General features: G+C 40.6%; 1 protein-coding gene and 1 long non-coding RNA gene across 6 annotated transcripts in view; one reads left to right on the top strand and one right to left on the bottom strand.

Moving 5' to 3' along the window:
• plxna1b (plexin A1b) overlaps positions 1 to 8,974 on the top strand; it is a 204,921-nt gene extending 195,947 nt beyond the window's left edge. For 3 of the 5 annotated variants that reach the window (XM_028575902.1, XM_028575904.1, XM_028575903.1), the window contains exons 24-32: positions 559 to 705; positions 1,306 to 1,465; positions 1,933 to 2,036; positions 2,212 to 2,320; positions 4,304 to 4,494; positions 7,090 to 7,259; positions 7,601 to 7,813; positions 7,905 to 8,055; positions 8,486 to 8,974. In XM_028575902.1, the coding sequence (XP_028431703.1) occupies positions 559 to 705; positions 1,306 to 1,465; positions 1,933 to 2,036; positions 2,212 to 2,320; positions 4,304 to 4,494; positions 7,090 to 7,259; positions 7,601 to 7,813; positions 7,905 to 8,055; positions 8,486 to 8,581 (1,341 nt within the window). In that variant the 3' untranslated portion in view covers positions 8,582 to 8,974. The remainder of the gene's footprint in view (positions 1 to 558; positions 706 to 1,305; positions 1,466 to 1,932; positions 2,037 to 2,211; positions 2,321 to 4,303; positions 4,495 to 7,089; positions 7,260 to 7,600; positions 7,814 to 7,904; positions 8,056 to 8,485) is intronic. The other 2 variants (XM_028575905.1, XM_028575906.1) reach the window with 1 other exon arrangement.
• Positions 8,975 to 34,420: 25,446 nt separating this feature from the next.
• Positions 34,421 to 43,796, bottom strand: LOC114553521 (uncharacterized). The gene is made up of 3 exons (XR_003692338.1): positions 43,674 to 43,796; positions 40,640 to 40,743; positions 34,421 to 34,671 (listed from the first exon to the last, which is right to left on the bottom strand). It is a non-coding gene; the product is annotated as an uncharacterized LOC114553521 (long non-coding RNA).
• Positions 43,797 to 70,056: the final 26,260 nt, after the last annotated feature.

The following is a 70,056-nucleotide window of genomic DNA, read 5'->3' on the forward strand; positions in this document are numbered from 1 at the left end:
ACATGTCTTACACACCAAAGTGCTTCTCCAAGCGTTTTTCACCCCTCAGTCGTTAACCTTCTATTAACTCCTCCATCAATTGCCACTCATTCACACTCTCTCTGATTCCTCTCCTTGCTCACTCACTTACTCACACATACACACACACAAAAACAGAGATTTACAGAGGGTGTTTTTCCCAAAGAAGCGACACTGGGGAGAAGCTGGAGTGTGAGAGAGAGAGAGAAAAATGGTGTGTGTGTTGTTCTCTGTCAGTTTTCAGCGCACTGTTAGCCAACACAGGCCATGGCCTCGTCCTTTACTGCTCTAGCTGTGGTTGGCTTAAAGAAGATTAGAAATATAATTGGAGAGTTGCTCAGCAAAGCTTTGCACTTTTTGCTGTTGTGTACTTTTTTGTAGGTAAAGGTTTTGCACAGTTGCATTCGTAGCTCCCATTTTAACAATCTGTCTTTCTCTCCTTTTCCTTTTTTCTCCTTTCATCTATCCCCTTCTCGCGTTATACTTCTCTCTGTCTCCCTCTTCCTACTTCTTTCTACCACTTTCTTTCCCTGTTTGCAGGAGTGTGCTGGTGAGCCTCTCTTTATGCTGTACTGCGCCATGAAGCAGCAAATGGAAAAGGGCCCAATAGACTCAATCACAGGAGAGGCCCGCTACTCCCTCAGTGAGGACAAACTCATCAGGCAGCAGATTGACTACAAGACTTTGGTCAGTACACATAACCAAAACCGATGCACACATACAGCTCATACAGGACATTGACGTGGATTTAATATGTGTCCAGTATTCTTGAAAAGCCTTACAGGGGCACCTGGGTAGCTCACCTGGTAGAGCACACGCCCATATGCAGAGGCTCAGTCCTTGCCGCAGCGGCCACGGGATGGTTCCGACCTGCAACCCTTTTCTGCATGTCATCCCCCTTCTCTCTACCCTTTCAAGTCTAAGCTGTCCTATCAACAATAAAGGCCTTAAAATAAAAAATAAAAACTTGCTAAATCAGGGACCATTTTGCAGTTGTTGGCAACATTGGTAATCTACAACTCCACAAAATATCCTTTGAGCTTTTTGATGTAAAAACAAATAGGACCTCTAATTCTGATAAAACACACTTGCAATAGTAATAAAGAGCTGCGTGTGCACTGGTCTGCAGCTGAATATTGATTCTAAACTGCTGTATGAAGTGTTAGCTTTTACAGGTAAAAAATCGTCGCAGGGTCATGCTTCCACATATCCATAGTTAATGCTCCCAGTCTGGGCTGACTTCCTGGTCTAAATGTGACCTTTGCCCTCTGACCTCCGCCTCTGTAGACGCTGCACTGTGTGAACCCAGAGAATGAGAACGCTCCGGAGGTGACGGTGAAGAGCCTGAACTGTGACACAGTAACGCAGGTGAAGGAGAAGCTGCTGGACGCTGTGTACAAGGGCACACCATATTCCCAGAGACCAAAGGCCTCCGATATGGACCTGGGTAAGGAGAGGGATAACTGCTGCACACATACACTCACACACATACACACACACACTCTCCGAGCACAGATGCACTACTACAGGGGCTAAAGAGGGAATTGTTTCAAAGGCCCTCCAAAGCAGCAGGTGGGGGCTTTAGAGAGAAGGGATTTTTGCAAAAGTCACTAAATTGATATATGTATTGTACCCATTTTAATTTTGTCATTTTAATTTAGTCAGTCAATGAACTTTGCTCTCTGCATCCTTAGTCACAGCAAATTTATTTATAATAATATACTATACTATAATATGTATATTACTAATAATATACTTTATTATTATATTAAACAAACATACACAACCTTACCTGTATCTCCTCTGTGTGTGTGTGTGTGTGTGTGTGTGTGTGTGTGTGTGTGTGTGTGTGTGTGTGTGTGTGTGTGTGTGTGTGTGTGTGTGTGTGTGTGTGTGTGTGTGTGTTTGTGACAGAATGGCGGCAGGGTAGGATGGCTCGCATCATCCTACAGGACGAGGATGTCACCACTAAGATAGACAACGACTGGAAGAGACTCAACACCCTGGCTCACTACCAGGTACTTAAGCGCAACATTTTTTTTTAAATACTGCTTACACGTTAAGTGCTCAAGTAAAGTAGCAATTTTGAAAATAAATTTTATTTGAGCTTACTAACTGTTTGTGTGGTTGGACTATGAGCTTGCTGTTGGACATTTTGTGCACTGCTAACTGATCTTGACAATCCTGTTTCAGGTGACAGATGGCTCAGTGATTGCCCTGGTGCCTAAACAGAACTCAGCCTACAACATTTCCAACTCCTCCACATTCACCAAGTCCCTCAGCAGATATGGTACGAGAGAAGGTGTGTGTGTATTTGTGTGTGTGTGTTTGTCTGTGTCTGTGTGTACAAGTGTAGTATGTATGTGTGCACTCAATTCAAGCAAAATCCCTTTTTTTGCATTAAGAGGAATTCCCTGTCAATTCCCATCATGCATCCCACAGAGGATAGCATGTATAACAGCTGTCAGCAGCACACTTTGTCAGTTCCTTGTTGGTTGCTGGCTGTCCACCTCCTTTACTGACAGGCTCTTCTCTCTGATCCCCTTTATACCTTGCATGCCTTTTTGGTGATGATATAGTTTAATACACATACGTGAAACCAACAGGTAAAGTAATTGAGATAAATGGATTTCAAGTAGCTAAGAAAATAACATACTCTCCCCATGTTTTATAGCAGGAGATTAACGTGGCACCCCGCGCTGTTAAGCCCAGTATGACAGCAGGGTCAAACTGTAATGGAACCATAGATAAATGATTGGCTCTGCCACTGAGAAAAATGTATGTGTGAAGTGCAGGAGCCTGTTGCATGTTGGATGATCCTTTAAACTCCAACATGTGATTTATGCAATGCCTCTTCCAATGCCAGGCCAAGTGCATTTGAGACCATACTGTATATACAGCTGAGGTCATGGTTGCTCACAGCAGAGAAGAGTGTAGCTGTGAGGTCCAATGCAGTCGTCACACATGGATTGTCAGGATAAATGTCAGGAAAAAATATTTTAAATGAAAGCAATTAATGGTGTTGTGGAATATGTCTGATGTAGATGCATTTTTACACCAAATAGACACAATCCACATATCATAAGGCATATGTTAATGATAGGTGTGAAGTATCTCCTTTTCCACCTCTTTTCTATTTTCTAAATCCTTCTCTGGTGTACAGTAACTTTGTTCCTGAGCTCTTTCACCGTGACATATACATAAATATTCACTAACACCCTATTACCTTTACTCTGTACTTCCCTGGTTCACATTCCCCGCCGACATTTTGAACCTCTCAATCCTTTCCTGCTTTGTCACGGAAATGACAAGCAATCAAACTGAAAGCGTAATTGCTCAGTGTCACAAAATAGGGGATCACTGTCCAACAAAGGGAGGGAGGGAGCAGGAGAGAGAGTGGCAGACAAATATATTCTCGGATGAAAGAGTGACATGCAAGTAGAAGGAGCTGTCACCTTTCAGAAATGCTTTTAATTTCACACAGAAATTTTGCTCTGTAGTTGCCTCAGATTTCTTATTTATGTTTTTTATGCCTACTGTAGGTAGCTTAATTTATAGGCACTTTTCCTTGAAATGGTGATTAAGACAAAATTAATTATACTATTATAAACTACAGACTGGCACCAAGCTATGGGCTGCTTGATGTATGTAATCATGTTATATTTATCTAATAACACCTTGCCTTCTCAACCAGAGGCCCCTGGTTGAAACCCACAATAAGCATTATGCAAAACAGACTCTTAGTCTAACTGAGATTTCTGTAGGTTAGATTAGATTGCATTTTGTTGTTATGGACCCTATTTTTCGATGTTTTTGTGTCTAAGTGACTGATGGGAACTTTGAAACTGGTCCAGTATTAAGCAAGATCGCTGCAGTTGGCAGTAAGAAGTAAGAATTGCGTTCGTTAAACCCACCAGACTCCATGTAAATAAACAGTAATTTTAGCATTGTAAAATACACTTCATTCAAAGACAACAGAAACAAAATAAAACTATAAAAAGCCATTTTGGGTCATCTTTCTACTTTTCCAAACATCACAACTCTCAATCTTGCTTAATACTGGACCAATGTCAAAGATTGTTGTTCCCATTGGTCACTTAGACACAAAACATAGGAAAATAGCATCCAGGTTGAAAAAAACAGTAATTACACTTTAAATAAAAAACATATTCCAAACTAATATTACAAAACACACGTTGAACCCAACATTTGTGTCTGTTCTTTCAGAATGTTATTTTTGTCCCATTCACTCAACTCTCCTACGTGTCCTTCCACCTCCTTCCAGAGAGCATGCTGAGGACAGCCAGCAGTCCGGACAGCTTGCGCTCCCGAACACCCATGATCACCCCCGACCTCGAAAGCGGCACCAAACTCTGGCACCTAGTCAAGAACCATGACCACTCAGACCAGAGGGAAGGGGACCGAGGGAGCAAGATGGTCTCTGAGATCTACCTGACCAGACTGCTGGCCACCAAGGTACCAAGAAGCTGTATATTTACACACAGACAAACACACACGCGAACGCACACACACATACACACGTACACTCTTTAATCCAAAAATCCCACTCCAGCACATCCCTGTCATGTAGCCCACTTCCACTAGCAGCCTCTACCCCTGACCTTTTGTTTAGTGGTGGTCTCAAAGCTCATTAACATTTTTCCTAACCTTTTGCACAAATACAGATATATGCACAGGAATTACTGTTTGTGTCTTAATTAGGAGGTTGACCTTTGACTATTAAGCTGTTGGTTGGTGTTACTGGGCCCTCTGTTGGTGGCCTCGGGGCCTTCAGGCCTAGGCCTTTACCCTGAGATCATTATACACCAAATTCCTCCATGTCCTCCTGACTACACTGTGGAACCTGTGTGCAGGTTTTTATGCAGCGTGTGTCTTCCGATGATGATCTGAAAGGTTATTTGGAGTCAAGCTGTTTCTGTTGATGTCCCGGAGAAACATCCCTGAGTATGTTGTTAACCACCATTTAGCAGAGTGAGATTAAGTTCCTGTCCCTGTTTGAATGTTGAACGTGAAATAACATTTGCATCCCTGGGACTATTTTACATTCTGGGACTGTTAAAAGCTGGTACAATGTTGGCGTCTTTACCACAGCTGTTTCAAGAGCAATTGATAGAGGTTTGTGAATGTTTTGCAACTGGAGGATTGGTTAGGTTATTCCTGTGTATGGTCCAATGCAAAAATGTCCTACAAAGCAGGATTTAGCTGAACGTATCTCATATGTGCCTAGATTAATATCTTAATTCAACTATTAAGAAGGAGATTAACATGGCATGAAAAATCATTTTTTAATTAATAGGCCTATGTGTTTTTTCATCCTTTTAAAATTTGCACAGAAACTTTTTGTTGTGCTCAAGAAAAGCATACAACACTGAACAAAAACTACATGCGTTTGAGTTCATAGTAAATTGACAGCTCTTCCTTTACATTAATTCTGCCATTCCCTATACACAGAATACACATGGACTCCATCTGCTTGCACACTCCTCAGTGTTAACACATGCACACAATCATATACATTAACAAATAGTAACACATCAACTGCCTACAGAGTCTACTAATTGTGGCAGTCTCTCATTTGCAAGTACTAAATATCTTGGTGATAAAGCTCACCCTGGTACTTCCTCTCCTATCCCCTGATTCTTCAGTCATTAGCTCTAGATTTCTATTGTTCAAGCTCCAGGTAGGAAAGTGCAAGGTTAGCTGCATCAATGCTGGCTCGATTGGGAAATGATTAACATGCAAGCCAGGGGGGGGAAGACAATGGGGGGAACTTGGAGCGCTGCAGTTTATTCTTATTTATTACAGCCCCCACAGCTTTGTCTGTTTAGGAAGCTGATTTGTTAATGTGTGAACATGCAGATCCAACTTCTGGCTGGTTGAAATAAGGTTTTGTAAAAAGTGGCCTGGGTGATTGAAGATGGAAAAAAAAACGCACTAAATGCTTGTGGGAAATATCAAATCGTTTCAACTTGTGAGGATTTAGAACCTCCTGAGTTGTGTGATGTAGTAAAAACATTGCAGAACAGCCTTTGGCTGAACTCACATTGGGCCCCCATCCTAAATACTGTAAAGAACGCTGAGCGCTCTGCCCCACCACAAACTCTCAGAAAGTTGGAGTACTAAAAGCGAAGCACTGTCACACTCAAACACCTGCTACTGACAGCCATCAGCACCAGCCAAGCCATCACACTCAGAGAGGAATATGCAAGCAGAGGCTGTTGTTTAGTGGTGTTCTAACGGTGTTCAACTGTGTTCCGTAACTTTACCTTTCTGTACATGTAAATGCACATAGGGCATATTCTGTCCTTCTCTGTAAAAGTTTGTGTACTCTGATAGGCTGACATTAGCCTTTAACATTTTTTACGATTTTCTCCGGCCAAATATTTGGCGGTCCAATCACCGAACAGAGGACGTGAGAACGTTGAGGACGTGCGCTAGAAAGTTGTGAGCAAAGCCATTTGGTCCTTTGTGGCAACGCTGCCGAATATCCAGAAGTTAAAGCCCTAGCAAGAACAATATTTGCTGAGTTGTGTTGGTGGCCATGATGTTAGATTTTCCAGCCCGCTCCGTTAGTGGTGAAGGAGTTGGCTAAGGCTAACCCTAGTGATGCTAATGCTAAATATAAGCCTATAGTTTTCGGTCTCCCCTCTTGTTGCACATGTGCATGACATGCGTCACGACCAAAGGTTAACAATTGGTTATGGCAGATCCAGAGTGGCTCTGGGCAGATCCAATAGTTTTAGACTTCTACAGAGTACCCACCTTCAAGGAAGTTAACACTTGTCAGTGGAGAGTGGCCAGACTCTCTGTAGAAATGAAATGTACCAGAGTCTGGTAGGACCAGGCTAGGCTCACATATGCCATTACTGGTGTTTACATTTCTCCAACTTTTAAAATACACAGAATGTGGACTAGTTTGTTTTAAGATGGTTCAGTAAGATGGTTGGTATGTACCTAACCAATAGGAACATAAAAGAGACATTCTATTAATACATCTTCTGTAAGCACACACAAGAAACTAACTAAGCCAGTGTTGGCTCTCCTGCTCAGGGTACGCTCCAGAAGTTTGTGGACGACCTGTTCGAGACCATCTTCAGCACAGCGCACCGAGGAAGCGCCCTGCCTCTCGCCATCAAGTACATGTTTGACTTCTTGGACGAGCAGGCAGACAAACACTCCATATCAGACTCCGATGTACGGCACACTTGGAAGAGCAACTGGTGAGTTTGTGTGTGCAGTGAAAGGGCATCATTGGGAGTATTTGGTAGCTTGGTTCCCGATTAGTGTTGTGAAAAACTTGCTGTAGTAAGAATTTTTTTTGACTGTAAGCCAGCAAATACAGTATGCAACGCTTTAGAGTGGTGGTGCACCAGAATGTAGTGTTCCTATTCCTCTTGCCTCAGGTATTTTATAAGACTCTTCCTTTGTTCAGCCACAGTGTGCATGCGACTTTTTTCATTGCAGTGTGCAATTTTGGACTTTACACCTTAATAGTCCTTCTAATCATGCAACTCTTCCTCTATCTTCTTCCACCTCAACCCTTCTATTCTCTCCCTTCTAGTCTTCCTCTGCGGTTCTGGGTGAATGTGATCAAGAACCCCCAGTTTGTCTTTGACATCCATAAGAACAGCATTACAGACGCCTGCTTGTCCGTGGTGGCTCAGACCTTCATGGACTCCTGTTCAACATCGGAGCATAAACTAGGGAAGGACTCGCCTTCGAACAAGCTGCTCTACGCTAAAGACATCCCCAACTATAAGAACTGGGTAGAGAGGTATGCAAACATATGTTAAACTGTTTTGCCTTAAAGTGGTTGTAAATAAAATTCTGTCAAGATCTAAACCGTTTTTTTTCTTTTTCTCCAGGTACTACGCGGACATCTCCAGGATGCCTGCCATCAGTGACCAGGACATGAGTGCCTACCTGGCGGAGCAGTCCCGCCTGCACGCCAACCAGTTCAACAGCATGTCGGCCCTAAACGAGATCTACTCCTACATTGTCAAGTACAAGGATGAGGTGAGATGTCAGCCGTCTCTGAGGACACTCAAGATAATTTCAGAGATGCTTAGAAAAGCCGTACTTAGTGTAAAAAAGACTTCTTCTAGCCTGTCCGTTATTTGTCCAAAAAGTGGAAAGTTCTGTTAAAAATTTAAATTCAGAGCAGTGGAGTGGCTTAATTGTTGTTGGACTGATGAAATTAGTGCTGAGGAAAGTCAATTTATGCTGAATTGACCATGTGAGAGCCTGTTTTTGTAGGTAATTCCAAACTCAATGTTTTTTTTTTACCAAGACTTTTATTTGTCCATTCTAGCCATTATTTGAATACCAGCCAGGTGGCATGTTGGTGTCTTCTGACAGCCTTGTTTGGATAGAATGGATCCATGTTTTAGAATCAATAGCAATGACATTGTGACGTGGACTGACCACCTCCCCTATCTATCTTCAGATCTTGTCAGCGTTGGAGCGGGACGAGCAGGCGAGGAGACAGAGACTGAGGAGCAAGCTGGAGCAGGTCATCGACACAATGGCCCTGAGCAGCTGAGGACCATCCAGTGCCTCCATTTCCTCCTCCTCTTCACTCCTCCTCCTCTCCATCCGTCTCTCTTCCTCGTTCCTCTCACCCAGACAACAAACAAAACTCCAACCCCCAACAGTACAACAGACGAACTGCAAAAGGACTATAGCAGTATACTGCAAAATGGGGGGGGTTCGGCAGAGATGGGCGGGCCTGTGTACGCTTACATGTGTATGTGTGTGTTTGTCTGCAGCCCCATACAGTGTGTGGGCTCATGTCTGTGTGAGAGACTGGGACACCAGACATTTTCACACGCGCATACATGGAGAAACATGTCAATGACATTTGAGCATTTGATTATTGTGGATGTTGGTGTTTGTTGTTTGCTTGACTTTGATTTTAAGAGTTTTGTCGTGATGAAGCGATGGCCAGGAAAGAAACAAAGGAAGCCTGGAAAAGGAACTCAATACATGGCATCATCCACAGGATGGACGAATCTGTGATGAGCCAATGAAGAGAGGCTCTCTAGGTCATGTGACTCCCAACGGGTGTCACAGTTTTAAAGGATGTTAGATTTGTTTTTGTATAGATGTAATCAACTGCCCACTCTCTGATCTCTCGCCACTTGTATTACTGCTGAATTTGCACAATTTACAGAAACGTTAGGAAAGACGATATAGATATTATATATAAATACAGCTACGTTTTTAAAGAAAAATTAGGGAGAAAACATTTTGGTTGTTTTTCATTTAAACCAACCAAACACACAAAAAATAACAATAAAACATGATTTGATATTTCAAGTACAAAAGAAAAAAACAACGTAGACAAAAAAAAAACATTGAAAAAGAAACAAAAAAGTCGTACTGTGCCATGTTTTCTTTGAATGTTGTTTAGTGCAAAGACATTTTGTTAGATGGAATGTGCTACCGTATGATTTTTAAATATGAACATGCCTAGTGACTGAAAAGAATTGTTTGAGTAATGACCCATCATAAGATTCTTGTTGAAAATGACAGGAAGTGAGAGGACACCGTTTTCGGTCTTCTCAAGTTAGTACAGTTCGTGGTGTCATGGTGATAACATGAAGTTACTGTTGTTTCTAATTCAATCAGTGCAATCTTTTGGTTTCAGAAAACCAAATATATATTCACAGGATATTTGCTTTATCATGGCCAAGTATCCCGCGCCACAGCTGGTTCTGTCCTCCAAGGGTCAAGAAGTGACAGTTAGGTGGATCATGTTATAGTAACTGAACAATGAAGTAGCTACTTTGCACTACCTGAAATATTTCCGTTTGCCCCGATACCACAAAGCCACCATATCTAACCTTTAAGGTGTGTTCACACCAAACATGAAGTACATTTTTTGCACAGTGCGATTACATATAAAGGCATCCAGGCAATCGATTATTCACGCCAAGTGATGCAAATGTGCGTCCGCGCTTGGCGAAGTGTTTGAACATTTGCGTAACGCTGTGTCAGCGTTGAGATTTTCCTGACGTCGCAAAGAATCAGAAATGGAGGGCAATAAGAGACTTATTGTCGCCGTCTGCAGGCATATGGAGCTCTACGACTCAACGTCAGTACTGTACAGAGATGGAACAAAAAAAGGAGATGGCTTGGGGGGAAAAGTGAGAGAAGCCATCGGACTACATGATAACATCTGAGATATGTATTTGTTGTTATCAGTTGTACTGTATCACGAACCAAAAGTAGCACTAACGTTAGCATTAGCCGCCTTCCCCAGTTAGTTAGCACTCCAAAAAACACTCCAGCGGCCGTATTTGCGCAAGGTAACAAAAGGCGAAAGTTTGCTTTGCATTTGGTCTGAACACACCTTAAGGATTCCACAGGGCCTGAGATTGTGTTATCCACACCTTGACGGGTCATTCATTTTCCGACACAGTTCTGTTAGAGCAAAGCCTATGTCTTGTTGCTCTCAGACCCGTTTACGTCTTTACAGGAGCGACAATGAGGTCAGGTAGAGCTTAGCTGAGCCCCTCAGTGGTGAAACAAAGTGGGAAAAGCTGTTTTCAGCCTAAAGCCACTTTTTTTCCATTTTCTCAATGTTAATACCCAAATAGAGGGACAAGGAAAATATATACTGAGTGCTTCTCTCCACCTCTAACCTATGTATTTGAGAGAGGGGTTTTAGCTTTTTATCCATGGGCAGGTTGGGGGGGGTGGTATAGAAATATTCAGAGGTGAGACACCGTTGTTCATTAGCTACACAAGGCTGAGTAATCCTCCCCTTGGCCTGCAGCTCTTGTTTCTAAAACTAGCCTATTGCCATGTGTGGCTTAAGCTTTTTATTATTATTATTATTATTATGAAGACTGCTCTCTTAAGAGGATTTCTGTTTTTCTCTTTTTTTGAAGTCTTGAAGTCAGGGTTTTTGACTTTGTTGTGAGAAATGTTTTCTGATTTTTCTTTTTTTCTGCTTGCCGAAAAACCAAACTGTGGTCTGTATATCGTTTTTGTTGATGTTTTCATTTGTAAATTGTATACTTTTTCATGATGAACAAAAGCTGTTTGCCATTTTTTGTTATCAGGTAGATTTTTGTTTTTTGTCTTTTTATTTTCAACATGTAAATTGTACATTGTACGGTACACAGAAGACAAAATTATCTTCGGTTTGCCTGAAGTTGAAATACTTGACGGAACTCAAGGTTTATTTTCCTGATCTCAAGGATCAAAATGAAATTGTTGCATCAGATGAGCATCTGTGTCTTTGTGATGGAAATGTGACTTGCTGCTTTAACTCTTCTACCTTGTTTTTCTATCAAACATTAGGGCTGGCATTTTATGCTGATCATAAATGCTGTCGCTGTCCATTTTTACGCCAGGTTCCTTAAAAAGAAAAAAAAAACATTTCTCTCATCCAATAATAGTGAGCACACCTCCCAAATTAATGTCAACCCACAATTTTGTTTACATGTCTGAGATGTGACATTAATTTCTACAGCTGCTTACATATCAGCCTAGTTCAACTGGATACCTGTAGGGACTTGATAGTTCACTCTGTATCTGCCAAACAATCTTGAGGGACCACTCTGCTGATGTTAAGATAGAAATTTCTCCATTTCAGCTGACCATGTTGGCTACACACATTAAATGATCTCTGTTAGAATCATCTACGGTATGTTAAAGAGAGTACTGCAAAAGCTCCACTAAAATATGCTTAGTCCACATGCAATCATTATAAACCTGTTTTTTTTCTTCAGTGTACAGCCGAGTTTTTGCTGCATTTGTACATTTTGGTGCTCTTACTGTAGATCACAGGGCAAGGAAATAGATGACTGCTGAGGCCAGAGCTCAGCGGTGCTGTTAACAGCAGTTCCTTTAATGGTCAGTATGAGCACAATGTACAGTAGGGACAAATCCACTCGCTCCCTGTAAAAGCACACAGACGAAAACCAGCTGAGGCTACAGTGCCCAGTTGGTGATCTGTCAGGCTTTTTAAAGACACATAGACATTCTCAATTCATTGTCAGCTCCATTTGTGTCCGTATTCTCTTTGTAATTTGGTTGATTAAGTGAGTGCTGAGGAAGACGGCTAGTTTATCGTTTGCATGGCTACTTGCCTTTTAGATTGACCTGCTTGGATGCATCTTCAGAGAAACTTCCTAGTGTGATAATTGACTAGTAATAATCGTTGCGGAGGTGGTATACAGCATGTTTCGTGTCATCAGGAGGAAGCAAGCATTACCTGATTCACAGTAGAACTTGTCACAAGAACCACATGCCGACTGCCAGTTGACAGAGTTGCTGGGTTTTATGCTGTTTCTCTGTCAAATCAGAACAAGTGAAATGTACTGCTGGCATCCGTGTAAACTGAGTCAACACATAGTCCTGTATCTCATGTTTAACTCTCAGCTCTTAAGACATGCGTATTCATACTTTTGCCTCTCCAAAAAAAACAACAGTTCAATCAGACGCAAGTCCTGGCAATATTCTGTTTTCATTTTTTTTCCCAGCTTTCTTCCAATTCTGGAAAATTCAATAGTTGTCCTTTTTTTGTTAATAGAAGTTACATAGAATCCAAGGAAATGCAAAGCAAATGGATTTCAGACAGAGCTGGCAAAGGAATTTTATTACTACAATAACTCTGATTACATTTTAGAGTTTCAGACTTGAAGCGACTGTCACAAGTTTGCAGGTTAACATTCATTGTGTAAATATTCTGTTATTTCCTATTTTGCAGATTTACTACTTGTAAATAAACACGCATCAAGGAGAGATTAAACATTTTTTGCTAAATAAAATGTGGCTTGGGAGTTGTATTTTATGACTTACACAGTTTTTATAGATGGACATAGACGGAAGTAGTAGTCATGCAGGTTTGTTACTACATGTACAGTACAGGCCAAAAGTTTGGACACACGTTCTCATTCAATGCGTTTCCGTTTTATTTTCATGACTATTTACATTGTAGATTCTCACTGAAGGCATCAAAACTATGAATGAACACATATGGAATTATGTACTTAACAAAAAAGTGTGAAATAATAATAATGTCTTATATTTTAGATTCTTCAAAGTAGCCACCCTTTGCTTTTTTTGATAACTCTGCAAACCCTTGGTGTTCTGTCAATGAGCTTCATGAGGTAGTCACCTGAAATGTTTTTCACTTCACAGGTGTGCTTTGTCAGGGTTAATTAGTGGATTTTTTCTCCTTATTAATAAAAAAAGCAAAGGGTGGCTACTTTGAAGAATCTAAAATATAAGACATGTCAGTTATTTCACACTTTTTTGTAAAGTACATAATTCCATATGTGTTCATTCATAGTTTTGATGCCTTCAGTGAGAATCTACAATGTAAATAGTCATGAAAATAAAAGGAAACACATTGAATGAGAAGGTGTGTCCAAACTTTTGGCCTGTACTGTATATGTTTCCATAATAGCATTTAATGTACATAAATATGTTCTACTGTAGCATGGCGTTTACGATTCCACACCTCACACCCTGCTATAGCCCAGTCTACTGTGATTCCTAATATGTGTATATTTGTTATTGTTTCTACCTGCAACTCTCCTTCCCACTCATTTTAATAGATTGTCCAATCTGTGCAACCTTGAAGAGATGCTCATCCTCAGTGACCAAGGAAAGGGTAGGCCTAGCTATCTAAGCGGTGTTGTGTGTTTTTCACTTATACCTGTTTAACATTCAAAATTGACCAACAACACAAAGACCTGGTCACACTCAAAAGTAGCACAGCCAAAATGTGCCCTCATGCCTTCACAAAATATGTGATTCTAAAAGCTTTTGACGTAAGGGTTACTCTGAAACTACTTTGCTAGTCCGGAACATGCTACAGCTAGTCACAAGAAAAGCTCTCTGAGATTCTTTTTATTTGCTTTGTACTGAACTTTACTGTTAACTCCCACCCCCCCACCCCCCTGGCGTTTTGTTCTTGCAATTTTGTAGAACACATTCAATAAAGAGTAATTGAAGAGGGGAAACAAACAATGCTCCCTGAGCTAGCAAGCTTGCTAACTGTTCAGTCGCCCTCAGGACAATAAGTTCAGTTATTCAAAATCTGTATTTTTACCATTGACTCCTGTCTCATAACTGCTTTGAAACTATGCCTCTCTTGTGTGGAGACAGAGGAGGTTACAATTAAAGTGGATGGTGCAACACAGATAATAAGCAACAATCAAGGCAGTTTGCTATTGGTCCGTAGCATGTTGAAACGCTGTTGTGACCGGACCTTAACCCCGCAGGATTGTTAAGCACGTAGTGCTCTAGTTAAAGCAGGGTTTAGATATGGCTGGGTATGGAAAGTAGTATTGGACATTATCAAGTACCGAAAGCTAGAATTGAATTCAGACACTACTTATTCTTTAATCAGACAGTTTCTGCTTTAAATACATTTTTTTCTCCAATTTCATAGCATATTAAACTTTTGTATGGCTGCCTGTGTATCGACATTAAACATTTGAAATTGGTTAGGGTTTGTCACCCTGAATGTAAGTTATCATTAAGTGTCACTTGGTATCATTGCTAGCGAAAATAGTACCTGCCCTAGTACTGAAATGTTTCCATTGATTCTCAGCCCACATTAGCCTCTTAATGGGCTGTTTCATTTAGTATCAAAGAATTTAGGTTCAAAATGTTCACAGTCAAGAGAGACCTTGTCAGCCTGCAGCATGATAGTTTCCCTCCTCCATCTCCCTGCCTTTCATAACATGAGCAGCATCATTAATCATTCTTATGGGAATGTACTTAAGTGGCTGGTAGAGGTTTGTTCTCTGGAGGTGTTAATACTAACACGTTTACCCCCTAACCATACATCATGCTTGCACTGCCATCAGCTTACATGGGCACCGAGATGGAAGAGTGGCTCTGAGTGTATATTACAGATGAGAGTCATCTGGCTCAGGCTAGGCCAGTGATTTTCATGGCAGGTATTGTTGCTGAACAAGAAAGCAAGCAGCAACAGAGAGAGAGAGAGAAACCCAGAAGAAAGCATATTGAAATGAACCAAAACCACCTTGTCCTTTTTTCACGGCTTGCCTTAAATTGTCAGCACTCCTCCCCACCCCCCCCCACACTCCTCCAGTGGATTCAATGAGGCCAGATAGACAGAAAATGTTATCGTTCGCACCATGTGTAACCAGCCGGGCTAATTCAATTAAAATTCCATCCAAGGAAGAACGCTGAAATTGCGTAATGGTCGTGGGAGCACTGAATCTCGTAATGATCCTGTCAGGAGGCAAATGATCTTGCAGCGCGAACATTATGATGAATTCCTTGCAAAGCACAAGATGCTCGTTTCTTCACCCCCCACCCCCTCCACCACCTCTCCTTGCATGCAAAATTCTGTTGCCATAGTTAATAAAGCCATGATCTGTATTTGCCACCCCCCTCCCCTCCCCTTTCCTCCCCTTTCCTCTTTAATCTCGTTTAGTTACAATTGAAGAGGACTCTGTGTTTTATCACATGCTGAACCCAGTGAAATTGGAATTCTATTTTAGCTGAAGAGTCTTTTGGTATCTGTCAATGTGTGTTGCATCAAGAGCATGGCAGAACCGGGGCACCATAAGTGGCATTGGTATCTATAGGACCCCTAAATCTGGTGTGCAGTTCAGTTCCTCCTGGCGAGGCGAAGACGACAGCCATGACTGGTTGGGGGATGCTACGAGATAGATTACTGTCACTGTTCTTAACTTATGGTGCACTGAAAAAGCTGTGTGAGTTTGAAGGAGAGGAGTGGGTGTTAAGTACAGGTGCTGCCAACCTTCAGCCCACCATCAGACATAAACAGTCACTCCATACAAAGCCCCTCAAGGCAAGTGCAAGTCTGCAGCATAGTGAGTATTTAGTAAAGATGTATCTGTGTTCTGTGTTAGGTTAGCTGTTAAAGCCTCCACCTTGCTATGAATCCAGAAGCCACCTGACAACTTGTAACTCGTACAGATTCAGTTAAAGCTGCTCAATATTTTTATATTAACAATAGATCAAATGGCTATGTGAAATGTAAAAGGTGTCTTTTGCAGCAAGAATCAACAGAGAATTGTCACCTAACCGCAGTTTCCCTAAACTTTACAGAGCTTGTTAGCATCTGTAGCTTATTTTTTTGGTTTTGAGTCCCCAAACTTTAGATCTAATGTTACTTTATTTGATAAACCCACTGTGTGCACTACCTGCTCACCACCAAATAGCCGACAGATAAAGTTAGCAACCAGCTGGTGAACATAGTGGAGCTTTTAGCTGTCAATGAGCAAGATATGAATACTGAACTTCATTTTGCCTGATGGATGGTAACACGACAACTGTTTGCTAACACATTGGCCATATCCACTTTGTAAGGTGATAATATTTCAGTGTTGTGTTTACAGCTTGTTGTGATGTCCCCAAGTGGGCAAAACATCAGTTAATGCAGGTTTAAAGGAAAGGTTAAGATTGTTTCATCTTACACTGTAAAAGTACAGTCCAAGCATAAATTCATAATTTTTAGGGTTACACGTGAACGTTCCACACAGACACTTGCGGACATGAGCAGATGACAAAAGTTAAGTCTCGCGGAGCCTTGTGGACCCTCGTGGTCATGCAGACAGGGAAACTATAAATTGCAGAAGCTCAGACTGCTGAAGTCTCAACTTCAATTGAATTTTAGAATGCATTTTTGCACAGAAAGAGTATCGTGGATTTTGTCCCCCATTTCTCACTGAGTAGTGATGCTACAAAGGGATCACTATATGGCAGGAGGCATCATTACAGCAACCGTAAAATCATTCAACAGACACGTGGCAAGTAAGTGTTGTATTAAGATGGACAAAAAGTTTTTGCTCTAAAGTTTTGGTTTTTCTCATCAAATTGGACACCACCAAATTAGAAGCCAAACATTATTATTATATAACATATTATTTCTATAAAGCTGCAAGTAATTATAATGAATTAATTTCTTGTCTGATTAGTACTTGTATTCTATTCTACGTCTATTCTATTATAATTCAGTTGTTTTGTGGACTATCTGAGGTCACTCATTTTGAATATAACCTGTTATTAGACTAGTTGGCAGATGTTGCTACTAAACTGTGGTGTTTCAGTCAGTCAGTTAAAACAAAAAGACTTGCATGTACCAGACTGTTTATATTTTATACCATTTATGTATCACGTTTCATAAATCCTCAGAAAGCTATTATGAAGAGCAGAAACCAGCAGATTCATGCCTTCGACAAGAAGACAGCACATCTATCTAACTATCTATCAATCACACTTACCCCTCTCAAATAATGTCTCAGTCTGCAGCCAAAGTCACATTAGTTCACGGCCACGGCCACTAGTCTTCTACAGGCTCCATATTTGAAGTGTCCTTTACAAAATCAAGGCAACTTCTCCAAACCAGTAAGTGCATTTTAAGGACAGCTTTCACCACGTCTCTGCATCTGAGACAGAGTGAGTGTTCGCCGGTTGATGTTCCTCTGCTCTGACTGGCTTGTTAATTTCTCCACAGGTAGAAACCATTACGGACGGCGTCTCCCTGTCAGGGCCAGAGGAAATCCATTCCCTGCTCCACTGACCTAAAGCTTCCTGATGTCTGATTAACACACATGGGTTGACAATCTATATGGAGCGTTGCAGAGCTTTTGAAGAGGTTGTCTATAGTTCCTCCTGGACCTAATCTGCTGAACACAACCCAGCCACTCATGAATGATGGTTTCTGAGGCTGATGGTCTGCATTCTTATTTGATATATTGCCCCCATTTTCCCCTTGAGCCAAAATGCTTCAAATCGATGATGGGATGAACTTGACTTCCAAGTGCCACCTTTGAGCTTCCCTTCCTCCCGAGATGCACACACACACAAACATGCATCGTTCCCCGCGGAGACCCCCTGCTGTGAATGGGAAAAGGCGGTCTGCCTGATCCGCCTGTCTTCCCTGCCAGGTGATGGGTCACATCCCCCAGGATCCGGAGAAGTCTGTCCGATTAGCCCATCCACCCCTCACACCTCCACTCAAGGATGGAGAGATCAACTGAGTCTGTGCGTGTGGGCAATTGTGTGTGTGCAGAAATGCTTTCACATGCATGCATTTTTATTATCAGCTCTGTGTGCGCACACATATGGTTTGTGTGCAGTCAGAAGGTCAGAGGGGGGGTCAGGGTGAAGTTCAGACTTCCAACACAAGACACTGTCAGTCACTGTAATCACGGCTCAACCAGCTGATGGTAATGGCTGCAGTCCACAGTGGCTCCTACTACCTCTTTCTGTCTGCATTTACACACACACACACACACACATGCAAAACACACCCACCAACACACAATACAGCCCCCTTTGATCTTCAAATGTGTGTCTTTGGCTGCAATTTTTCCCGTGTCTTGCAGCTTCAGTGAACTGAAGTTGAAAGCCGCTGCTTTTCCTCGGAGAGAAGAATGAATCTCTTTAGGTCTATTGTGGTATTAAGCTTTGAGGGGGCACAACAAAGAAATCAAATAGATATGTACACATTTTTCAGTTGCTTATTTTTCTCCAATTATTTGAAAGGATCTTGAAAGAGCAGTTCCTTAGACAATAAGTCATATAATTCTCTCCGTTATTTCTCTGCTCGGTAATTAGCTACGATGTGTAGCAGTCAAAAAAGATAAAATTGCATTCTATGCTCTTTAAAGATAACAAAACGGAACAGATGAAATGGAGAAAAAAATATTTACATTTTGTTTCTTATTCAGAGGCGCGCATATGTGAATCAACTTAAAACATTTACTTATAATACATTTTATGACAAATTATTAATGCTGATTAGACATATCAGACGATGCCAGATGCTTCCTAAATCCTTCAAAGGTTTCATGTGAGCTTTGCCTTTTAACCCTCACATTCAGCTTGTCTGTCATCCTTTCACGAGTGATCAACAGAACAGTTCTGAACATGTTTCTTTTCACTCAGGTTCACATCTCCAACTGCCATCCCCCCTTGCATTCGCCGCCGTAACTTTGATGTCAGAGGGACGTGGTCTGTCTTAACGACCCAGCGCTCATGAATTAATTAATCACTTCTTGGGAACATCTCAAACACAGCAGCTTGTGATCAAGTGCATTGTGGGATGGAGATAAGGCACACCGACACAGCCTGGCAATGGGACCGACACAAGGAACTTTAATTAGCTCAATTAATTTACCACGGGGATAAGGCCATGGTGGAGGTGTGTGTGTGTGTGTGTGTGTGTGTGTGTGTGTGTGTGTGTGTGTGTGTGTGTGTGTGTGTGTGTGTGTGTGTGTGTGTGTGTGTGTGTGTGTGTGTGTGTGTGTGTGTGTGTGTGGTGGGGTATTTGTGCGTAAGTGTATGCATAACAGAGTTGACGGCATACCTGGAGATTGAGGTTTAACTGCTGGTACTTCCCTAGGTTGTTGCAGGAAGATAAGAGAAAGAGTTAATGAATGTATGTTGGTGCTGCTCAGTGAGGCTGTGTTACTCCGGCTGCTGCAAGTATCTCATGGCATCACTTCATGTTGTATTACCAACGGCAAAGGATATTTCTAATTGACCTTTAGGTTTAATAACTGAAGATGCCACATGGGACAATGTCATCTTCATTATAAACCTCAAACCCCATGTGTGTGAATTGTGTTTTGTCTCTCACTCATAAACCACAGCTTGGTGTCTGTAATCTGGCCTGTATGTAATCCTTCTCTGTTGTCTCCTGTGTGTATAAGAATCATATAAACATTTGACTAGTTGCTAGTGCACTAATACCTGCGGCATCACAGTATACGAACAGTTCAACATTTTGGAGATACACTTAAACGTGGACCTCCAGGTACTGGTGCAATTTATGTGGATGTACTGCAGTACAAAAACATCTGCACAGACAACACCCAAAAACTAGCAATTGAGACCATAATCTCATTATGAAAATGGTTATTGAGGTAATAAATCAAGTGAGAAGTAGGGTCATTTTCTAATGGACTTCTATACCAGCCGGCTTCTTCTTGCAACCAGTAGAGTCGCCCCCTGTTGGAAATTAGATAGAATGCAGGTTTAATGCACTTCCGCATTGGCTTCACTTTTCAGACCAGTAAGCTTTGTCCATTATCTTTACAGTATTCAGTATTATTACTGTCCAAAGTTCCCCATAAACCACAGCTTGCCTATTGTTAAATTTTTGTTTGTGTACGAATTAAACAAACATGACTCAACATGTTAGTTAGTAAGATGTTGATAGGCAGATATTTTGAAGTTTGCTTTGCTTTCCTTACCTGTGCTCCTCAGTTGTCTTTTTTTCCTAAGCTACGCTTAGCTAATAGGGCATCATATCATGGCTTAATCTTTGTATGAAACGGACAGACAAGAAAGTCTTCTCTGTAAAAAACAAATAAGCATATTTCCCAAAATGTCTCCTTTAACTTTAGAGTCGACAGTTATTTTGTTATAACCAGGAAGTAGTAGCCTAGAAATCTAGACGCACCCTAGCGGCAGCAAATGTAATTTGCTGCCAGGGTCAGTCTAGCAACTCTTCGTTGGCTTAAGAGTTGGAAAAACCAAACTCTAGTCAGGCCGATCACTGGCTGCTGGAGAACAGCGGTCTTTCAAATTGGCTTTGGCCGCGACTCTTGAGACTGGAGTTAAGCTTTTCTTTGAAAAAAACGGCACTGAAGCCATCTTAAAATAGGAAGATGTGTTTGGAGTTTTGCCGACCGGATATGGCAAAAGTGTAATCTATCAACTAGCGTTGCTCTGGTTGGTTGTAGCGCTATCTTATTGCGTGCAGAGGGAATTTGAAAGACAACCGTTTATCCCGCCCCTCGGATTGAGCCCTGCCAACGGTGAGTTCCCAGACCCAACATCTTGATGTGGGTCTGGCTTGTCAGGATGGAAGAAGACCTTGACAACTAAACTCTTTATGACAGAAATTCATAATTTTTCTGTTATTATTTGAATCTGGTCTTTGGTGTATGAGGATATTGTCTCAAAAATCTAAAGGTTTCTAGTGTGAATATTCTTTGTTTCTTTTCTAAATTAATTGGTTAAAATGATCACCAACTGGAGGTCACTTTACAATTGTAAATTTGAGATAATTAACTACTTACCAAAGTGGGAGGACTTCTGTATATTCCTGCAACAGCACATGACGCAATTAAATAGAAAAATGCAAAGTTATTACCAAGTTTTCTTAAGCAGCATTTTAATTATAAACTAGGTACATTTATTACAGTAGCTGCACTCTTAGTGAATGGGGAGGCCTGTTTAGCTGGTTCTCATCCAGGCTGCTGCTTACTCTACTCTGCAAACTGCTGCTTGAATTACTGCACGATATGAAAATTCTGCTGCTTTTGCTGTCTACCAACCAGTCAAGCTGCCGAATGTTCAGATGTGCTTTTATGTACTGGGGACATTTCAGTGTGTATTCCCTAGTAGCTCATGTGCAGAGAGTAGGCTATATACAAATAAATTATCTACCAAAAGACATCTTGCTGTGTCATTCGCCTTCAGTACAGTTATTGAGAATGAATGCACATGTTGGCCTTACTGAAACACAAAGTGCTTGGTTGAGAATAATAATAGCGTAGATTTTGATATATAATGTTCATCTGATCGTGTCCTCTAGTCATGTGTTGCATAGGCACATAGACCTAAATCCACTTTCACAGCACTGCAACGGTCTTCACATTTTCTAGCAGTAGTTTTTACAACAAAGAATATGCAATAAAGTTCAGAAGGCTTAGAATCCAATAGAGATTACATCAATAGGAATAAATGACTGCAACACAGAGAGGGAGAGCCAGGCAACAAAGAGAAAAGAAGTTTACAGAGCACAGTTCACATACTGTAGGACTCCCAGTGCCTTTCTATTGGCTATGAATGTTTTATGGCCTCTGTTACTTGTCGCTCCCTCTCTCCTGCCTTTGTCGGCTGAGTTAAGGCTTCTGGAGGTTTCAAAAAGCCAGCAGCCTCGACCTTCTCCTCTCTTCTCTGAATGAATGCAATTTGTATTGCAGGGTGAAGAAGTGATGGCAGAGAGGTAGAGGAAGAGAAGGAAGGTTTGAGCAGGGCAAGGTGGAAGCAATTGTTGCAGCACAGATGGATGGAGAGGTGCCCTTAAAGGACAAATTTGTGTGGAAGGCAGAGAGAGAAAAAAGGAAGGAGCGGTGGAAGGAGGTGAAGGGAGCCGAGAGTCCAGGGAGGTGTTGTCAAGATCCTATCAGCCTTTTCCTCAATTTCTGTCGCCCCTCTCCATAGTTTCTTCCACCTGAGCTCTTGTCAAAGCCAAATTCCTCAGCCAGATCGATGACTGGACTGTTGGCGTACAAAGATGAGGACCAACCTGCAACATGATGCCACAGTGAGCCATTTTTGCTATAAGGGTTAGTGATAATTTACTTGCTTGATATGATGCCCTGAATGTCACAGTTTATTACATATGCTGCATATCTGTGCTCCTCAGGCCCTTGTTATGCTCCTTATTTACACCCACCTTACCGCAGATGTTTTTGACTTGTCACAGCAGGAAAGCACAGGTGTAGCTAATGACATTAACAATGGCACTGTTCCATTTAAATGTGTCAACAAGCCATGCCAGTGAGACAGCATGCACAATATGACGGCTCTGTAACTAGAACACCCGAATGGAAGGCAGCCATCATTAATGTTCTTAGTTACACCTGTGTTTGGCTAGTCAACATGCCCACTATATTCAAAAGGTCTATATTCCATGATTCCTTAAAGATCCAATGAAATGAGCACTTGAAGTTTCTGGAAAACATATTCTGTTATGACCTCACACTGCTCGAGTGGATGTGGCTAAAAAGTAGCCTAGAAATGTAGACGCACCCTAGCGGCAGCAAATGTAATTTGCAGCCAGGGGGTCTAGCAACTCTCCGTTGGCTTGCTAGCTGGAAAAGCCAAACTCCAGCCGGGCCAATCACATCGTGTATAGAGTCGGTGGGCGGGCTTAACATAATGACGGCAGAATTACGACGGTTCCGTGTGAATTCCCTGCTACTTGTAAACAAAGACGATGGTGCTGCTGCTGGCGAACAGCGGTTTTTCAAATCAACTTTGGCTGCGACTCTGGAAGACTTGGAGTTAAGCTTTTCTTTGAGAAAAGAACAAAGAACAGCACTGAAGTCATTCTTAAAAAAGGAAGATGTGTTCAGAGTTTTGCCGACCGGATACGGCAATAGTTGAATCTATCAACTAGCGTTGCTCTGGTTGGTTGTAGCGCTATCCTATTCCATTTGAAAGACAACTGTTTATCCCGCCCCTCAGATTGAACCCCGTCAATGGTGAGTTCCCAGACCCAACATCTTGATGTGGGTCTAGATTGCTTGCAAGTGCTGGGTAGTAATTCAATTAATAAGAGACCCACACTGCTTGTTTAGTCCTATAGCTCTACTTTTTATTCTATATAGACATGACTAACAATGTTTCGATGTCAGCAGGTGGTCTTCTTCAGGTAAGCACACCATTATATATACTGTAGACTGTGTGATGTTGAACTGTCATCTCTTAATTACACAGCTAATAAACTTTGAGAACATTTTGCCCCGCAACATGTAACTAAAACCTTTTTAAAAGTTTGCTATTGCTTCTTTGAATTGAAACTCAAACGTGTGTGTATTTCTCAAAATAGAAACACATATTTGAAGCAGTAGGTTGCAACTTTACACTGAGGTAGACCCAAAAGACTTCATCGCCCAGAAATGTTTCCGATGTGTCAAAGTAATGAGACTTGACAGCTAAAATAAATTTGGTCTTAAAACTGACACGAGTTTTGAGTGGATCTGTGGGGTCTCAAATTGGGGATGGGGCATGCTGCAGTCTCACTTTGTGAATCAGGCTAATAAGACAGGTACGTTTTGATGCCCAATTCTTACCTCACGCAGCTCTATACAGATGCAAAAAGAGGATTTCCATCAATGAATGCATCTACTGCAGTGTTATATATTGCTAACAATAGCATTCTACGCACTCAATTAATTGTTATGGATAATATCAACTTTTCATGCGGTGTGCCTGATGTGGCATGGAGTTGTGACAGTGTGACTTCACAGCGTGTCTGAGTGGTTGAGGCCACCGCGCCACCTAAGAGCAAAGCATTTACTGACTGGGTCCACTGCCTCAGCCACAGTCCATTTAACTGCACCACCTCCACAATCGTGTTCAGGTCACTGCCTCTGTGGACCCAAACACACACACACACACACACACACACACACAAACACACACACACACACACACACACACACACACACACACACACACACACACACACACACACACACACACACACACACACACACACACACACACACACACACACACACACACACACACACACACACACACACACACACACACAGTGTGACTGCACACATTAAGACATTTCGATACTGACAAGATTTATGTCAGTTAACTGTGGTTTCTAAAATGCTTTAAAAATGGATTTATTTTTAGACCTTTGTCCCTAAAAGCATGCTTTAATGAACTACACAAAACATAGAAGAATCAATACTTATCTATACTTGACACTCAACTCTGACAATCAATCACAAATCGATCACATTACGAAACAAAACCCAAAGATAAAAAAAACAATGCACCATAGCATTTTGACAAGACACAAAATTACAAAATACAAAACAACGTAATGACTTTTACTGTTGGATGTGATCACACAGATACACAGTTTATAATTGCTCATACTTAATGCACTTTTAAATACATTAAACTGTTTTGGCTACAGTAAACGTAAGATCTGTAGCTTTGCTAATGTGAAGTAAGCAAGCCACGCCATCTGACTTGCAAGCTGTTCACGGTTTTAAAAGGTCAAAGTAGGGTAGTTAATACACTTTGAAAAAGGAAATACGGAGAAAGAGTTTGGTTGGTGCACACCTACAGAACATTTACAGCACAAGACAACAAAGCAAGTGACAGTATTTACACATTAAACGCCCACTGGTGTAATTTTATTTCCCTGTCAAATTGTCATTAGTTGTATATCTATGAAGAACATTTTATGCATTTCTAGTTCCTCTCTATTTCTCATACGGTCATCATTTGCAGTGAAAGGTTTTTCTCTTGGCTAGGTAGAGTGCTTCTCTGTGGGTTACACTTCTCTGGTCCACTTCCATTAAAGTCATTTTTTAATTCATCTTAGGCAAAAAGTGGGCCATGCAGTTGCAGAGTCATGTTTACAAGTCCTGATGATGATGGCTTTGGAGTTTAGAGAGGCAGTCAGTTATATTACAGTCAAGACTCAAATCTTGTGGCAAAAACAGCTTGCCAATGTAGTCCGAGTCTGGGTGTGCGGCACAAAGATAAACAAAAACTTGAATATGACTGTAACTTTTGTCTGATTGACTGTCATGTAAAACATTTCTGACATTCTTGACTTCTCCACTTCTTGACTTGACACCATTTGAAGTGTCATTCACCAAGTTTGAATCCAAGTCTCCTCCATGCTTAGTATTCTGACAACAATGTCATGACCAAACTTCAAGTACGTGCATCCTTTAGCCTGCCAGCATAAAGTAAATTTATCAGAAAAGTTAGTGTTGCTGCATCTTGGAAACATTAGTTGCAAAATTGAAAGTTAGGTTCAAGTAGAGTAAGAAAAGATGAGTGTAAAAACAAAGTTTGTAAAGAATGCAGGCTTTTGTGTCAGTGCAATGTTTTTCATTTTCCCAGGGTGGGACCTCAGTGTTTTGGCGGTGTCACACTCTTTGACAACTCAGTGCTATCTGCCTTGATTGTTTTCCTGCTTGGCAGATATAATGTCTCTTCCTCCCTATCCTGCCCCCCACGCAATCTCTTTCTAGAAAGTTTGTTATGTATGCTTTAAAAAGAATAAAAACCACTTGTCAAAATGATTTTGAAAAAGTTTTTTTTTGCTTTTTCTGCAGAAGAGAGAACAAGTTTGTGACTGAAGAGAGTGTGAGGAAAAACAACCCTCTGATGGATAGTAAGGCACAGGCAATTACAGACAACATGTCAGACACTGTGCATATAGAAGATATCACACAAACACTCACTCAACAATATATGCATATATGTTCAAGACTCTGGCAATGTGAGATAATCTTGAGTTTATTTCTTTCTGGAAAAGGCAAAACATTTCAGCTAAAACCCATTTAAGGCTCCCAGCTTGGCATACTGATAAACATACTGTACAGAAAGTGCACGTACACACACACGCGCACACACACGCACACACACACACACACACACACACACACACACATCACCCCCAACAAACTAGCTCCCACATGAAAACAGAGATGAGGCATAGACAAGTCCAGCGCACTTGTCGCACTAGCACACAAAGGCTGGCTCCCTTATCACTCCAGGTTTGATTACATAAACACTACTCATACACACAAATGAGAGCATGTGAGGCAAGGTGGCAGCCACACTATTGGTTTTTGGAGGTGTTCTTGAGCTGCAGAAGGGAGGGGCTGTAATGCAAAGAGACAGATTCAGGTCACTCACTCATTGCTGGGATGAACAAAGAAGAAGAAGGAGAGAATATGCTGCATGTTTGAGAGAAAGAAGAATGTGTGGGATGAGGCGAAGGACGACAAGAAGGAGGAGAAACCGAGGAGGTAAAAGACAGGAACGCCCTGCAGGAAGATGAAATGAACATGGTATGGTTTTAGGAGAAGAGAGAGAATGAAGAAACAGACAAAACAGAGGAAGGAGAAGGGAAGCGGCATGATGGATGAAGAAGTATATGACAGAAATGAAGTGTCAATAAACTGAATGGATGAGAAAGGGGAGGCAAAAGATGAACATGGACGCTTTGCATGCAGGCCGGAAGATTGTGGAATTAAAAGAAAAGGAGAAAAAAAAAGTTAAAAAAGAAAAGGAGGAGGGAGGCAGCATAAGAAGGAGGGGTGAGAAAATAGGGATACAAATAGAGAAGGTGTTAGAGAGGGCAAGCGGTACCAGAGAAAGGAGAAAATGAGGGAGATGGTAATTGACATGAAGGTAAAGTGACAAGTGAAAAGATGAGTATGAAGGGAGGAGGAGAAGAATCAGAGAGAATTACTATTGAATGAGCAATGTAGGGGGAAAAAGCTTTGGAAGGCGATGCAGAGAAGAAGGAATAAGAACAAACTGTCATACAGGCTGACATTCAATGTACACTACTATCTTGAATCATTGAACAAAATAGCCTGTGTAATAACAAGGGATTGTACTCTGCTTGCACATAATTCATGTAACTGTGGAGTGGCACATGTAGAGAAGCAGCCACACCCAAGTCAAGTTCAGTTTTTTGTTTCTGTTTTAGACATTTCTGTTTGTATATTACAATAATGATGTGACAACCCCTGTAAAATGAACCTAAAAAATGCACTTTAGCTTTACTTGAGTTTTGATCTGTAGTATTCTTTAAAAGGTTTGTGCACAGACATGGCTGCACGCTATTAGCTCAAGTGCCTTCCTTCCCTCTTCACTTTTGTCTTCTGAGCTCTGAGTGAGCAGAGATGATGTGCAGAGGAAACAATACAGGCCAAAGTCTCTCTGTCTTTATTGCACTCCCACTCACTGAATATTTAAGTCAGAGAGCTTTTATGAGGATACCACAGGTGTGCCACACAGGGGGTCTTTGTTCAGTGTAGGTGCAGAACAAGACAGGTGGGCAGAGAACTCCAACACACTTTCCTATCCCAGCTAGAGAAAGACTAGAGAATGACTTAACCCTTGTGTGGTGTTCATATTTTTGTTACACAGCCAATGTTCCTGGGTCTGGTGGACCCACCACATTATTAGGCTTTTAAATCAATACAGCCATAACAGTTTACATAAAAATACTTAACAGATGTTTACTTTAGCTCAATTACCAATGATATATATTTCATGTATGGTTCATAATTGCCAATTACCCCTGTGAGATCACATTTATGATCATATGATCGTTTTCGTTTTTTTGAGAAAACAAGGAAATTCAATTGTAAAAAAGGTACAAAAATAGAAACAAGATTTTTGATCATTATTGGTGCTTATTTCTTAAAACTTAATCAGAACAGGTAAAAGTGCTTGAAATGTAACAATTTTGTAACTTTGTGTGGGAATAGCAAGTACAGAAAGACAACATAGTTTCATAGCAACTACAATTAAATACACTGTACTACACAGTAGACCCAAACACCTCATATGTAATAGTTATGTGTAGGGGGGTGTACTGCGTGCAGTCATTGAAAATAAGTTATTTTTTATGTTCTTCACAGAAAATGAGCCATGGCCAATGAGTTTGAGTTAGAAGAAATAATAAATAGCATAATTTTTCCTTTAGCAAACATTAAAAACTGGTCCCACAGACCTGAACAACACACAAGTGTTAATAAGTCCCACACCTTGTATCATTGCAAAGACCTCTGATATGCACGGTGATGGGTTAACTCCTGGTGAGGTTGTGTGAGGGACATGTTTTACAGAACAGCTTAAATGGGCAGGTCACTGTTCCTTACTGATAACACAATGGAGGGATGTTTGAAACACTGACGCTGTGTTAATTTCAGCACCTGATTTAGTTTTTTGTCTCTAGTCTTCATGACTAAAGACATTTCAATCAAGGTTTTGTCAGCGAACTTCTCACACAGTGCTCATGTCACTCTTCTCTGCAATAATACAACAGACCCTCCTCAGCAAATATTAGGCGTTATTCCAAACTGGCCGTTTAAACAATGCAGCTCACTTACTGTCACTTACTTCTTATTGCAGCTATCTGTGCTCTGTACTGCAGAGCAGGAGCTGGAATCATTTACTTATTCACTAAAATACAGTTCACTTTCTGGGTTTAGCTTGTGACAAGCAGCTAAGTCCGTGCATGAAGTATAATTCATCTGCAGTTGTTCACGTTGTATAATGAAAAATCTCATTTTTCGGGGTATTTCCTAATTTAATTTTCCTCAGACGAGATTTTTCATTATAGGCTACAACGTGAACAACTGCATGACTGATGAATTATACCCAGCTAACACCAACAACTGTTTCCTTCAGGACCCTCTGTGTAAACATTTGGCCTCAACAAACTTTAGCCAAATGGAACTAACATTACATGCACAGCCTTAATAAATAACGTTAGCTTATCTTTTTCTAAATATTCTGGCCTGTTTATTTTCATGGTTTGTCCCAGCTGTTTTATTGTGGTCTGTTGTGTAATTTTCAGTGCCTAACAGTAGATTTATTTTGTCCTTGTATGTATTACTGTTTTGAAGGGGTGGAAGTAGCACAAAATTACATTTAGTTCTCGTTACTATGACAAAGTCATTCTTTTTTGTGTAGGCTTCTGTCTTTTTTAAATTGGTAATTTTACTTTTGTATGCTACTTTTATCACAAGAATGGTAATTTGCTACATTTCAAGTGTCATCCAGAGTGAAAACAAGTAACATGAAAAAGTCCTGATAAACAGTTTGAGAAAGGAACAGAAGAAAGGTGATCAATCAGCTGGGTGTCAGCTGTGTCTGCGGTTGTGCAGCGCTCCAGAGAGGTGACACTCTGCATGTAGCTGACACTCCAGCTTTATTCAGTTACTTTACATTGTTTCCTTTTCGTTTACAAAAAACCCCACTTACTATAAGCTTAATTGGTATTCTAACCAAACCAGACAAAAGTAATTTCTCTTTCATAAAAGCTGCATGTCAGACTTGTGACTTTAGCATTTCTAAAATCCTGGTTCCGGCCCTATAGAGAGCCGAAGTCACGCCCCTTCCGTTGGACCTCATGGGACCTTAATTCGGAAAAAATATGAACGAGAGTCAATGGAGAGATAATAATTATTTTTTGATCATGTTTGAATTGAGCCATGGATTACAAATATGATGTTCGTCAATTTAAAAGATAATTTTTCAACCAAAGAAAGTCTCAGTTAGCCACAGGTTTGTCATATGACCACTTAGTTTTGTGTGAAACCGCTCAGTGAACTACATCTCTCGTCTCACACAATTTACCTCACCTAGCTTGATGCTCAACTTGCTCGCTAGCTAGCTAGCTTAGCTCTGTTCCACAACACATGTAACGTTATTGTATCTGATGTGTTTTATCCAGTAAAGTGTTTTCAGCAGATTAGCAAAAGAAAAAGCAAGATCCTCTGCTCATTTGAGTAACGTTACATCCCCGGTACGATACCCACAGACATCGTAGCTTCAGCGAGACGTCATCCATGCGTCATTTAAGTGTGTAGTCTTTCTAATTATGTATTTTCACAGTCTTATACTTCAACAGCTTAACAATAAACCAAGACTTTCTTCAGTTGAAAAAATATCTTCTATATGATTATAATATTTATAATCCATGGCTCAATTCAAATGGGATAAAAAAAATAGTATTATCTCTTAATAGAGAGCTGAAGTCACGCCCTTCTACTTCCGGTCCATGGGACCTTAATTTGGAAAAAATATGAACGAGAGTCAATGGAGAGATAATAATTATTTTTTGATCCCGTTTGAAAATATGATGTTCGCCAATTTAAAAAATCATTTTTCAACCGAAGAAATTCTCCGTTTATTGTTAAACTGTTGAAGTATAAGACTGTGAAAATATGTAATTAGAAAGACTACACACTTCAATGACGCATGAATGACGTCTCGCTGAAGCTACAATATCTGTGTGTCGTACCGGGGATGTAACGTTACTGAGCAGAGGATCTTGCTTGTTCTTTTGCTAATCTTCTGAAAACACATTACTGGATAAAACACATCAGGTTAGATAACTTTACATGTGTTGTGGAACAGAGCTAAGCTAGCTAGCTAGCAAGCAAGTTGAGCAACAAGCTAGGTGACGTAAATTGTGTGAGACGAGAGATGTAGTTCACTGAGCGGTTTCACACAAAACTAAGTGGTACTACGACAAACCTACGGCTAACTGACGAACATTATATTTGTAATCCATGGCTCAATTAAAAAGGGATTAAAAAATGATTTGCCTCTCCCCGTTTACTACCGTTCATATTTTTTCCGAGTTAAGGTCCCATGAGGTCCACCGGAAGGGACGTGACTTTGGCTCTCTATTGAGTCACGTTCATATTTTTTCGAAAGATCGGCATACAGTAGGTAGTATATACTCGTAGAATGTGCATACAAATACACAATCAATCTCATACACACACACACACAGAGTATCATAATGCAGCTTCACAATCAATTGTCAAGTCTTTCAATGTAAAGAAGAGCATAAGAAAGAAACCTGCAATTAATATGACGACAGCTCCTCTACTGAAGAAACTCAATTTTTTTTAGTTGAAAAAGAAACTTTAAAAAGTCATCTTTCCTTGTCCAAAACCTTTATTTAGGCTGACGGTGGTTAATATGACCTCTCCTGTCACTGAATGGCACAGAGGCAGCTCTTGATCCCGACAGGTGAACTCATGATGAAGTGTTGTTTAAATAGAAATTATTTTTCTATGTAAGTCCATGACATCTGCCTCCACGCAGCGCATGCGTGTGTTTTCCTGTGACAAGCAGACACACACATATTTCACGACACATACCTCCACATGTCTTCCTTTGTGTGTGTTCCTGTCTGTTTGGATGAAGGTGTGACCTCTGGCTCCTTCGACAGAGAGGAGGGAGAATTAGAGAAAAGCAAGGGAGCAAGGGATGGAGAGACGTATAGAGGGCTTGATGAATAGAGTGGTGTGGAAGAAAGTGTCTCGGCAAAAGAGAAGAGCAATGAGGTCATTATCTCTGTCCTCACCTGTGGCCTCCAGTCCACACACACACACACACACACACACACACACACACACACACACGCTGCACCTCGCACAATCCACATTTCATCAACAACAGCAACAACTCTGCTCCTCCCTTCTTCTCCCCAATCCACCTTCTTTCCTTTCTCTTTTTTTGACTCTACTTTGTCCTCTCTTTTTTAAATCGTATTCTGATTTCTTCTTCTTCTACTCCCTGTCAATCCTGCATAATTCTGAGCTTTTAAACTCCCTCCTCCCTGATCCATCTATGTCTCCATTTTTCCTTTTTTCAAAAAGTGGAATCCAGCCATCACATTCATCATAGGGATTTATCTGCTCCTCACATCACTATTACAGTCACTCGCACCAATTCCCTTCCCTGCCCTATTACTGTTACATTTTTTTGCCTCTCTCCCTTCCACCCTGTCCCCCCTTTACAGCACAGTAGGCTGTAATCACATCCACTAGACCATGATCACCCCTCTCCTCCTCTTCCTCTTCTTCCTCCTCTTTGTCATTTTTCCACCCACCTCGCCTTCCTCCCTCACTTTCGCAAGGCGGGTCACGCCTCTTGAGGCGGCAGAGCAGAGAAATTGCCTGTTATCGAGGGTCGATTTTTCATGCGCTTGTAAATTGCTTTGTATTGACACTCTGTCAGAGCGGGGTCGTCACACCGGCCCAGGCCACTCGCCACCCCGCGGTCGTGCTGCTGATCCTGGGGTGCTTTCACCGGGATTGAGGGGTCAGGAGGGGTGCCGTCTGGTGTGTGTGTGTGTGTGTGTGTGTGTGTGTGTGTGTTTGTGTGTTTATGTTGGTGTGTGTTAGCTGTATTCTTTTGAGTGCATATTGAGTGCATGTTGGAGTCAGCACCTAGAATTCATGATTTCGTTGGGATGTGACGAGGCTTTCATTCTGGGTCAGTGAAGAGACCTCGGGGGGGTAATAACAATACTAATGGTAGCTGCCTTGTCCTCGTGCTGATGATTGTTTTGATGGTCATTTATCTTTGAAGTGTGTTGTGGGAGCGTGCCTATGTTCCCACAGCCCTATGTTCCCTATTTCCCACAGTTCCCACATTTCTAAGATTTGTTTTCCAAAATTAGGCCCTATGTTCCCACATTTCCTTTTTCATAAATTTGTATCAGATTAGCCCCCTTTCTCCCAATTTGGTAGCCAAAATTGGTATTATCCCCTAACGCTAACCCCCTAACCCTAACCCTACTAACCCTAACCCTGTGGGAACATAGGGCTGTGGGAACATAAGCATGTGGGAACATAGGGCCTAATTTACAGTGAAAAAATCTTAGAAATGTGGGAACATAGAGCTGTGAGACAATTGGGATGTGGGAACATAGGGCTGTGGGACCATTGGGATGTGGGACCATTGGGCTATGGGAACATAGGGCTGACCCCATGTGTTGCAACCAAGCTTCTGCAAGTGGTTGTAAGATACAATGTCCAAATGTATTATAATATCACTTTATTTTATGAATATAGTTTAATTTACTTTTTTAACTTCTGTATGAGTCCTTAATATGCTCATTAAAAAAACGTTTGCCTTCACTTCCTTTTCTGTCACTGACATTTGCCTTTTTCAAAGCGGTATTGACTGTATGGTGACCTCTATCAGAACTGAAAAGACATTACAAAATTTACAAGACTTAATTTACATGATCTGTTTCAAAATGTGTTGATGACGGTGTTACAAAAGCCTTTTTCATAATGAACAGAGTTTAACAAAATGCACATCAACTGTGCCTGCTGCTTCAAAATCCTTTGTCTTATTGCATCATTCTTCTCAGTGTTTTTCTGTGTTAATGTGTTGGCGTATGTCTCAAGTTCTTCCGAACTCGTTCTCAGACATCTTATGTCTTAAATTTCTCACCTCTCACTTGTTATTCACGTTGCCTGCTCTTTCATCTTTCACACCTCCTATGCACTCTCTTTTTTCTCTAAGTTTTTATCCTCATTTTCTTGTTTGTTGTCACACAAACTCCTGAACCGCAACACTGACATTTAGCACGTTGCCTCTGTGCTGACTGTTTCAAACATGTTGACTGCTAATAAGGGAACTAATGTATGTATTTTTTCTTTGAGTCCCGTGAAGTGTTTTCAGCAGTATTCGTGTTTGGAGCAAGCTTTTTGGTTGCTTTCCACAATAAGGCTCAATATAGAATCAAAAAAGCGAGCAATGAATAAAGCACTGTCTCTATGCACAGCAGCTCTGCACACAGGTAGAAGCTGAACAGATCTAGTGGAGATGACTTTAAGGAATATTCCACTGAATCTATCTTTTTAAGTATCAAATGCTCCCTGCCTGTAGGCTTGAAAAGGTGGCTGTGGAAAGTTTGCAGCTTGCTGCTTTGTAAAGCAGCTGTAGATGGTCTGGAAAACAAACTATACTATGATACATGTATATATATACTGTATATATATCATATATTTGATATGTATATATATACAGCTTGTTATCGGTCAAAAATCCATATTATATATCAGCCAATATAAAACAAATTAACAATAAAAGCCTTTACACACGTCCCAAAATACTCCTGCAGCATAATACATTAAGCAGCTAGTATACTACTTCAAGCTAGCAAGCTTTGGTGCAATTATGAAGTTATAGTGTGACACAAAAGTTATCTACAGTATATTTTGGAAAGTGGCAAGTTGACCAACCAGGTTTGACCATCTCCTGCTGTATTATTGTGGCAGAAATAAGGACAGAACATCAGAAGGTTTTGTATGATATAGAGTTATTCCTTCAGATTTAAGTGAACCAAAGGGATCAGGTTCTGGATGAGTGGGTTGCAGCAGACATATATTCATGTTTCTCTGCAGCCATTGGCTTCAATGTGGTGCCATGTCCCTGGCAAGCTGTGCTGATGTCTGTGTTTGACACCCACTCTCTCGTTAGAGTGGCACAATCTAGACTGCACTGGCACAGATCTCATGCCAAGCTCTTTCCCTGTGAAAAGATGGAGCACAAGAAGATGGTTAAAACACACACAAAGAGGAAAAAGTGGAAAGAAGGTGCAGAGGAGAGATACAGAACCATGAAAGGAATAAAAGAAAAAAGGGTGAGAGGACATATAGAGCCTGGACAGGAAAGAGAAAGAGAGTCAATGTGAGAAATCCAACAGTGGTGTTGAAAAGAAAAAAAAAAGATAGATGAGTCCAGATGCGGTGTGAAAACGGGGAAAAGGCAGAGACTGATAAATTGGTAGACAGAAATGAGGAATGCCTGAGAGACTCTCTTTCTTCCTTCTGTTTCCTCCGATGTAGAGCCAAGCCAGCCCTCCTGGCAGACGTCTCCTCCTCCACCCCGTCCGCCCCACCTGCTTCTCCTCCCGTTATCCTCCCGCTATCCTCCCGCTATCCTCCTCCTCTGTCCTGTATGGCACACAGCTGCTCATCCACTCCCCATGCATTAGGACTCATCTGCCATGAGTGTGTCCTGAAAGAACCCTCCAATCTGCACTTAGCTTGTCTCAAAGTGCATTAAAGCTGCACCGGGCAAGACACTGCATTTGAAAATGCAGCCCGTTTATTAATCTAACTCATAAATTGGGACTGTAGCTGATGTACTGGATTTCTGCATTAGCGTGGGAAGGGGGTTGCTGAGGGGGCTGCAGCCCCGCCTTCTGGCACATTGATACACATTGAGGAAATATAATTTTACCTTTATGAATAATCTCTGAAAAATAATTGGCACATGGCGCACATTTCTTCACTTTAAATAGTCCAACAAAAAATAGGCTATATTGAAAAAGGGACACAGTGTCCAGTAGTGAGAATGAGGCTGCATGTTATCTGTACATCCACAGGCGTATTATTGTGCAGAATTTACAATGTTTTTTACGTTGTCTGTCGGCTTTTCCCCTTTGAATCCAGTGTTTTCTTATTTTGTTGAAACGGTCTCTCTGTGTGCACAGACCAGAAACTAACCCTCTATGGATTTGGGGAAGTAAGGAGATAAAAACAAGCGCTCAGCACAGAGAAAGTATTGACAACTGCTGATTCTGAGGACGGACGGGTTGGGCATCTTCAGTATCTGAAACATAACGCATCATGTGTTACATATCAATCGTATCGATCATACTGTTTATTCTGCTATATTATTATTCCCACGAATAATGTCAGATTTACAGAAAAAGTACTACAACTGTCAGTTGTTTTGTCTAAACAAGATGCGCTTGTGTGTGGCAGTGTGTGGGGAATGTGTGGTGGAGCAAGTGAGAGAGTGACGGTGAATGCAGAGCGATCGGTCTGAGCGGAGGAGAGTTTAAGTTTATTAGCCAAGATATCAAATGACTTTACAGCAGTTTGCAGTTTTGTGCACTGTATCGGAAAGCTGTAGCAGGAAAAGTTAACAACTGTTTTCCGATGTGTCTGTGGCTAAGAATGCTGCCATGGGTATTTTTGCATAACCATCCTTATCAGACACTAAAAAAGAAGGAATTTAGTTCTGAGAGTTTAATAAACCATATTACATAATACTTGAATAATGAAGCCATTCGCATTTTTGAGAAATTCAAACTGTTATCTCTCACTGCCACTTGGGACTACAGAATTGCAAATTAGGCTTGTTGAGTCTTTAAATGTACAAAAGTTACATGTTTTTGTAATTCCCTTAACAGATAGGTTGCTGCGCTGAGATAAGAAACATTCTGCTACTCGGAGTTAGAGATTTGATATTCCATTACTTGTGGGAAACCGAAAATAATCTATCTCAAAAGTTGGAAAAAATACTTGACAGTGTTCAAAAGTGTGTGCATTCAGCTATTTGGGGCCAGTGAGAGTAGAGGCTACTGCCAGAAATGTAAAGTCAAATGGTTATGGATGCATCTTTATCCTGGTTAAGATGTGAATGCCATTTGTAAATGCAGTTTGCTTTGATTTGTTGAAAGAAACACAGTATACATGATTGGAGAATTGAAAAGCACTATACTTCTACTTTAAAATGTCAAACACATCATCTGCAGTAGTTCGCAAGCTCCATTTCCTGAATGTGTGTGCGGGAGCAAAATAGCAAAAGAGAAAGGAGGTTGTTCAAAGTAGGTAAGTGATATCATTATTCACCCTCCACAGTAGAGTGTGCACTGTTCTGCAGCTTCCCATTACTTGTCAGTGTTAATATAATACAAGAGTTTAATTTTTAACAGATAGATGTGAGTTAAGAGACAAAAAAACACCAAGTCATGACAGACTGAATGGGGGATAGAGGAAAGGTTGTATAAGATGGAAGGGAGAGGTAAAACCAGGACACAGCATTGACAGCCCCAGAGATGGACAATCTGTTTACTTTAGCCATCTCCCGATGTCCGCTGCTGCCTCGGCGGCAAGCATTGGCAATTTTAGACCCTTAAATTTCATCTCATATCTCTTTAAAAAAAAATCAATTTTAGTGCTTCAAATTAGAGTTTGCGAACTTGTCTATTAGTGACAGGAAAAACAATTACAGGTTCAAAGGGCTTTAAACAGGTTCAATATCCCTGTGTCGCTGTTGCTGATGCTATGCACCTGTAACCCAGTCAAGGTTAAAGGTCCCATGCTCTTTAGATGCTTTTATATAGGCCTTAGTGGTCCCCTAATACTGTATCCGAAGTCTATTTCCCACAATTCAGCCTTGGTGCAGAATTACAGCCACTAGAGCCAGTCCCACAATGAGCTTTCCTTGGTATGTGCTATTTCTGTGTCTGTAGCTATTGAGGAAGAGAGAGGGGGGGTCAAGGTGGAGGGTGGGGGTGTGGCCTTGACCAACTGCCACTTTGCTCGTTTGAAAGCCATGATGTGTCTCCCTCATGGGTGGGCCAAATTCTCAGGGCGGGCAAAGCAGAGAAAGGGGAGGTAACTTTGCTCCTTATGACTCATAAGGAGCAAGGTTCCAGATCGGCCCATCTGAGCTTTCATTTTCTCAAAGGCAGAGCAGGATACCCAGGGCTCAGTTTACACCTATCACCATTTCTAGCCACTGGGGGACCATATGCAGGCTGAGGGAACGCATATTAATATTAAAGAAAAACTCATAAAGTGAAATTTTCATGCCATGGGACCTTTAACAGAAACGTAGTTTTGGCCAATCAGAGGTGGTTGTGCCAGACTAAAATTGCTGAATGTTAGAACATTGTGTCAAATTGGTCGTTAATACTGTGACTTATAAAGTGTCAGGTTTAGTTCCATCATAGTGTCCAAAAACCTTAGCTGACGTTGTTGTTCAGTAGCTAGCTCAGAGATTATCAGTTAATGAAATTACTGATTTAGCAGGGGGATTAAAGTGCCCATATTATGAAAAAATCACTTTTTCTGGGATTTGGGGTGTTCTTTTGTGTCTCTGGTGCTTCCACACACATACAAACTTTGAAAAAAATCCATCCATGCTGTTTTGAGTGAGATACGGTTTCTGAATGTGTCCTGCCTTCAGTCTCCTAGTGAGCTGTTCTAAATCGGCTCGGACTGTGACGTCACAGTCCGAAATGAGCTGGCTAACCACAACCGTTAGCTCGTAGCGTTAGCGTTAGCATGCTAACGCTAGCATGCTACATCGTTCTCAATAACAAAGCACTGCTACAACACACACAAGTTCACCATAATCTACAAAAGGGTTTGGGTTAGGGGTTTTCAATTGAGTTTATATTGATCAGAGAAATGCATGCTGATGTCCCATTGAGGTGCCTATTAAGGTGCTACAACTGGATTGAAAAGAAAAAGTATCACGTTAATATTGGCAGTACAGGCAATTTTTTGCCCTCGTCTTTACTCACTAAGACATGTGTTCATATAAACATCTCAGAAAACATTTCATGCGGGCCTCCCTCACTGTTCTAGCTTAATAAGCAGCATTTTCTACAACTGAAATCTTTTCACTATCCACAGTGGATAACTTAAAAGAAAGATGTCCGTTCTTGCCTTCATCAAACATACAGCATGTGGTTTTTCAATCTTCTCTTTTCAGCCAGAGGTCTTGCACACAGAAAGGCATGTGCTGGTAATTAAACCAGAAAACATCTTCTTGCTGTGAAGTGAGAAAGCTAACAGCTGAGCCACCTGATATTGATTAAACGATAAATCCATGTTATATGCATACAATAATGTAATCATGGTCTTGCTTTGATTATGAGAATGCTTTGATAAAATTGTTAACAATGCTAACAAAGGAGGCTTTCATACATGGATGAACATACTCAAAGGCAGCAGCCATAAAAACAAGGTGGGTTCTGTTGGAGAAGAGATGCACCTTGTGAAACTGAATGATGTGCAAGTTATCAGCTATACGAGCACCCAGCGGGAGAGCCTCTGGTAGTCTGTAAAGGTTGTCCATTACCTGATGGAGCCAGGTTCATTATCCTGTTCCCACAAATATGCTAAGTTCTGTGGGTGTCAAACATCCTGGCTGACCTTGCGCCCTAACCAGAGAAAAGAGGAAATGCTCCCCTTTAGAATGATGAAAAATGTATTGGATCAAAACAGAAAAACTTCCAAAAATGTTACAACTGTGTGCCATTGCTCTCTTCCTTGTGATCTACATATTATTGTAACATCAGTAGTATTATTGCTCCAGATGAGATTAAAGGCAAGTAAGCGAAATATTAAATATGTATTTATACTAATTGTTTCAGAAATTAATTGCATTACTGTACAAATGTGACAGGATTTATCTACAGAATGTACCCTGGGAATTTCCACTACAATTGCCATCCTTCCCACCAAGTTCTGGAAAGATAGTCTAGCTAGCTGTCTCCATTTACCTTGCAGAGTTCTGAGGAAAAGTTAACCATAGTCCTCATAAATCCACTGGAGTTTAAAATTCCAACACAAAGAAAGAGGAAGGTACAAAGAGTAAAATCCGGCAGAATTTCCGGCTGGAACGAAGCAATCCCGGAAGTGGAACGCTGTGGATATAGACTTCCCCACACTTAATAAAATGCTATTTAGTAACATTGTAAATTGGGAAGATTTTAAATTGCATTTCACAAAATAAGATGACGTACCTCAAATATAGCAGAATTTTATTCCATTAACCTTTTTGCTAAATGACCCAATGATCTTTGCTCAATTAATTGGATAGTTCCCTCTCATGCTTAACTGCATAAATTCAAATTCTAACTCTTAAAACACACATATTTCTGTCTATGCTTTTATACATAAGACAAAGTAATACAATACTGCAAATCCATTCACTAAAGATGTGCAGTTAAGTACAATACATTTTCAATATATTGTTTTTAAGGGAAAATTATAATTTTTGTTAGTTATGCTTCAGCCTGTGATGCTACAGGGACTTCCCATTTAAATTCTGATTACACAGATGCTTCCAAGAAAACACTTTACACATTACTACAGTAAAGACATTTCTTAAGTTTTACGGCAACCCAATCCAGGACACTAAACATTAATTTTAAGAAATCCAGAAATTCTCTCTCCCTCTTAATACAATATTATCTCCATGTCAGATCAACTGGCCAATGATTGTCTTAAAACAAGAGGCGGAAATGCACGCACGCAGACACACACACACACACACACACACACACACACACACAGTCCCTAATGCTTTATTTATTTATGTTTTCATTGCTTATGGATGCGGAAAGAGGGGTGCAGAGGGTGCAAGAGAGAGGTGGTGGGGAACCATGTTTTTGAACAAGTTGGCGATGATCACAGAGTCTGGGGGGGCCAGTGTTTATGACTTATTCATGGACCCTTCTGGCCCCTCACAGCCCCTGGGACTACACCAAACAGATGCAAGAGGGAAAGAGAGAAGGATGGGGAGGAGGGAGGAGTGATGTGGGACAGAGGAGAGAAACACGGCGTTAGGACAGTGGTGGAGGGATGCAGAGAGGGAGGGATAAGCTTAGCATAAAAAGACAAACACAAAAGCAGGATGAAATAGGGGAAATGGGGTGTGGAAGGGAACAGACGGAGAGAGTACTCACACTGGTCACCACATCCTGACCTTGGTATCAGTCCTGGGACACAGTCGAGGCAGCCAGAGGTGGCAGGTGACACACTGGATCATCATGCTTATTTCCATCTACATCTGCATCAAAGAGAAGAAGGGGGGGGTAAGATGTAAGTAAGATGTAGTCAGTATTGTCTCTGTTGATATAATATATTGAGTTCATATACAGTCCACAGAAGAACTCTGCACTCCTTCCTGAATGTAAAGTGTATGGGAGAATGAAGCCTGAAAAGTAAATGGAAAGCCATCATCACCACATGCAAACGCTCTGAATAAACCAAATAACAGGACATTTAACAGTGAAAATGCTATCTAATGACAGTGGACTTAATTGCAGTTTATGGAGTGCACAGCTATATGCAGATGTTCTACTTCAAAGATGAGCACTGACAATTAATGTGTCTGTCAACACTGTCTTGCCATCGCCTCATTAAAACATGACCCTAAAATAGTTACAGCGTCTTAGTAACTCTTTCATACAGACCCTGCTAAGGAATGGCAGCATTTGAAAAATTGATCAAAACTACTTTTGATTTGTTTGTCTTGTCTTAGTGTAATGAAGAGATGACTTCATTATCAAAAACACAGATGAGATTTTTGAGGCCGAGTTGATTTCTCAACTCTCCGCAGAATTCAATACCTTGTGATGTTTCTACACTTTTTGTTCAAACGCTTGTTTACAAGTCTCCAATTTCCACAATACCTCAGGTTGTTTATCCAAGCCATCATAAATCTCTGGCTTAATCAGAGTTGTGTTCAAAGGTAAGATAAGGGCATGGCAAATCCTTCTTAACCCACCAGCGACACACTTCACAGCAATTTTACAATGTGTCTTGTGTTGCTCATAAAAAAGAAAGTGGCAATAGAATGGCAGATATCCACAAAGAATTGTGGGTCTTTGTCACTGAAACATCAGACCTTAACATTTTTTAAGCATGTGGCAAAATTTAGAATGCCTGAGATCTCTTTTTGAGCGGTATAAGATGAAATCAGATGAAATGTTATTGACTGGCTTTGGTTTTTAAACTTGCCCTAGCATCTGCATAATTTAGGACAATGTTATCCCACTTTTGCAAACTATTTTTGACCCTGAATTAAATCTGATTTCATTGCTTATGGCAGAGTGCTCCCTCTTTTGGACAGGTTCTGAATCATCCCCAGTTTCCCTTTTTTCTTACTCCTGCATCGAGTGTTCATTGGTGATTACTTGGTGAAAGATGTCCTATAGTAGCTATCTCTCTCTCTCTTTCTGTCTCTCTCGAACCACACACACACACACACACACACACACACACACACACACACACACACACACACACACACACACACATACAGCTACATTGCTCCCAGAACACTACTATTCTAAATTATATCATTATAAAATTTGAAATGAAGCTTTTCCGTTGACGCTGAGTGAGGGGTGAAATCACTCGCTACCCACATTCCTCCTCACCTCCCCATCACTGCAGCAACTTTGATGCAAATCCTTAAAAGGGCAGAACTGGCGGGGAAGCTGTGCATCGCCATGGCAATGCGGACTGGGAGAAATCCATTTTTCATAGACAGGCATTGCCAGTTGGGCTACTCAGAGTGCAATGCATGTGATATCAAGAAAAAGGAGAGCCAAGAGGAAAACCAAACACACTCAAACAACCAAAAATCTGACATAAAAGCTCCAAGACGAGGCTTGAAAAGACTGTAGTTTCCACTGTTTTAGGACTGTCAGTTGGCCTGTTAAGCTCACAGTATGCTGCAGTTGATAATAGGAGAGTTGCCACACATATCTGGAGAAAACTCAAATACACACACACACACACACACACACACACACACACACACACACACACACACTGATACAGACTGTTGCTTTTACATGATCCCAAAGCTGTTCGTCCAACTCCAAACAAAGCGTACAGACGTGAGAGTAGTATCGCTCTTCTCATCTAACTCTTGGAAAGAAAGCAAATAAGCATATTTCCCCAACTGTCAAAAGTAGTTAATTTGTATTTTTAGTCGGAAGTAAACAAGTGAGTAGGGCATATACCATAAGCAAGAAGGATTTATCTTCTTAAATTGTTACCATACACTTTGTTGAATTATTTTACAGTTGTTAGTATGTCAGACATTTATACATACCCATTCAACCTCTATTTGTGTACTCTCCTGACCACTTAGGTGTTGTTTTCTGGGAATTAAGGCAAACATTAAATTGGTTTGCTTAATATTAACATTTTATTGTTTTAACTAGTGAATTGGAGTTTGTGAGAAATTGAGGTTATCATTTGTAAAGAACCTTGCTGACTTCATCATTTTTCTGTATTTTTAGATTCATAATTTACTTTCAAACACAAAATATAAATGCAAGTGAGTACTCATTGGAAAGCAGAGGTGTATAAAGTACTAGAGACCCATACTTGAGTAAAAGTACAAGTTCTCTATCAAAAAAGTGACTTGAGTAGAAGTAGAAGTGCTCTTTAAGCACCCCACTTAAGTGGAAGTACTAAAGTATTCAACATTTTTTGTACTTAAGTATTGCAAGTAGTTTATTTTAAAATGTACTACTCAAGTACTAAAAGTAAAAGTACAAGTATTGTGTTATGTAGTTATTAAAGAAAGCAGTCACATTTTGAATATCATATTGTTGGAGTTCAACTATTTACATGGTATTAAGACATTGCATATGCATTACAGGCAGTCACAAGCTGTACATTGCTGGATATGAAGGAAGTATCTGAAATAAACCCAAAAAGGTACATTAATGTCACAGATGTTATAACTACTATTATCTGAAATAACAGTGGGTTATTAATCACTTATTAACAAATACTGAAATAAATGTGTGATGTAGTGGAAAGTTAGCAAGCTAGCAAAATACAGATAAACTAGCAGCTTCACATCACAGATTCAAACGGTTAACATTCAGTACTCACTGCAGACTGAAACAACTCAAGAATAGCTTCATCTGCTGCAATAATAATAATAACTAAATCTAAAGAGTACAAACTTACATCGTCTCTGACTTCTGAATGGGAAACCGTAATGAAAAGAAACACGATGCAATCTCTGGGATTTCTTACGCAACTTACGTAGCCGTGACTACACAGTCTCCGTAGCGTGAGGAATTCGCAACAGTATCGAGTAACTATGCAGCACATAAAACATTTATTGGAGTAAAAGTATTAAACTCATTGAAAATATGTACTCAAGTAAAAGTGGAAGAAGGAGAAAAAAAATACTCCAGTAGAGTACAGATACAGCCTTTTAGTACTTAAGTACAGTATTGAAGTAGTTCTACTTCGTTACTACAGCTCTGTTGGAAAGGCAGAGAGGAAGTTGTCACGACAGCTTTCTTAACTCTGGCAATAAAGTTGAAAACACTGCTGAGTACATACATTTTTATATCTGACCCAGCATTTTTTTTAAACATTAATAAAGTTGAAGGACATGCGAGAGACAGATTAAAATAGAATGATTAAAATCAGTGGAGCAGATATCCTGACTTTTAGTCCCTAGTATGAGTCAAACTTCAAAAAAGCTGGATTCTACAATTCCCATAATGCATCTGTCATTAGGCTTTCTCTGCCTGTTAAATGCCTTCATCTTCAGCGCTCCATTCTTCCAGTCTGTAATTTTGCGTTTTTAAAGGGATAGTTTTCGGGCTTTAATCCAGCTCTGTGTAATCTTTGTGCGGGGCAGTGTGTTTAGATGAATGATGTTTTGACCGAGATACGGCGGTTCTCAGCGGACCTCCGTGATGTGTTGCCATCCAGCAGATCTCGGCAGACTTCCGATGCTCTGCTCAGCATGGAGCTCTGCGTGCTGCGGTCTCGGAGGAAAGCCACACACCGTTCATCTACACACACTATCCACACTGCCATGACACAGAGCTGGATTTAAATAAGCAAAATATATGTTTAAGCACAAGATAACCCAGATGTCATCATCAGGGTTTTTCAGACTTTCGGAAAGCTCCTCCAAAACCAACAAAGATATTATACAACTGTTTTCACTGGCTGATAAGTATTCCCAATGACGATTAAATTGGCCTGTATGTGTAAAATCAGAGGAGTGCCCCTCTATAGTTGATAAATAATGTATATACATTTTACAAGCATTGTGAGATCATTCTGTTAAGGAGTGCAGGATGTGCTACAAGGGTTTTCTGCTTGCACCAGTTGTCCATGCAGTGAAGAAAAGAACAAAACACAACAACAATGTATATTAATGCATTGTTGCAAACTGTAATCTGTAGTATTATGGTTTATTATTTGTTCGTAATACATCTATATTTTTTGCATCCATACTACAAACATACCCTTTCAACAGCCTTCCACACGTTCAGAAATGCTAAATTTCCTCCAAATACACACACAGACACTCAATGTAAACACACACACCACTGTAGCTGTTAACACCTGCTTATATACACATTAGTTTTGCATGGGTACCTGTGCAATGACTATAATCCATCATGGGCCGTGCCACCCTGGTATCACAGCGGAGCTACAACACAGGCCTGCCGATGTTGGGCACACTGCCAGGGCCAGAGGAGGCAAAGACGATCCACACAATCTCCCCCCACTGCTTAACAAATGCTGCTGCCTCCCCGCTCTCTTACACACAATCAAACACACACAGGCAGACGCAAATCACATGCACATGCAAGCTTTATCATGGTCGCACGCATATCCACACATAAACACTTATATGCACAAGTGCCTGTATTTACACATAAACCCATCCCTGCAAACTAACAATCACAGATGTGTCTTTATTATTCATTGTTAGTTTGCCCTGTAACAATGCTGGGAACTCCATTAGCTGCCAAAAAGATAATTTCCCAGGCAATTTGAGAGCAAAAGCTCTTATGACATATTTTAAATGTATGCTGTGATGAAGCAGATGAAAAAGATATTTCCTTTTTTCCTGTATAGTTTTTGTTCATAATCCTCTTTTACCCGAGTAGGCACGTAATACATGTAATGCACGCACACGAACACACGAACACACACACACACACACACACACACACACACACACACACACACACACACACACACACACACACACACACACACACAAACTAAATTTGTATTGCCACCCACAAGCAAACTGGCAGCTCTTCTCATGCATAATCACACATGCGTACACACTTCTGTCGCAATCATTTGTATGCAAAGTTGGCTGGCTTTGATGGGTTGCTATGGTTGCTGTTACCAGGTTATGTGACAAGAAGCAGCAAGTTGCTTTACCTCTTATCTGTGCCAATGTAAAGGTGTCAGGATGAGGATGTATAGAGCTAAAGAGGCAATAACACAACACAAGTCGGCACACAATGGAAGCAGGAACACTATCAACGGAGACAGCTGCACAAGAATAAGATATAACAAAGTTGCACAGTTGTGGACAGTTAAAAAGTGTATAGGGTATAAAAAGTGTTGAAAACACCTTTAAACCTCCAAACAACATCAGTTAAAACAAGCAAATTGGTAGGTTTGTGTTACGTGGTTATATGGGCTGTGAAGGTAGCAATCATGCTAGCTAAAAAGGACACACTAACAACATTGTGAGAGGGGAGGAAAACATTTGATAGCCAGCCAACATGAAGGGCTCAGCTCTGTAATTGCCTCCATGAGATTCGTTAGTATGCGTGTGTGTGTGTGTGTGTGTGTGTGTGTGTGTGTGTGTGTGTGTGTGTGTGTGTGTGTGTGTATTTGAACCAAAGTGAGTTTATGGGGATGCTCTGCGTGTGTTTGTGTTTATGTCTGGAGCTGATAACACTGACAGCTTAAGGTCATGAAGAAGGGAAGGGCACAACTGAAGACAGCATATATCTTTGATCTCAACACAATGTGGGACTGTGTGTATGAACCGCTGTGTGCCGTACATAGAGGAGATAGATGGCAGAGTCAGCATGCTGTGTGTGTGGGTGTGTTTATGCAGTTCGACATGCATTCGTGTGCATGCATGTTTAAAGCATGAACATGTTTGTGTGTGTGTGTATGTGTGTGTGTGTGAGAGAGAGAGACAGAGAGAGAGAGAGAGAGGGGGAGAGAAGCTATTTTTCCAATTTTTTTTCAGCTTTTGGAAGTGTGTGTGTAATAATGTGTGTGCTTGTACATAGGTGTCAGTATATGGTGCAGACCAGGCCTAATAGGGTGAAGTCACAAGGTTCCAGGTTCCCATGGATATTTCTTAATTTCTTCTTCTTTCTACCTTCTGCATCTGCAATTAATACCTATAATTTATTTTGCCAATGTTAACTCACCCAAAATGATTTTTTTTTTTTTTGGGCAAGCTGAAGACATGAAAGGGGAGAGGGCACGAGGAGTAAACCTCTCTATATTTGGGCGCCTGCTCTATCAACTGAGCTATCCGGGCGCCCTCCAACGTGATTTTATGAAACAGATCATGGAGGGGATAGGCGTCATTGTTAGTTTTTAAAATACCTCTCAATATGATATTAGGACTTTTATACACGCTTTAATCACATAATACCAATCAAAAACTGTGGATTGGTGTGGATAATGGAAGGCAATCAACACGGTGTCTCTGGACAGTCTCCTAATGGAGCATTTGACTAATTGACTGAATCTATCCGTGAACTGTGTTGGCCCCCTCAGCTTCTCCGTCACTCCTTAATTGGCTATTGTTCTGTTATTACCAGTTCTCTAGGGCAGGACCATCTGCCAGCTCCAACAGGTAAGTTGTGAAAGACTCATGTGTGTTTGTCTACATCTGTCTTAAGGTCTGTGCATATTTATCTGCATTTGTCGTCTGCATTGCTACAATACTGTCTGCTTTTTATGAATGTGCTTCTGAAAAATGTAATTTGCAACATACTATAAAATGCAGATGCTTTCCTGTGCGACTACATCTTCCTATTTTCCCCCGCCATCAGAAAAAAAAAGGCAAGGGGGACTGCAGTCGAGTAAAGGTAAAGGAAGAAAAGAGGAAGGAGCACCAGAAGGAGGAGAGGGACCTGTATCATTCATCAGCAGTGCAACAGTGCATGAACCGTGCTGGCTACGGTATTATTTTAACTCTCCCTCTCATTTACCTTATTATCTCCTTATCTATGCGCATCATTACGGTGGATGTAGCCTGTGTGATTAATAGTTTTTTTGATAAGGGATGCATGCTTTCTTTTGTTTAACATATGGAGCTAGCCTTGTGTGTGCTGCTGCACTCCAGCTTCTAACTTTGACTGCACTATAATACTGTATATTAATAGTGTGATCTTTAACCTTGTGTAGCAAAACATGTTTTGCTTATTTCTAATGAGTTACTCCCTTTAATAAGCTATTATCAAGCAAACTACTGTCTACATTGCAGTTTTGAGAGCATCTTCAATTGTTTTGTTTATTAGATCTTTGTTTCAGGAAAATGTATTTAGCTATACTTGGGCTTGAATAATGCTCCTCACCAGGTGAGTAATGCGTTTTCTTAAAAAGGGGTGAAATTACAGCAGATGAAAAGTCTAAGTGCTGCTTAGTTGGAGTGTTAAAAGCAATGAAAAACGTGACCAGAATGACTCAAGCGTCTGGATCCAGTAACATCATAGATATATACAGTAACATAACCTGGAAGTGGCGGCCATGTTGGTGCCACATTTTCTGTCCTCGTCACCAGGACATGCCTGAGCAGTCTCTCCAATGTCCTCCCCTACAATTTTACAGTATATTTGTTTCCTGGGGCTTAACTGTACTGTACAATAGTGTATTAACTAAAAGAAAGACATTCAACATTGACAGATTATCAATACACCTTTGGCACATTCCACTATTTGTATTGATAAATAACTGTATTAGGATTTATTAGAAAATAATGTTTAAAGGACAATTCTGGCGCAAAATGAACCTAGGGGTTTATAACACTTTGGGTATACAGGCAATCGCCATATTGGGAAAACAGTCACGATCAATCGAACGATGAACGCCGTGCAACCAGTAACCAGTAACATAGCTCAGGCAGGGCGTTCATGGTTCGACTGGTTATGTCTGTTTTCCCAAGATGGCGATTGCCTGTATACCCGAAGGTAATGTCTTTATAAACTATCTTTTTAATAAACTGTCTGTACACTTACAAAGTTCTCAATGCTTCGGTTTACATGTAGGGACTCTCATTATGCTACCGTGGAAGTGTGGTGCTATTTTGAGCCTTGTTAGTGGTATAAAATAGTGATTTATTTTTACTCTACCAGTGCCCCGAATGCCTAGCATTAAACTAGTCAGCGGTTCGCGCTAGCTTGTTTCAAGCTAGAGAAACATTCGATTACCATGAAAACATATCCCAGAGAACGGTCAACTAGGTACATGTGTTATTAACCCCTAGGTTCATTTTGCGCCGGAATTGTCCTAAGCTAATACAGAGTAAGTTGATCAACCCTCATTTACACATTGTGCTGAAGCATTCCTTTTGGACTGTATTTCATACTACACAAAGAACAACGAGGCAATGTAACAAAAGTAACATGAGCTTAGCTGTTGGAAGACCATATTAAAAGTACAATGGCCGGATTAAAATGGATGTTGTATAGAGAGAAATGTGCCCACTAGAAATATGAGCGTGATCATCTAATAAAACAAGTATCCCTGTTTGTATAACATGCAGTTTCTAGCACAAACTCTGTAGTGATGTAGCATTCCCAAGGCATGTTTCTGATCTACTGTCACCATAGTTAAAGTATAGTTCAGTTAGGTGAGTTAAATTGAGACAAAACTACTCGATTAAAGGATACCTATTATATACTGTTTTCAGGTTCATATACTTGTATTTTGTGTTTCTACTAGAACATGTTTACATGCTATTTTTCTCATAATGCCAATGGCTGCTACACATGCATTTAGATCTGTGTAAAATGCTCTGTTGGAGCACCTGTTTCTTTCCATATATATAAAACTGAAAAAAAAGAAAAAAGAAATCTTTAAATATGTTTACCTCATTATTTGGCTTTGGCCTCGTTTAATATGAACATCCGACATTGTAACATTATATATAAATATGAAAGTAAATACGGAAAAAACATAATAGGTCTCCTTTAAGGTTGATGAAAGATCACTGTCACGGTTTAAACAAAAAACAATACTGGCTGTTGGTAGAAGACAGAAAATGATAGCAAGTATTTATACCCTGGCGTTTGCTGCCCTTTAAGAATCTCACACTATCTGACTTTGGCTCTGAATGCATACATCGTTGTTTTTTACATGTTTGAACAAATTATCAATCCTGTAATTTTTCTGGAGAGCACAAGAAGCTGTCTAGTGGTTAAAACACACTCTAATTGAAGGTGTACCCCAGGTATTCCCAGTTGATGCGACAATAGTGCAAGCCTTAATTCAAATTTTTCAAGTGACTAAGTTGATACTAACCCAATAAAAAAAGCTCCTGACCCTCTCAGGAAGTCAGACAACTTTAATAACTGATGCAACAAGAACCATGACAACCCGTGGATGCCATTTTGATGAGCTTGGAATAAATGGGTGGCTAACACTGTCTATTTAACAAATGCTTTACTTAGCCTCTTCCAATCTGAGTCAGTTTGGAACTGTAACGTGCATGCTGTGTTTCTGACAGGATACAGATGATGTGTTGGAAAGCTACTACTAGCCTGACTGTAATGAGTGCTAGCCGCTAATTAGCTTGTTACTGGATGCCAAATATGGCTGGAGCTAAAGCCCCGTCACCAGAGCAGTGCAGCGAGGAGACGAGAGAGCTCTAATGAGCTCTCAGTGGTGTGTTTAGTGTTAACCAAAGTCATGGCTTTACTCTCGGAGTGTCTCCCCCTCCATGCAGCGCTTGTACACACATACACACACTCTCTTCAACAGCCGTGCACACACATATCTATATATTAATAGCTCATGTGTGCAAATGCACACACACACACACACACACACACACAAACAGGCACAAACAGGCACAGAAAAGCACCTCCTCAGTGTTTGCCAGTGATGCGTTCCTAATTAATGTGGCTACACTGCAACTCTTCATCATATCTGTAACAAGCGATCTCCAGTCAGACGTGATAGGCTTGATGTATGACGCATTAGCTAGCTGTGGATGGCTACTCCACAGCAAAGCAAAAAGGAAAAGAGCGTTCTGCTTTTGGTCAATAGGAATCTATTCCCATGTCAGCCGCATTTTTTTTTTTCCCTCGTTTGTCCATTTAAAAGAACTGTGCTTCTTAACAAGGACAGATAGACAGCTTTAAAAGACAGAGACATGGGTTTGTTTACCTATTTCTTTAAGATTCATCACCTCAAGGATTGAGGGATACGAGTGTCACCACCAGGCAGGCAATTACCTCTTGAGCGCTAGAGAGTGTACATATGTATCTACCGACTGCTATGTGGGCCAATTGTAACACAGATGCAGCATACACACATCATGTGGAGCAGGTATGAATAAGAGTCATTGCGTGGTTGGTTCTACCTTGGCAGCAGCAGCTAGAGGACATTTGCACAGTGGTGACTGGAGTGCAAGCGAGTGATGTGGTTCCCCTACGGTTCATTAAGAATACAGACCTGACAGAGCAAACTCATTCAGGATGGATAAGCTTAATACATATATACACACTAATGCACAACACATACACCCACCATGACTATTGAATTTTTTTTATATATGTATTTTGCTTTCAAGTGAGCTTCTCTAATGAAAAAAACATGTTAAGGCTGTGGTTTGGCTGCAAAGGGCAGACAGTTTACATGTGCAGTTACAGTTAATGTCACTGTCTTAGATGTTGATGTTATTTAGGATTTCAGAACAAGGTATATTCAAAATATGACAGACAATCACACTTTTTAGACTATGTCAATTGCTCAGTCCAACAGTTTACACACATTCAATAGTGTATTTTCAGTTCACTATAATGTCATGGTCATTTTACACATTCAGAAAATTTAGAGCACTTGGTGTTTTTCTTAATTGGGGTAAATGATGAAAGAAACCAAGTCACTAGATTGCTGCTGGAGAAACCTGGATTCTTTGCCATGAAAATGTAACTGGAGTTCTAATAGGGTTTTAACATGCACTCAGTGAATGATCTATGGGCTTCAGACTGGGAAAGTGTGGCTGTGAAATCAATGCGGCAGCATAACTTAGCAGCAGTGTATCCTGTCATGAATAATTAGAAAATAAAGTGAGGGTTTCCTGCCTTAAAGAAATCGTTTAACTTTTTTTGACACGCTTATTTGCTCTCTTGTTGAGAGTGAAATGTAAGGATGGATACCTAATGCCAGCAGCAGGTTAGCTTATCTTAGCATAAAGACCGAAAAAGGGTAAAAGAGCTAGCCTGGCTTTGTTCAAAGTTTTAAAAATAATCCTGCCTATCTTACTAATTAACATATTTTATCTAGTTTGTGTAACAAGTTGCAGTTTTACATGGATTGTGTGCCAAATATCTGCTGGTTGTTCAAGTATTAATGCTATGCTAGCTACATATTTACTTTAGTTTAGAGAGTGGAATCAATCTTCTCATCTAACTCTTTGCAAAAACGCAAACACATACAGTACAGGCCAAAAGTTTGGACACACCTTCTCATTCAATGCGTTTACTTTTTATTTTCATGACTATTTACATTGTAGATTCTCACTGAAGGCATCAAAACTATGAATGAACACATATGGAATTATGTACTTAACAAAAAAGTGTGAAATAACTGAAAACATATCTTATATTTTAGATTCTTTAAAGTAGCCACCCTTTGCTTTTATATTAATAAGGGACAAAATTCCACTAATTAACCCTGACAAAGCACACCTGTGAAGTGAAAACCATTTCAGGTGACTACCTCATGAAGCTCATTGAGAGAACACCAAGGGTTTGCAGTTATCAAAAAAAGCAAAGCGTGGCTACTTTGAATAATCTAAATATAATGTTTTCAGTTATTTCACACTTTTTTGTTAAGTACATAATTCCATATATGTTCATTCATAGTTTTGATGCCTTCAGTGAGAATCTACAATGTAAATAGTCATGAAAATAAAGAAACACATTGAATGAGAAGGTGTGTCCAAACTTTTGGCCTGTACTGTATATTTGCCCAATTGTCTGTTGCTTAAACCTGATTACTCCCAGTAACCTGTTTGCCTGTATTTTTAATCTGGGTAGAAGATTAAAAATACATTGTTGTCAATGATGAAAATAAACTTGAAAGCTGATAGAGTCATTATTCATCAAATGGGGACTAATATAGATTAAGAAATGCTGTTTCTTACAACACAGAATTCAAAATAATGTATCATGTTTCTCAGACCATCATTGTCTCCTTCAGTACCTGCTTTGGATGTTAAAAGGCCAAAGTAGTTTCACCTCTGCCTCCCCTTAAAAGTCGTTCATGTTTTTGGTCTTTATTGATGCATGCTGGCCCTCACATTTGTTTCCTCCCTGCGGTGTCCCCGGGTGAGTTGGGACAGATAACAGTCCTGAGTTATTCATGGGGCTGTCGGACACAGAGACTAGTGACTTCCACAGGTCGACAAAGGAAATAACTTTCACGGTGCAGGTGGATTCAGGCAGGTAATGGAAAGTTGAGGAAATCCTAATTATTGTTATAAAACAAGAGACAGTTTCCCTGTGACATAATGTAAATGACATAACTTTTTAACATCATACAATTTCTTTATGTTATCCTCAGTAACAACGTCTATATGTGTTTATTTTCAGTTATATAATAACATTTTGACATTGAGGAACTAATCCTGCAATTGCAGGTTAGAGAGCCTCTGGCGATGTAAACTGGTGAGAAAGGTCAGGGGCTGCAGCAGCGTCTGGGAGCCTTTCGCTCCTTGCTGTTCTGTTCAATAGCTTTTCCCTGCATGTCTCCAGGTCTCTGCCCAGCCACACTCCCCATGGCTGTATGAATGACAGGCCCCACTGTCTGCTGCAACTGTCTACACCTCTATGTGATGCCCAGATTACTTTGTGTATGACAGTGTGTGAGTGAGGTAAATGTGAGCATGTGTATGTGCGTCCGTCCCCTTAATAACAATTGCTGCTGTGTGCAGGTGGTGTGATGAAGCCTCACAGTGTGAGACTCGAAATATATGTTTTGTTTTTCAAGGCTTCAGTTCTCAAACGTGTGTAGGATGATTATCATCACACACACACACACACACACACACCCATGCACTCACACACACACACACACACACACACACACACACACACACACACACACACACACACACACACACACACACGTGAAATGCATCTCATGTAGATTAGATGCTGTTTTATGTGTTCATATTTTGCATGCACATGTGTTTGTGGATTCCTCTCCAGCTCAGTGTGTATCCTGCTCTACAGCTGGCGGTGTAAGACCCCCTGTGCTTCTAGCCAGGTGTGTGTGCACATGTATTTGTACTGTGTGTGTGTGTGTGTGTGTGTGTGTGTGTGTGTGTGTGTGTGTGTGTGTGTGTGTGTGTAAAAGAAACAGACAGACAGTACTCTCCTATGGGCACCATGCTGTCACTGAGGAAAGCCGATTATGGGTCGTGCCAGGGTGTCAGGAACACCCCCCACCAACGTTATACAGACTCACAGCTTTCCACTCATCTGTATGGTTGCAACTGCAAAGCTCCGTCTCCTCTGTTTCCTCGTGCCATCTGGAGAACAGGCCAAGTGCTTCCTCCTCAGCTTGATATGAAATTAGATGGTTGTTGCCTTCATATTTTTTTAGCCTGGTTTACCAATGTTTGTTGGATATTTGTTTGAATGTCAACCTAACAGGCTGGCATGAAGTCAGTCAGTGAATCTACCACTTTAGTCCAGACTGAAATATCTCGCCAACTATCGGATGGATTGCCATGAAACTATGTATTCAAATTGGTGATTCCCTGAGGATGAATCCTAGAGACTTTGGTGATCCTCTTACTTTACCTCTAGTAACACCATGAGGTTGACAGTTTTGGTTTTGAGTGAAATATCTCAATAACTGTTGGATTGATTGCTATAACATTAGGTACAAATAGCTATGGCCCGCAGTGGATCCATCCTACTGACATAGTTGATCCCGACTTTTCATCTAGCACCACCAGTAGATTGACATTTGCAGTGGAGTGAAATCAATACAAATACTGGATGGATTACTATGTTGTCATCCCCTGACCTACTCATTTAGCATTAAGATCTAGACAAAGTTTCAATTTGTCCAATACTTTTTTTTATGACTAAATACTTGCAAAACAAAAAACATTGCCATCAACCTAAACTGGACTTTGTGTTTAGTGCTAATTAGCAAATGTTAGCATGCTAACAAGCTAAACTAAGATAATCGGCATGGTAAACATTATAGGCTACCTGCTAAACATCAGCATGTTAACATTGTCATTGTGACTTTTATTTATTGTGACCATGCTAGCATATCGACTAGGCTTGAGCTGGTGTAAAAACATTCAGACCAGTTTGATATCAAGCCAAACACCGGACCAGTTTACCGAAAGTTACCACTAGGTGTCACACTTGTCTTCGACGCTCCCGAGTGAGACTGATGAGAAAGTTCAAAATGAAAGTGTAGGGACTCCAGACCATATGGTGGTGGTAATGGACCTCTAAGCCATGACTTTTTACCTGCTGTGAGCTTATAGAGAGGCCGGTGGACCTCATGGGACCTCACTTGGAAAAAATATGCATGGTAGTGAACGGGGAGAGACAAATAATTTTTCGATCCTGTTTGACTTGAGCCATGGATTACAAATATGATGTTCGTCAGTTAAAAAGATAATTTTTCAACTGAAGCAAGTTTCAGTTTGTCAATTTTCTTTGAGACTAACTCTGATATATATCATCTTGTCACCCCAAAAACCTCCTGAACTTTCTATTAAACAAGCCAGTTCCTTTATAAACATCACATTGTCACGTTGTCATATTGCTTATTACCAGTGTAAGGCAACCTACTTGGAAAGTGTGGAGAGCTAAACTACCAGTTACTCCACATTAAATAATGCTATACTGTACTCTGAAGCTAATGTTAGCCCCCAAATAAATGTAGCAGAGAAGCTACAGCAACATGGCAAAAGTAGTTTACTAACATTACCATCCATCCATCCATCTTTGTCCGCTTATCCGGTGTCGGGTCGCAGGGGGAGCAGTTCCAGCAGGGGACATTACATTACATCGGAGCTATTGTTTTTATACATCCATGTACACGACTTGTCCGTGTTTTGCGCGAGCGTCAGTGATCCTCAGCTGTTTTATTTCAGACCACAGCAGAAATCTCCGCTGTGCTAGAGCTTTACAATGCTTGGAAATGTACATTAGCTTGTGTGGGTCCAACCAACAATGCTGACATTACAGTAGCTTAAAGCATTATTGTGACAAAGTGTAGTCTCACAGAGCTGCTGGCGTGGATGTTGGCTATTCTGATCCCAAAAATGTCTCTCTATCTCTATCAACTTTGCAAATCATGCAAGTTGTAAAAGACCTCAATCTATGATTGGTAGGGGTTCAACATGTAGTCTGACATTCCTCTTGGCCATTTAACACAATAATTTAATGAACCATTATCACCTAATCTGACATAATGACCATCTTGAAAGACAAATGTCTGATTCCAGCACAAGACTAAGCCCTAACTATGCATGTAGGCAGTAAGCATGTCTGTTGTCAGGATCTTCGCTGGCAATAGACATGCATACTTGTGCTAGATGGATTTCTTAAAGAAAGCCTTCAAGCATAGGAGACATTTAATTCCACCATCTCATTGTGTTCCTCCAATATCACTAACTCTACCTAAAATACTGTAGATTGACATTATGAAGTTAGTTTAATTTTGTTTTAGAGAAGTAGCTCACTTCATTAACAGTTAGTGCATAACTGCTAGAATAAGGAATACACCAATCAAGTAAAGATTATAATTTGTCCGTATTCCTCTTTGGTTTTTACATAACGTGTCCAGTTCAAACAAGGAAAATTAAAGGTTTCTCACCAAATTATGAGGCAGTGTTAGTTCTTCCGATCATTTCTTGCTGGAATGTTTGTCATCAAATTGTTATAACAGCCACGTCAGATGTAATTATGTCAAACAGAAGAAAGTTGAAAGAAGCTAAAATAATATGAGCAAACTAATTGCCACTATTATGAAGTGTCTGTCTTTTTTCATAGCACTAATTGACTCCTCTTATTGAGCGTGTTTACCTTTGAGGAGACAGCGATTGAATCTGCGAGCCCCTTTGTGTCAAACCATTTATGTGTCTTTATCAGTCATCTAATGCTTTTCCAATAGAGCTTTGTATTTTTCTACACAGTGGCAAGGAACAAACAGATCTTAAGCTAGGCCAAAAACCTGTTCCATACGGTGACCACACACACACACACACACACACACACACACACACACACACACACACACACACACACACACACACACACACACACACACACACAAAGTCACATCAGTGACAGAGACACACATACGTGACTGCAACAGCACTCTCATTAACAATACAACATGGCCCACTGTTAGCTGTGTTGCCAGGGACATTTGGTGATGGAGAAAGTGACCAGGCTCCCATGAGTATCCAGTCCACCCGGGGCTCTTCAGTACCCGCTAATTATTCTTCACACCTAATCTGAGAAGGAGGAGAGACAGATGAGAGAGGAAGAAGAGAGAGAGTGAAGGAGAGAAAAGAGAGGGAGGAGAGATTGGCCACCAGTGGGACTTGTGCTTTCTTACAGGAACAATGAATCACATGTAGCCACCACCTGTCCTGTGTTGTCCCTTCTGTTGCTCTCAGCATTGCCGACAGGATGACTGTGTTTGTACAGTATCGAGCCAGCCGTGTTGGTATTGGCTAGAATGCCTTTCACTGGGCATTAGGCATTAATAACAGATTGGACAACCATTGGCAGAACAATGTCTGTATTTACTTTTTCTGTTATTATCGGAATTTATGTAGAAGAGCTCCATCTATTTATGTAGAGTTCCCAAGCAACACTTTTTCACTCCTACTTATCTTTGTACTACTTTTGACTACAGTTGCTATTCATAAATGATGTGTAATGATAAAATAACATCTTCATCCGTGGAAGGGCAAATGAGGGGACCTTTGTGTTTGACTGATTGTGTTTGACTGTGTTGTAACCTTATTATAGTGGAGTTGTTTTTTTTCCTGTGAGGTCACCCCAAGCCACACTGGTTTCAGATGATGGGCCGGACAAATGACGATTCACAAAGACTTTTACAGTAATTCTATGTTCAGTTCACAAAGATTAAACAGAGCCCAGTGTGGCTGTGTTTATAACATGGACAAAAGAAACCTTAATGCTGCACTTAGGATACCAGTAGGCTTCATAAAATGCCCGTGTGTAATGTGGAAAGGGTCACTTGTAGCAATGCACCCAAAGAGAATTATCAATCTGACTTGCAAAATTATTTTTTACATTGAAGATCCCCTTACTGTTGAGTGTCACGATCAGCACTAATGTGATATACTTTATGTTCCTCATGATGCCACAACTGTTGCAGATGCGTTATTATGAATCCCACTGCTTATTTTGACTTGACACGCCCTGCGCAGCAGCTGAGTGGTTAGGCAGATGGTTGAAGTTAGTCATCGACCTCAAGTGGTTAGGGTCAGGCCATTGGTCAGGGGATAGGTCCTGAACAAATCAGGTTTCCGGTACCTCACGCAAGCATGAAGGCCTGGCCAATCCTACAGCTTGAAAGCTACACCGTTTTGCCAAAAACAGCAGTGGGATTCATAACGCGTTGCAGACAGCTGGTTGCTCAGCTATTACAGGCGCTACACACCCTTGGTCCACCCACACAAGTGTTTTCACTTATTGTAGGTGATAGCTCCCTCATTTCCCCATTAGTTTTCCTGCACCTGATTAGGGTGGCACAACACCTTTACCAGTTTTATTAGGATAGGGATTTCGGTGACTAGCTCCACCCAACTTCAACCTGAGCAGAGGTCTAAATAGCCATGATAAGTTAAACCACCTGTGTGGGTGTGGGCCTTTAATGTTATAGACAGTGCTTGTATAGACATAGTTTTGTACTTAACTCAACAAAACAAGCAACAGACTTAACTCACTTAAGCCCTATTCGCCCTGGACTAGTATTACCTGAGGACCTAGTAATTTGTAATAATTGCAGAGATCGTCTGTGATCTTAATCCTGTGCGAATCTGCCATGTCTGTAATTTGTCAAGTAAAACTTCCACCGCAAATTACGTACCGTATTTCACCAAACACAGAGATTGTGGGGCAAACCTGTGCTAATGCGCCACATGAAACACAGACATTGGGGGGTAATTTTGAAATCACATGAGGTCCCCTGGTCCTTTGCGAGTAGGGCTTTAGAACCCAAACTGAAGAAAGTCAGAAGCTGCACCATAATATCTCCGATTGAGTTGTTATTCTGAAAGTGTTGTATTGAGTGTTGATGATTAACTCATGTGTGTGTATGGTCAAATACCCTTTTTTATCTTTATCTATCTATAATGTCTCTGAAATGGCATTGACTCATTACATAAAGCAGCTTGTCACCCGGCACATTGAAGAAAATGTCAAGTGTGTTTTTGAATGTCAAGAGGCTTAAATCCCTACTCTCGATATATCTGAATGTCATTACTTTGATGTTGTTATTATCAGTAGCTTTAGCATCATTGAGTGGTGCAGTGTCAAAATACTGACTCCATTTTCACTCGTGGGAGGAAGAGGATGTAGAGGAGAAAGTTACACCATCACCACCCAGCAGTCTGTATCATTGGGTGGTTGATTAGGATGTCATAATTTTGTCAGTGCTCATAACTGCTTAATTTCTGATTTGTTTTCTGGCAAACAGAGTCGGGCAGCCGTGATGCCTCTCCTACTATTCCTCTGTGTCTGTGTGTCGGTCTTCGTCACTCTGCTCAACCTTGGACAACATCCTGAGGCATTGGGGAGACTTGGCCAAGGTGAAAATTCCTTTTGGAGATTCCCACCATCCCAGCAGCATATGGACACATGCTTACACTCCACCTCTCCCATCATCCCTCATTCCATCCCATCCTCAATCAAACCCCACACCCCTCCTACCTCAACCCTCTGACTCTTGAGGAGGGCTCAAAGCACGACGGTAATTACAATCAAACACGCACCCTTTGCTCTGTCACAGGCCACCCTAGCCTTAGTGCTTAAGTCCCCGCGCACTCCCGTCTCCATTTATTTGCTGTTTGCCCTAGATTAATCCCCTCCTGCAACATATTAAAAACTCAATGACATGCTCACGTCCACCTGCGCCTGATTCTGCCATAGCGGGCGGCAGAATTGAGCAGGGATGTTGGGTTTAGGGCACCTGGAGACGAGAGAGAGGTGGCTCAGGATGACTGGATATATCGCTCCAGTATTAATTAAACTGGAGCAGTGTCTGTGGACATTAGCTAACACTGATGCTGCAGCAAGCTGCTGCTGGCTGCTGGTCAGTGTTCGTGAGCAGCTGATGTCTGTATGGTGCTGGCTGTGCAGAGCTGCACGGTGCTGGTGTAATTGACTGTATGTGGAGCTCTGGCGTTTACTCGCAACACAAATGTGAATGAATATGATTAGATTTATGTGGAAAATTTGAACAACTTGACAAATTGATAGTAAATTGATCGCAGGGTAATGACTTGCTCCCTGAGATCAGGCATAAATCAGATGTCATTTGGATTCCATAATGCAGCCAGATGGTGTGTGTTTAAGTCAGTGTTCTGCCATCTGATTGCAATTGTAAGCATGTGTGTGTTTTCCTGTGTTTAACTGAAAGAAATAAAGTGATAGTACAGTAAGTTATACTTTGAAAGCATCTACAGGTGCAGTATACTGTGCTCCTTTATGCAGAGGATGTAGTTTGGATAGCATGCTACAATAATTCTAATACATCCCAAAGATCCAGCTATCTCAAAATGTACAAAATATTCTGGCTTCTTATCCTTATTCTTTTTTTCTTTCTTTATATCTAAAGAAGAAACTCAATTTGGCAAACACTGTGGCTTTCTGATGTGTATGAAAACCCAAGGCAGCAGTATACACTGTACAAGAATCCAATCTAGCACAGAGCCCATCGCCCCATCCAGCAGCGGAGCCATTCTCTACTGTACACAGACCTCAGTCTTTTTACAAGGGGAAGAAAAACGCTGTGGTTTATGCTGACCCAGGTCTGATCAGAAATGATGTATAGCAGGTGCAACTAGCAGAGAACTATAATCGCCTGCCGCGGGCTTTTAATACTGTTTCTCCCTTTCAATTCGGAGGTCAATTACAGGCAGGTTAAAGACATTATTAAACTGGTGTTTCCTGAAGTGCCTCTTGCTCCCTGTCAAAATAAGTTATGATGCATTGACAGGATTGATTTTAAATGGAGACCAACAGCGTGCCCGGAAAGCCTCAGCACAGGCATCTATTTTCATTATGCATCACGTTGCGTCTCCAACAAATCTTTTTCTCTCCTTGGACCGAACATTGGTGATTTGTCATTGTGGCTTTTTCCCCCGTTTTCTTTCATACATTTTTCACAATCCGGAGGCTCATTGGTGGACTAGGCTTGAATTCAGCTGGCACAGAATCTTTGATTTAGATGAAGGTTTTCTGCCCAATTATCTGTTGGTTGTGTGTGTGTGTGTGCTTGAATTTGTCTCTGCATGTGTCTTTCTGTGTGTCCATGTGTGTGTTTATCTATGTCTATGTGCAAAATTTAGCCAAGCCATTAGAGGACTATCTGTATGTGGACCTTACTGTGCAGTGGTGACAATTGATCTCATACATCTCTACTGGGTCAGCCATGATGACCTGGATGTGGTAACCGTGCATCTGTGCAGGTGTAATATTCTCATCTCTCCTCCTCTATTTTTATTTGCTGCTTTCCTCTACAGTATGTAAACTAGGGTGGCAGCTCCACGCAGTCAGCTAATGGATGGATTTTTGGTGTTTTGAAGCACAGTGTCACATCTTAAATTACTGCTTCTGGTTAGTTAGTTTGAGGTCATATTTTTTGGCATGCTTGCTTGGTTAAATCCTGATGCACAATAACCCCTTTAGCCCTATCCCATAATCCAGCCAATACTCTGGTTTGGCTTTTCTATCATAAAAAACATATTAGATATGCCTAGAGCAGTTTGCTTCCACATTTATGATGGATTAAAGGTACAAATAAAGGTATGAAACACCAGGAGTTACACAGGTTCACCCCAAAGCAGATAATATTTGATAATAAGTGCATGCTTTGGGTATTTAATTAAATTTATTACAGTTATAGACAGATAAAAGACCCTTAGGATTAACATCTTTGTGAGACTTTGGTACTGAAAAATTAGTTTTCCTGTTCTTTATACAGGACAGATGGAACCGGGCCTCATTAAAAATGGCCAAGAGTGGCAGTGCATGCTGGGAGCTGTTCCGATGGAAACCATTGATCCTTGACACCAGCGATATAGAATAGGGTTTAATGAATTCACAGAACAAAGTGATTGAGATTAGAGAGCAAAAGAGAGAGAAACAGAGAGACAGTAAGAGAGAAAAAAATGGAGAGAGATGGGGGGAATGAGTCGGGGAGGTTTATGGGAGCATAAAGGATGAGGCTATTAAAGAGAGGGATGAAATGGTATTGTTCCTCCTTCCCTTTTGGGAGTTTTTGTGTCTTTGTGAAGCTATGCCAGATCGCTGAGCCTGAACCATGTGCTATGGGGGCGAGTGTGTGTGTGTGTGTTGTGAGAGAAAGAGAGGGAGAGAAAGTCTATGCTAAAATGTAAGATGCAGAAATTTTTGAGGGGAGAAAAATTCCTCTTTGTGTGTATGTGTCAAAGGACAGCCTTAATTATAATTGCATAGCAGCTCAAAGCAGGAACAGCGAGCCAAGCACAAGCCAAGCCATGCTAAACTAGACCAAACCAAGCTTGGACCTACACTGCTCAACATGCTTTGCGTTTTAAGCCCTGGCTAATTGGGCCAAAGGCAAGCAAAAGCCCCTTCCCAGCTGTGACGGGCAGTGGACTGGGAAAAGAGAGGGATGGAGAAAAGGAAGAAGAGAGCAAGGGAGACACTTTTTTTTCAGATTACTTTCTCTCCATCCATTTACATGAACCTCCCGTCGGATCAATACCATTTTGTGTTCTTCCCTTTTTTTTGACATTCTCTCCATTCCGTATACACAACCTTTTTTATTGGCTCAGCTGGTAGGAAACCCCAGATGTTGCATTCGCCTGGTTGCTCTCTCTGAGTTAAAAGTGATGTCTAGAGACTATCAACAACCAGGCAATCTGGCCAACTAAATAGGAGCACCGTGTAGAGAGGCCTGCACTGGTTATTGCAACGTGTATTTCTACCAGTCTATCAATTTGAAGATAGGGATTGGATGTCTCAAGTCCACCTACCAGCTGTTTTAGCAGCAGGGGGCCCCCTAGCCTTGCCACAAGGATGGCCCAGTATCGGATGCAAAATAATTGCCCTGCAGTACCATGGATTTCATCATCCTGTTAGCTGGTTGTGGCTCTCTTTCTCTCATCTTCTTTTCTGACCCTGCTTTGTGATCTTTGTGTTCTAGCTATAGGAAGACAATCATATATTATGTAATGCTACCATATGCAATACTTACATTACTATTAAACGAGGTTCGTCCATCAGGCAGTGAGTTTTTATTGCATTGAAGAGTGCTCTCTGTGGCTCACTCTAACATTTTAGAAATAGAAGGGAGAAAACAAGACACTTAGATTCCGAAGATACAAAAAGGCAGTTTTGTTACAGCTGATTGCATGATATGTGTGTGTGTGTGTTTGTGTGTGTGTGTGTGGCTGAAGGGGGGGATGGCTTTGCCCTCAAGGCTAATCTTCAGCATACAGACGGATAGGCTGACACACACACACACACACATATGTATTCACTGCAGGCACCTTGCCTCTCACTGGCTGAGTGACAGCATGGCTACTGCATGCAGTCACTCCATTATTCAGCAGCATTTCAAGAAACGTAAAATGAAGATGCCATTTGCTTTGCAAACAAAAGAAGAGACAAATGAGAAACGGACCATTACAAGCAAGGTCAGACAATGATAAAAAGTAAGAGTAAAATAAACAGACAGAACAAAACAATTTAAAAAGAGGAGCAGTATCAGTCACAAATTACAATTGATGCAGATATTAGGGTCAGGAAGGTCTGGTAAGAATTAAAAAGAAAAAGCATTGGCTGAACATATGCGTCTAACTGAATTTGCCACAAAACATAATTATCCAATTATCAATCTTGATGTGTCTCTGGAGAGTTTAAATTATCTCTGACCTCAATTTGGGATATATTTCAGATTGGAGAAGAGACCTAGGGACATTGTGTATGATGAGAAAAGGCTCTATATCAGCGTCATCTGATATCCTGTCTCAAATGAAAGATAAACTGGGCTGATATCCTCCTCTGCTGATCTGGATGATTAAAAGGTTGTTTTTGATCAGGTGTCTGTAGATAAACCTTTACATTTCCATCTTGGGGGCAACATTGTCTGTGTGTTTTTACAACCATTGCTCTAATCTTCGTTTAGGAGTATTGTGTCTATGTCTTCGTCAACGTATTGTGTTGCCTATCATCATAGTTCATCCTATCCTATCCCATCCTATGCTACCCTTAAGCAAAGGAAAGATGGAGAGCTTTGGCAGTCAGAAAGAAGCGTCATTTAATCAATTGTCAGAGTCGCTGTTTAGAAATCTGTAAGAGTATTTACTATCATCAAGACCTCTCTGCACCAGTCAAGTGTTGTCTCCTGTAGCTTCTCAAGTATTGTCACTGATTAGCACATAGGGGGAAAACCATGTTACACAATGATAATGCCTTGGAGTGAACTATTCTATGGACATTCTACCTTTTCATCTACCCATGCAAGAGCACAATGCTAGGCTCCCCTCCAGTGTTGAGGATGGGGAGTGTTATGGCAGGCTGGTTGTCGCTCCCTGAGTAACTATGGGACTCTGCGATTCGTGAGCTGCAGCTCACACACAACCAGACATTACTTTGATGGTGTGGAAGCTAGATAAGGTCTTCAAAAACACGTTATCAGCGCATGCTGCATCTGTCGTTAGTCGATCAGAGGACTGAAAACAGACTTGCAGCTGGTAGTAAGGTGCCAGCGCAGACTGGAACCATCACATTTCCTTTAAGGATTTTTAATCTTTTACTATTTGAGATTCCTGTAGATAGTTATTTAGTATGTAGGTACATTAAGAATACTATTTACACTGGTTGTTCTGGCAATGTGAAACCTACAGTCAAACAAAGGACTTTCACCCAGGAGACAGTTGTCCGTTTTCCATTTGAAAATTAAACTAAACAGCAAGTTATTTTACCTCTATGTAACAAATGGAACTACGTCACATTCTACATCACGTGCGTAGTTACATCATATACGTACGCACAGAAGTGAAGTAACATAACAAAAGTACTTTTGATTTGCTTAGAGTTAACTGTTAAGGATTACACAAGTGTTTCAAGAGTCTGCTGATTGATTTGCATACTGTATGGAAATAATGGAAACCAACTGCATAGAATGATCGAGAAAGTTTTTTCACATTTAAAACTCAGAAATATGGTTTGCACATTGGTTAGCTGTGATACAAAGTATACATTTTTTTATAGTGCTTTAGCATGTAAAACTGCTGGTATTTTTTCCTTCTCAACTCAAGTCAAATATACACTAAAAACAGTCTTAACTAAACTTATGATGATAGGTTTTCTTGTAGCAAGACTTTTTCTATTTTTTTTCATCTTTGTTTATCTTCTCGGCCTCATCATTCACTGTATTCTCACCATTATTCTCCCGGTTAGGTCTATAAAAAAACGCAAACCGTTTCTGTTGAACAATGTTAGCCTAAAATAGGCTTTTGTGCCTCTGAAAGACCAGTTTGTAATTGTGCATAATTGAGAACACTGTACACAATGCATTTGTGTGATTTCATATTAGTCCCCTTGAATACACAAAGCTCCAAGTCTGAGTGGTTTAGATTGGATCGCAACAATAAGCCCTACTCTACGGCGCTTTAATTATGCAAATGCAATGCATGTTTCAATCAAATCGTGTACTCATAATGATTTGAATTAATCACAAGACATTTAAGGAAACTTACCACAAATGACTGAGTGCAGTGAAGAACAGTTTGGGTGATGTTATGAGGATTCATTTGGCTGGTGTAATCCAAGAAACAAAACAATGTAGCAAAATTAACAAGCAATAAATCGATCTCTTCTGCCTGATTTCACCGTGTCCAATCATCTCATGAAAACTCAGATGCATTATAATACAAGTGGTCAAACTTTGTTAGAACTGTGTGGATCGTCAATAATTCAATGCTTTGACTTCTGCAGCAGCACAAAATACCAAGCTTTGTATCACCTAAGCATTTGAAGTACATGCCAACAAGTTCTGATGATGGCTTGCTTTTCATCCGTAGTCTTTAGGAAAGGTGGCAACATACACAAAAACACATCTACAAAGCGTTGAAAACAGTCTCACACAAGCTGTTCCGTCAAGACTAGCAAGCTGTTCTCATAAATCAGGCAGAAAAGACTGTTTTCTCAGAGGAAAACCCGCAATTCACCTGCGTCTGCTGAAGATGCAATGAGGAGACTTGATACTAATGCCCAGTGTGTGGCTGAAGCTAATAGGCTACCCACAGGGACCTTAGCAACAAAGCTAATGCTAATAGATACGCATTAATATTCATTTATGATTATACTGTTATTTATGTCTGTGTTAATGGTGGAGGATACCAGCTGTTCAGTTCAGCAGCATGTGATGTGGATTGTATAATTGATAAAATATAGAAGCGCAAAACTGAGTGTGTGTGTGTGTGTGTGTGTGTGTGTGTGTGTGTGTGTGTGTGTGTGTGTGTGTATGTCAGTACATAGGGATAAATAAGATACACATGCCTTGAAATAATGGCTTTAACCCTGCATTAACTGATTTTAGGGCACTTGGATGCATCAGATACAAGCTATTAACACGTAATTTCAGATTTTAGGTTAATATTAACTTAAACTGTGTGCAGCAACGTTGGCATTTCTTTGGAGTCATGATTGTGTCCACCTGGTGAATGTAAGTCCAATATTCACTCTCTACTACTTCTCTGATTTTGGTCCCAACCAACTCCTGAGGGACCATCTGGTTCTTACGCTGCCATTTGGTGCTGGGAAGGTAGTGTACCGTAGGTCTGTAGAGCTTTTCACTGAAAACAGCTGACTGCTGCATCAGGAAAGCTGCTGATGAACATGGTGACTCAAAACAATGAGCTAAAATACACTTAAAATGCTCCACAGAGCTGAGGTGAACTGCAGAGTTGGGTGATCATAATCTGTGGGTTTGTCACTACTCACACTCACATACACATCATTTGATCCATTGTTGGTATACACATATTGATTACATCAGTTTTAACCATATGAAATGAGTATTACAAACATGGCGACAAAGGTGGGTATATTTTTAATATTAATATAGTTCCTGTTTGTTGAATTCAAATTGTGACTGCTGTTTCTCTTTGACAACTCAATTTAGCGATATTTGTTATATCTTGTCATGATTTTTGAGATGATGTATTTAATTATCCTGCAGTTTTTTAGACCAACGCACAAGCCTGGCAAAATCAGCCTGAATTAATCCCACACGCTTAGTTTCCCTACAAGATTGTAGTCTGGAAAACATCCTCTGAGAATAGATTAAGTCTGGCAGCTGAAAGCTGGTCTAATCAGCGTACTATTGGGAGTGGTATAGATGATGACGTGACTCGCAGCCTCTCAAAACCCCTGGTCCTCCTGACAACTATTCAAAGTAGGAATGCAAATTTAAAATGAACATGATTTCAAAACTGCAAGTTTTTTCAAATACAGGAGGAAGGCCAGATTTTGGGCCGAACAAATGTGTGCCTGATTCTGCACTATTAAATATTTGTTGTTGTGCGGACTTTTCCTTGTTTTTTTTCAAAACTGCAAGATTCATGTGTCTACTTCAGATTTGTTTGGATGGACAGTTTAATGATAGGGTTGACAACATTTCTAGAACAGAGGCCATGTTTTTTCTTGCTGCACGAGAATTTCCTGTAAAGGATTAAAATTAAACTCAGTGTTTCAGGGAGGAAGAGCACTGCCAGTCATTTAATGCTTGAAATGATTTCTGCCCCAAGCAAATGCCGTTTGAGCCTTGCCAGACCACAACTTGCAAAGCAAAGCTACAATGGTTCTGCATTTTGTTCACACATAATTTGGCTTTTTTGGACTACTGTTTGTCACCGGTTGCCTTAAAAACTCATATATCAACTAGCTGAATGTCAGACCTCCTTTACAGCTGACAGCTACAGTTTTTAATTGTGATTAAGCCCCTTCAAAGTCATAGTTACTGTAACTACTTTGCGTTATGTTGCCTGAGCAAAAGCAGCATTGAGGTGCCAATGTCAAAAGGAAATATCAGAGGAGGAGACACATTTCAACAGCCTGGCCCTCAGGGAGAAATTAAAGGAGTAAATCCCACATTCCTTCCTTGCTATCTTATCTCACAAGTTTCCCCTCTAACTAGATCTGGTGTCACACTAAATCCGATATTGTATATCATGGCCACACATATCACACAAACACCGATTTCAGATACTGTACATTTATTTATTGGTTCATCATAATCATTTAATCCCATGTGTCTGTTGTAGAACACAATTTCCTCCAAGGACAAAGCAGTTCAAATTGTCAATTTATACGTATAGTTGTCATCAGCTTTTTACACTTTTTCCACGCTTTCGTGTTAACATTATGAAAAAGTGGAACAAAGTGAAAAGTCAAACCTCTCAGAGGTTTATGTTGCATCCAACTCCTGAAAGAATTGCATAATTAAAACATTTTATAATGAAAACATGTCAACTCCCGCTGAGTGTTCGAGTGATTTAAGATTAAAAATGCAATAATGAGTTTTGTGATAACCATCTCTCTGTCTCCACAGAATGCACGCCTGTCTGTGACACATTTTTCCTATTGAAAAGCACAGCAATGCCATTTCAAACATGACTCCTTCCTGAGCTGAAATCCTGGCTCGCTATGATTGGATGACACACAAAACTGGTGTCTCAACCCCTGATGTGTAATTTATGGAAAAGGCAGAAATCCTTTATGCACTCAGGTGTCTAGCCGTGTGTACTAATCAAAAGATGTGACAGAATGAAGAAGGACAAGGTACTTGATGTTTTGTCAGTTGGAGTGGTGCTGTGAGATGCAGGAATGCTGTATGATTCATCATTTAGGTGCTTTTATCAAAGAGAAAATACACTGGTGCTCTAGAGAGAGAGAGAGGGAGCAACAGAGAGATACTGTCTGTGTATGTGTGTGTGTGTGTGTGTGTGTGTGTGTGTGTGTGTGTGTGTGTGTGCGTGCGTGTGTTATGTAAGCAGCATTTTTGAAAACATCCACAGGGAGTCAAAGTTTGGGAAGTTTTGCTCTTTGAGTATGATGGAGTGATAAAAAGGTAAATGGGTGTTTCAACAGCCCTTTACTGAGGTGTGGTCTCTGTGATGGCCAGACACAAATGTGCTCATCAATACCCTTCTGAGTCACGCGCTATAACAAAATGCAATGATGACTCACTGATATTGGAAGGACATATCATCTGGGTGGTTTTGCTTTTAATTGAGACTCTTATGGAGTGTTTCCAGTCACGCAGAGAGAAAATGGAAAAGTGAGATGAGATAGCAAAGGTAGAGAGATCTGCGTGTTATATTAAGCTCGGAATCTACAGTCAGATCCTAATTTGACCTGTTTTGCTTGAACATAAAAAATTAAAATATAAAAACATAAAACTTTAATATTGAAAATCCATAACCTGTCATTTGCTAATGTGTACAGAGATTCATAATTTAAAATAATTCCCAAACCCAGCTACTAGAAGATAACTCTATTACAAACTGCCCAACCTACATTGTAAATGACAGAACCTTTATTAGAGACACATCTTGGGGATAGTATTGACTTTACTTTGACCTAAGCATGCTAAGGGATACAATATTTACCCTTGCAGTATTTCATAGAAACGTGGATGTGCATCTTTCAGTTTGCCCAAGTATCGTTAATACCAGCTGCTCCGGAATCAATGTGCTTAATAAATAGCATTTTACAGAGTCTGACCTCAAGGTCTAAGCTGATGAGTGCATTTGTCAGAGTGACGAGGCAGACAAAGGGAAAAGCTAATCACACTATCATCATCAGTCCGTGGAATCAGATAGAGAAAGCGAGTGAGAGAGGCAGAGAGAGACAGAGGAAATGAAGAAAAAAGACCATGGGTATTTTGATCATTATTTACACCAACTCCAAATAAAGAAAGAGAGATGAACGCTGCCATGGTAGAGTGACCATAGATAATACATTTTCTTTTCATGTTCAGGCATGACAGCAGAGATATACTACAAAGACATCGTAAA

This window comes from Perca flavescens, chromosome 4 (assembly GCF_004354835.1).
Source record: "Perca flavescens isolate YP-PL-M2 chromosome 4, PFLA_1.0, whole genome shotgun sequence".
Lineage (NCBI taxonomy): Eukaryota > Metazoa > Chordata > Actinopteri > Perciformes > Percidae > Perca > Perca flavescens.